This window comes from Salmo trutta, chromosome 14 (genome assembly GCF_901001165.1).
Source record: "Salmo trutta chromosome 14, fSalTru1.1, whole genome shotgun sequence".
Lineage (NCBI taxonomy): Eukaryota > Metazoa > Chordata > Actinopteri > Salmoniformes > Salmonidae > Salmo > Salmo trutta.
The window spans coordinates 22114079-22185398 of record NC_042970.1 but is presented as its reverse complement, the minus strand read 5'-3'; the positions used below and the strand labels follow the sequence as shown (position 1 = coordinate 22185398).

The following is a 71320-nucleotide window of genomic DNA, read 5'->3' as shown; positions in this document are numbered from 1 at the left end:
CCTCATTCCGTCAGTAGAGGATGCCTGGTTATTCTTTGAAAGTGCTTTCCTCACCATCTTAAGTAAGCCTGCCCTATTCAAAAAAATGTAGAACCAGTAACAGATATAGCCCTTGGTTCACTCCAGGCCTGACTGCCCTTGACCAGCACAAAAACATCCTGTGGCGTACTGCATTAGCATCGAATAGCCCCCGCGATATGCAACTTTTCAGGGAAGTTAGGAACCAATATACACAGGCAGTTAGGAAAGAAAAGGCTAGCTTTTTCAAACAGAAATGTGCATCCTGTAGCACTAACTCCAAAAAGTTCTGGGACACTGTAAAGTCCATGGAGAATAAGAGCACCTCCTCCCAGCTGCCCACTGCACTGAGGCTAGGAAACACTGTCATCACCGATAAATCCGGGATAATTGAGAATTTCAATAAGCATTTTTCTACGGCTGGCCATACTTTCCACCTGGCTACCCCTACCCCAGTCAACCGCCCTGCACCCCTCACTGCAACTTGCCCAAGCCTCCCCCATTTCTCCTTCACCCAAATCCAGATAGCTGATGTTCTGAAAGAGCTGCAAAATCTGGACCCCTACAAATCAGCAGGGCTAGACAATCTGGACCCTCTCTTCCTAAAATTATCAGCCGAAATTGTTGCAACCCCTATTACTAGCTTGTTCAACCTCTCTTTCATATCGTCTGAAATCCCCAAAGATTGGAAAGCTGCCGCGGTCATCCCCCTCTTCAAAGGGGGAGACACTCTAGAACCAAACTGCTACAGACCTATATCTATCCTACCCTGCCTTTCTAAGGTCTTCGAAAGCCAAGTTAACAAACAGATCACCGACCATTTCAAATTCCACCGTACCTTCTTCGCTATGCAATCTGGTTTCAGAGCTGGTCATGGGTGCACCTCAGCCACGCTCAAGGTCCTAAACGATATCATAACCGCCATCGATAAGAGACAATACTGTGCAGCTGTATTCATCGACCTGGCCAAGGCTTTTGACTCGGAGATCGGAGAGGCCTGTTGTCCGGACCTCTGGCTGTCTCTATGGGGGTGCCACAGGGTTCAATCCTCGGGCAGACTCTTTTCTCTGTATACATCAATGATGTCGCTCTTGCTGCTGGTGATTCTCTGATCCACCTCTACGCAGACGACACCATTCTGTATACTTCTGGCCCTTCTTTGGACACTGTTAACTAACCTCCAGGCGAGCTTCAATGCCATACAACACTCCTTCCGTGGCCTCCAACTGCTCTTACATGTAAGTAAAATGAAATGCATGCTCTTCAACCGATCGCTGCCCACACCTACCCATCTGTCCAGCATCACTACTCTTGACGGTTCTGACTTAGAATATGTGGACAACTATAAATACCTAGGTGTCTGGTTAGACTGTAAACTCTCCTTCCAGACTCACATTAAGCATCTCCAATCCAAAATTAAATCAACAATCGGCTTCCTATTTTGCAACAAACATACCCTCGTAAAACTGACTATTCTACCGATCCTTGACTTCGGCGATGTCATTTACAAAATAGCCTCCAACACTCTACTCAGCAAATGATGCAGTCTATCACAGAGCTATCCGTTTTGCCACCAAAGCCCCATATACTACCCACTACTGCGACCTGTATGCTCTCATTGGCTGCAAAAATCACTGAAGCTGGAGACTCATATCTCCCTCACTAGCTTTAAGCACCAGCTGTCAGAGCAGCTCACAGATTACTGCACCTGTACATTGCCAAACTGTAAATAGCCCATCCAACTACCTCATCACCATATTGTTATTTATTTTGCTCTTTTGCACCCCAGTACCGCTACTTGCACACTCATCTTCTGCACATCTATCACCCCAGTGTTTAATTTGCCATACTGTAATAATTTCACCACTGTGGCCTACTTACTGCCTCAGTACGGTCTGTATATTTGCATCTTATTAAAGTAATTTATGCGAATAAAATGTTGTTTTGTGGGACTATTCAACAATTCTAAGCCCCTTACATTTACACTGAGCCATAATACTAAAGAGACATGGTGTTTATTCCATCTACTGGGTATGTGTGCCATATTGCCAGGGGTTAGGAATGCGTCAACAAGTTCAGCAATGGACTGTTCATTTCCTGACATAGGCCTACATGTGGTTGACACAGGGAATTTTGAAGAAGCACTGTGGTATATCAACACTTTGGAGGACAAGTGTTTAATATCGAGCATCACTGTCTTGTATTAGGCCTATAGAAAGGATTCTGAGGCCAATCGACAAAATCAGACAGGCATGTGGTGAAGTGGTTGAGTAGCCTGTGTATTCAACCATGCATAAAGTCCAGAGAAGTTCTAACCAACTAAACTCATCTCCACGATTTACGATGGACTGGAGCTCCGACATTACTATTAAATATATTTGTATAAAAACGACGGATTTCAGCACCAAAAGAATATCCCTCATTTACACATGAAATCGATCTGTGTAAATGCCAGCTATTAGTTGACAGCATTAATGAGGGCTATTCTTTGGGTGTTGAAATCTGTAGTTTTTGATAAAAACTATTTTAATGCGATGTCGGAGCTCCAGTCCGCCCTCACTAGTCGCCCCTCAACTTCATCATAACTCACGGAGTTGAGTTTAGTCAGCTAGAGCTGATTCCAATAACCAACTCATCATCAAGCTTTGATGATTTGAATCAACTGTGCAGTGCTAGGGCAAAAAAACTAAACATGCACCCGGGGGGCAGGAGCAAGTTTGGGAAACCTTATAGGCTAGTATCCACCGTGTGACAATGTGCTATCAAGGCAAGCCCTAAAAATGGAGTGCCCTGGGGCTATTTTCGTCAGCTATTTTGTAATAGCTCAGGAGTCGGGACTGGGCATCGTCTGAGTCGATCGTTGAGAGACAATGACGGCCACGTACGGGACACACTTCATTGACTAATGTTAATTGTTAATGATGATGCTCTGAATGCGAAAACAATCATTTCCCTGTCGTCATTATTAAAGATGTCAGACAAAACATATGGCTGAATCAAACTGCGCCTCTGTTGGACTTCAAGCGATAGATTGGGATGTAGGCTATGCGAAATGTTGCGGTTCTCATTGGAATGCGGTCATCTTTGGAATAAACAAACGCATGTGACGCTAAGGCGCATCTGCACTGCTGCCAAGAATAATAAGACTATTTGACTGTGGGGAGTTTTCTTGTCATTGGATTGCTAATAATCCATCCAGTGGGATTATCAAAAACCTATGAAACGACTTGAAGGTCGCCTTCGATTTGAGATGCTGGCGATTAACTGCGCTTTAATTGTAGCGTTCATGCACAGCGGGACAGGTGAGTGGCCATCAATTCATTTGATATGATGGTTAGATTTAGGTTAGATTTTTGGCCATAATATTACTGTCTCTGTTGGCGCTATTGTAACGACGCAGTGGATTATAGGAATGTATCATAACAAATTCCATTGTGGGATGAATTGGGCACACAGTGCCACCAGCTGCGGTTTCGTTATCTGCCTTATCTTTACAGTTATGACTGGAAAAGATCGAAACTCGTTCTTGATAACTCTCAGTAGCCTATCGCCCGGTTTACTCTGATATTATTGAGTTACCTTGGAAGATGCAACCTGAGATACACGTGCGCACATTGCTCCCTTTCCTGCAGGACGCTCTGGAGTGCATTGACACCCTCCCATGGGAAAATAGCCAATATGCAGTTATGAGATCGCTTATTTTATATTTCTTCTGCATTAACTCTCTTCATCTACCCCATATTCAGCCTCCAGGTGTGTAGACCATGCCTGCAGTCCTCCCATGGGCAACCTGGCCAGTGGTAGGACCCTCACCACCCTCTCAGGCTGCTGTGGGAATGGGTCCCACCACTCCCCATGCCCCACTCCCCTCCACACCTGTCCAGATCATCTCCACCCTCCTGCCCACATGGTGGATGATCCCTTCCTGCACCCAGACACCTGGTGGGCCTCGGGCGTGGGCACTGACCAAGCGGAGGAGGTCCGTCTGGACCTGGAGACCCGTTTCTGTCTGACCCACGTGGTGCTGCTGTTCCACTCACCCAGGCCCGCTGCCATGGCCATGGAGCGCTCGCAGGACTTCGGCCGGACGTGGGAAACACTCAAGCTGTTTGCACAGAACTGCAGTCTGGTGTTTGGTCTTCCTGATGACACCAGTCAGCAAGGCTCGCGGTGTACATCCCGGTACTCCAGTGCCAAGCCGTGCAGCAGGGGAGAGGTAAGAGGACAGAGTGTCTCATGCACTTTGTGGGGTAAGACAAAAGCAGAGTTCCAGAAGCACAGTAAACATACAGTATATAGTAGACCTTTATGTTTCTCACAGGTGATATTTCGGACTCTGGGTCCTGGTGGATTAGTTGACCCCTACAGTCCAGAGGGCCTTTCCCAGCTGACCCTCACCAACCTCCGCCTCAGACTTCTCAAGGCTCAGACCTGCCCATTATCTGTGGCACCTTCCACCACTTCTTCCTCCATCAGACTCTTCAAACCTCCTGCGGACCTGAATCTTCCCCTTCTCCCTTCCCCCCAGCCCAGCTCAGAGGCCCCTGCCTCAGCTCCATTTGCCATTTACACTCTCCTGGCTCGGGGGACCTGTCTCTGTCATGGCCATGCAGAACACTGCTTACCCCACAGAGGCAGACAGGACACACTGAAGGACCTGGTGAGTGTGGTCTGCTCAGCCTGTGTGTATCTGTATGCTTTAAAAACCCTTAAGTAGCTATGCTTGTCCTTTATTGCGGATGTTTCAAATCAAATTGTATTTGTCACATGCGGCTAATAGACCTGATGTTTATTGCAGGTGGCTGGCAGGTGTGTGTGCACTCACCACACAGCAGGAGAACACTGTGAAAGGTGTGGCCCACTCTACAATGACCAGACCTGGAAGCCAGCCAATGGCAGCAGTGGGGAGCCACATCCGTGCCATAGTGAGTGCCCTACTAAAAGGGACCAGGCCCTGTTGGGTTGCCAGCTCAAATCAAGCTCATGTTGAGAGATTATAGAAATACTTCAACATTGTTTACATTTCAGTTATTAAAGTTTCATTCAAACATTAACAAAATCTCCTGGAAAAGTTGTAGAACATGCAGGGAGGTCAAGACTCCAAGCTAAACCGGGAGTGTTGGCAACCCTACCGTTGGGTGTCATTAAATAATCTCTTTCCTCCTTACTAACCGCTCCATCCTCTCCCCTGTCCCGTTGTTGTCTCCCTGTGCTCCAGAGTGTGAGTGTCACAGCCATGCAGAGAGCTGTCATTTCTCCAAGAGGGTGTGGCTGTCCTTGGGGGGCACCAGTGGGGGTGTCTGTGACGACTGCCAACACAATACAGCTGGGCGCAGGTGCCAGCGCTGTCGCCACGGTTACCACCGCCAACCAGCCATGCCCCTCAACTCCCCCCACGTCTGCACACGTAAGTCAGGACAACCTACAGACAAGTCAAAGTTAAAGAACGCTACTTGAAACTGAAAACATGTGTATGTTAAAACAGTATCTCCCTCTAGTGGTATGGATTTGTAACAACATATGGGGATAGAGCGAGAGGAAACAAGGGAGAGGGTGTGTGTGTTCTTGCTAAGTCTGTGTGTCTCTGTTTCACTCTTCCGTTAACAGGTTGTTGGTGTGACCCACTGGGCTCATTACCAGCCAGCTCTGGGGAGGAGGGCCGATGGTGCCACCCCAGGAGTGGACAGTGCCATTGCAGACCTGGTGTGGGGGGAACAGGCTGCAACCACTGCCTCCCTGGATACTGGGGCTTTGGGGGAGAGGGGTGCAAACCCTGTGCTTGTCCCCAAAACTGTGACCCCCACACTGGGCTCTGCCTGGACAGGTAAGCCCTAAGCCCATTTCTCACTACTAAATCTAACACTTCATATGTGGCTTTCTTTCCTATTTCCAGTTTCACTCCACAATAACATCTTACCTCTGTATTCTCGTTGTCACTTCATCAGCTATGCAAATAATCAGGTTTTAAATATACCTATGGGAGGCAAGATTCTTGCCATGGACCATGCCTTGACCAATGAGGGTGAGCCAGTGTGGTCAAAGCAACTGGCAGTCTCTGCCCTGCACTACACAGGTGAATAATATTACACACTAGCATTAGAGTCATGCACCACCCACTACTTAATGCTTGCCTTCATGGGTTTGAGTAAACATATTAATGTGCTGCTGACACTGTCTGTGGCTCCTTCCAGGGAAATGCAGTTGTAAGGAGAGAAAGTTGAGGAGTGTCTCAGATCTCTGCAAGACCAAATATGCCTATGGTAAAATATTTCCCAAGGTTCTCACATACTGTACACATCCTACATTCTTTTAAATGTACCCCTCACCTTTTCAGTGATGTATGTCTCCATGTATGTCTGTGGCAGTGATCAAAGCCAGTGTGTTGTCAGCTCATGACAAGGGGAGCTACGCAGAGGTACAGGTCAAAGTTCACAAGGTCCTGCGTTCAGGACAGGTGCCTCTCTCCCAGGGCACCCACAGTGTCTACCCCCTCTCCTGGACAAGCCGGGGGTGCACCTGCCCCATCCTTAATCCAGGTAGCCCAAGTTATACATCACTGAACAGAATATTGTGCGACTATATTCAGTAATGTTCTAAATATCATCCTTATTTTTCCACAAGGTTGGTAGCTACTCTGTTCACTCTGATATGTTCTTCTAAACAGGATGGAGGCTGAACCCTCTCCTCTCCCTCTTCTTCCAGGTGTGGAGTACCTGCTGGCGGGTCCAGAGGAGGTAGAGACAGAGCGGCTGCTGGTTACCATGCAGAGTGTGGTGGTTCCCTGGACCCCTCAACTGGGGACCCACATATCAGAGGGCCTAAGGCAGGGCTGCCCAGAACACCCTCTCCAAACCCATAACAGAGCAATTTGAATGGAAATTTAGGGTTGTATCACTGGTTCAATAGATAATTCAGGAAAGGGACTGAAAGTCAGTGGAAAAGGCTTGACTGAGTGTCTTGACCAATGACTGCTATGGAAAATCTTGCCCAGAAAAGACTACAACCCTGCCATATGACGCAAAGAGGACTGACTGGAATCTTTTGAGCCATTCTTGTGAAGATGATTTTACTTGAGGAAAATACCACACACAAACATAAAAAAAGCATCCTTCTGGAATCCAATGAATGTTTGGGTGGTCATATTTGAGCCATTATTTTCTGCAAGCCAGTGTTAACTATCGGACACAACAAACCCTGGTATACAAGCTTTACAGACTTTGTGTATGTCAAAAGCCATGCCTTTTATAAATGATAACATCAAAATGCCTACTAGGTTCTACAACAGTATATTACATTCCAGTGCTGTCTCTGCTTTTAGTGTACTACATATTTATCAGTATCCAATTCCAATCATTTAGTGTTCCAATTAAAATGCTAAAAATACACCTACTTACTTACTTAAATATTGAGGCACACGAGAGAGTGCACTGGTCTAGTCTGCAGCCTTCTTGGTGGGGGTTTCCCAGGTCAGGCCACACCATCTTCTTTTCTACTGTTCTTCTCCATGCCTCTCTTCAGCGTAGTGCAGTCGCAGGGTGTATGTCTGGTGGTAATCTAAGTCTACACATGTCCCAGCCATTGCCATCTTCTTTTCCACAACAAATAGGGCCTACAAAGTACATCCAAAGATAAACCTGAGAAACTTGTGTTACGAAAATGTAGCTAATATCTTAATCCAAGGCTGTGTGTGTGGTGCAGTTATACCAAAGAATGAACTCAGGATCCCTGAGGAAGAATCACTTTCAAAGCATCATGGGGCAGTCGTAAATATGAATATGTAGCTTCATTTGTGTTTGAAGTATTTAAACATAGAATCAGAGAGGTGTGAAAGAGGAAATGAGACATGGTTCAGTATTAACTTTAATCAGGAGAGGTTAAATGGGAGTAGCAGTCCATTAAGGTTTAAATTACATGTTTTAAAAGCAGGTGAAGGAAGCGCCTTCTTTACTGTGGATGGATACTCAAGCTTTGCACAATTTCATCATTGACTAAATAGTTTTTATACAATGATTGCCTAGCACCTGTCTAGATGATACTGTATATCCTCACCAGCCTTTCTTCATAAGAACAGGAGTTGTTGATAAAAGCAGCCAGCACCAAACATATTTGGCCTTTCAGGACCCTCTAACTAGAAAAGTCATACACTACATACACAAAAGTATGTGCACACCCATTAAAATTAGCAGATTAGGCTATTTCAGTCATACCCTTTGCTGACCGGTGTATAAAATTGAGCACACAGCCATGCAATCTCCATAGACAAATATTGGAATTAGAATGGCGTTACTGAAAAACTCAGTGACTTTCATTGTGGCACCGTCATAGGATGCCACCTTTCCAACAAGTCAGCTCGTCAAATTTCTACCCTGCTAGAGCTGTCCCGGTCAACTGTAAGTGCTGTTATTGTGAAGTGGAAACATCTAGGAGCAACAACAGCTCAGCCATGAAGTGGTAGGCCACACAAGCTCACAGAACGTGACCGGCAAGTAATCCATCCTCGGTTGCAACACTCACTACCGAGTTCCAAACTGCCTCTGGAAGCAACGTCAGCAAAATAACTGTTCGTCGGGAGCTTCATGAAATGGGTTTCCATGGCCAAGCAGCCGCACACAAGCCTAAGATCACCATGTGCAATGCCAAGAGTCGGCTTGAGTGGTGTAAAGCTCACCGCCATTGGACTCTGGAGCAGTGGAAACGCATTCTCTGTAGTGATGAGACACACTTCACCTTTTGGCAGTCTGACGGACAAATCTGGGTTTGGCAGATGCCAGGAGATAGCTACCTGCCCCAATGCATAACACCAACTGTAAAGTTTGATGGAGGAGGAATAATGGTCTGAGGCTGTTTTTCACAGTTCGGGCTAGGCCCCTTAGTTCCAGTGAAGGTAAATCTTAACGCGACACCATATAATGCCATTCTGGACGGTTCTGTGTTTCCAACATTGTGGTAACAGTTTGGGGAAGCCCTTTCCTGTTTCAGCATGACAATGCCCCCATGCACAATTTTTTTTACATTTTACCTTTATTTAACTAGGCAAGTCAGTTAAGAACAAATTCTTATTTTCAATGACGGCCTAGGAACAGTGGGTTAGGGGGCAGAACGAGATTTTTACCTTGTCAGCTCAGGGATTCGATCTTGAAACCTTTCTGTTACTAGTCCAACGCTCTAACCACTAGGCTACCTGCCGCCCCACAAAGCGAGTTCCATGCAGAAATGGTTTGTCGAGATGGGTGTGGAAGAACTTGACTGGCCTGCACAGAGCCCTGACCTCAACCCTATTGAACACCTTTGCCCATGATTTTGGAAAAATATGTTTTACGAGGTGTCCACATACACTACATGACCAAAAGTATCTCAAAAGGCCCGAATCCTGAGATTTACACACACACTGAATTTCAGATTTTCACATAAATCATGTATTGATGTCATTGTGATTTGCATAAATGTATGCATTAAACACATCTCCATCTTCCATGGAGACTGCATTATGCACCCCATAACAAAACGCCAGTTGGCGCACAGTGTTTCATTCTCTCTTAGAGGAAATTATTGCAGACAATGGATTTCCACTTTCTTAGGGCGGTCATTTGATGGAAAAATCTATTATATAATAGTGAGGCAATGTAGGCTGTGCTAAAACTCAGATTTAACTGAAAAATACAGGTTGGTGGAAAAACTTCCTGCCACCAGCGACGTTCAGGACTTTTGACAAAACTTAAGTGGGAAAAACAGACATGTCACATGATCTTTGACCAGCAACTGAGAACAAGAGTAATCAAGCTTTAATACTAGCTCAATTGCTTACTATGATCCTGCAAGCGCAAACACGAAGTCAAGTAATCACAAACTAGCAGTAACATTGACAGTAGGTTACACACCTCCAGTGTAGCATTAACGTAGAATGGCACAACACATCTGATTTGAAGCTTGAAAAGCAGAAAAATATGTTGGTTGCGAGTCTTAACTAAAGTCCCCTGCAGAAAACGATCCCCCCCCCCCTCTACAAACTTGGCACTGTAGGAACCTCAGGAGCTCAACAACCACTACAATAAAGCCTATGAAATGTATTTTGTATTGTCCTCCTCTCACAGCCTTAACTGATATTCCCTGGAAGAGACATAACTCCTCTGCAGTACTAGGCCCCTTTAAAGTCATTATCCTTTGTGATGAACGTTGAACCAAGAGAAAGTCTGAGGCACCAGTGAACACACAGCTGATCTCCCATGAAAGTGGCCTGTGCTCAGCAGTGGTTTAAGAGAGAGACTGGGGGATGCTGGGTGATTTTAGCTGGCAGCCTGGCTGTCTGTGGATGGTGTATTGTCGGATGACGGGGCAGATTCAGGTGTCGGTGGGGACGGGGTAGAGTTACTAGAGGGCACTGAGGCTGGGGAAGAGTCCTCGGTGGGCACAGAGGCAGTAGAATCAACGAGGGAAGGGGCAGCAGCATCAGCTCCCTCGTTCTCGTCCTCCTGGGGGTAGAGCTCAGGGTACTTCTGCATACACTCCTGCATAGCACGGAAGTTGTCGATACACTCTGAACCCTTCACCTCTTCATTGCTGTAGTGGAAGCAGGAGAAGGCCTCCTTGAACTGTGTCCCACAGGGCCCGCTAGCCATCCCTCCCAGGCATGGACAGTTCCAGTTGATCTCCCCACTGGGCAGGATCAGGCCTAGAGGAATAGGGATATAATAATGTATTGATATGGTTGTAATTGCGACCCTTCATCATTCTTCAGTATACACCTCTTTGGTATCTTTGTAATGACTACACTACTGATGAGTGTTTCATAATCCTTCCACATCCCCAACATGAATTTACAGCCCACTGACCCTGATCTTCGTAGGGGTCATTGGGGTCATCTGCAATGAGCTCAGCGTTGCTGGGCGCTTCATGGTCTTCCTTGGTAACGAAGATAATGCGATCTTTACCTGGCAAGGAAAAAACATAGGTGAGGTCAGCATGAGAAGATGGCATCTCCAAGGAAACAACAGGCACGGAGTTGTAACCATGAGATACTAAATGCACTTCCCCTCCCCGATTTCCAGGCTGGTTTTAAATCAAAGGGGGAGACCATAAAAATGTATGGTTAATATTGTGTATATTGTCTGACCGACCCCCCCAAAAAACAACAGCGCATTTATCTATTGGATCATTGCACGCTGTAGACTATTAATGTTGGCCATAATAGCTGTTAAGTTAACAATTCAACAGCTGTTTTTCAACAGAGTTCTGCACACAGTGTTAAGTCAACAGGGTCCTGATATAAAACAAACTGAACTGTCACCTGACATGACCTGCTCTTTGACAGCCCCGAAAGAAAGTCCTCAAGCCTCGTTAGCTATCTGGCTAGCTAGCATAGAAGCTGATGTGCTCGTCTCGTACTACTAATAGCCTGTCTAGCTACCTCTACAAATCGGATTAATACTGACATAATCTGATTGCCCTAGTTATAGACTTCGTTGAACCTATAACTGGCTATCTACATGGAATTACTGTACCAATAACGCTGGAATAAGCAACGCTGACATGCTACTAGTAGCTAGCCAACATGCTAGGCCAGTCAATGACATTGCATGAGCGAAATGAATGAAAATGTGAGTGTGTACGCCATTAAAGTTACCCTCTTGCTTGCAGTACGACATGACTGCCGGTGGTGATATCTGTCAATCCTCTACTTGTCTTACAAGTAACAACAGTTTTTGTCCAACAATTAGCTACTGTGCAGACATTTAATAACCACCCGGCTATCAGTGTCTTGTCAGCAACACAAAAAAAAAGTACTACCGGGTCACGGAATTTAGAAATTATTCTAAATAAAAGTCCCCCACGTGAAAAGCGTCAATGTGGGTTTTAAAACATCTTCCAATGTCAAATAAATGTCCCCAATGTGAATCACTGGATATGAAATATACACTACCGTTCAAAAGTTTGTGGTCACTTAGAAATGTCTTTGTTTATGAAAGAAAACCTTTTTTTTTTGTCCATTAAAATAACATCAAATTGATCCGAAATACAGTGTAGACATTGTTGATGTTGTAAATGACTACTGTAGCTGGAAACGGCTGATTTTTAATGGAATATCTACATAGGTGTACAGAGGCCCATTATCAGCAACCACCACTTTTGTGTTCCAATGGCACGTTGTGTTAGCTAATCCAAGTTTATCATTTTAAAAGTCTAACTGATCATTAGAAAACACTTTGCAATTATGTTAGCACAGCTGAAAACTCTTGTGTTGATTAAAGAAGCAATAAAACTGGCCTTCTTTAGACTAGTTGAGTATCTGGAGCATCAGCATTTGTGGGTTTGATTACAGGCTCAAAATGGCCAGAAACAATGAACAGCGCAAACTGGCTCTATCCAGAATAGAAAGATGAGTGGGAGGCCCCTGTGCGCAACTGAGCAAGAGGACAAGTACATTATTGTCTAGTTTGAGAAACAGATGCCTCACAAGTCCTTAATTGGCAGCTTCATTAAGTAGTACCCGCAAAACACCAGTCTCAACGTCAACAGTGAAGAGGCGACTCCGGGTTGCTGGCCTTCTAGGCAGAGTTCCTCTGTCCAGTATCTGTGTTATTTTGCCTTAAGAAAAAAAAGATCTTAATCTTTTTATTGGCCAGTCTGAGATATGGATATTTCTTTGCCTAGAAGGCCAGCATCCCGGAGTCGTCTCTTCACTGTTGACGTTGAGACTGGTGTTTTGTAGATACAGCAAAGGACCTTGTGAAGATGCTGGAGGAAACAGGTACAAAAGTATCTATATCCACAGTAAAACAAGTCCTATATCGACATAACCTGAAAGGCCGCTCAGCAAGGAAGAAGCCACTGCTCCAAAACCGCCATAAAAAAGCCAGACTATGGTTTGCAACTGAAATCCAGAAAAGATCCAGACATGATTACTGCTGCTTATGTCAGAGGACAAGTCACTCTTCTCTGATAAGGACACATATAAAGTTTTATGAGTGGAGATGTTTATGTCAACAGGGTCCTGAAAAAATGTCCTCTTGTCTGATAAAATATAACTGTTTGGCCATAATGACCATCGTTATGTTTGGAGGAAAAAGGGGGAGGCTTGCAAGCCGAAGAATACCATCCCAACCATGAAGCACACCATCTCAACCGTGAAGCACACCATCCCAACTGTGAAGCACAGGGGTGGCAGCATCATGTTGTGGGGGTGCTTTGCTGCAGGAGGGAGTGATGCACTTCACAAAATAGATGGCATAATGAGGTAGGAAAATTATGTGGATATATTGAAGCAACATCTCAAGACATCAGTCAGGAAGTTAAAGCTTGGTCGCAAATGGGTCTTCCAAATGGACAATGACCACAAGCATACTTCCAAAGTTGTGCAAAATGCCTTAAGGACAACAATGTCAAGGTATTGGAGAGGTCATCACAAAGCCCTGACCTCAATCCTATAGAAGATTTGTGGGCAGAACTGAAAACGCGTGTGCGAGCAAGCAGGCCTACAAACCTGACTCAATTACACCAGCTCTGTCAGGAGGAATGGGCCAAAATTCACCCAACTTATTGTGGGAAGCTTGTGGAAGGCTACCTGAAATGTTTGACCCAAATTAAACAATTTAAAGGCAATGCTACCAAATACTTATTGAGTGTATGTAATCTTCTGACCCACTGGGAATGTGATGAAAGAAATAAAAGTTGAAATAAATCATTCTCTGATATTCTGACACTTCACATTATTAAAATAAAATGGTGATCCTAACTGACCTAAGAGGGAATTTGTATTTGGATTATATGTCAGGAATTGTGAAAAACTGAGTTTAAATGTATTTGGCTAAGGTGTATGTAAACTTCCTGACTTTGACAGTATGGTGTCATTTCATGGGGCTCTGAATAATACGGAGTGTTGCTTGCCTTTTACTCCACCCATTCCATTGGCCACAATGGGAATCACGTATATGGAAAATATATTGGCTTATAGAGCAAACACTATTCTAGGTGCGCAGTAAAAGTATTTTAGGGAATACTCATTAGGGTCTGTATAATAAATATATGCTGTCATTTCATGTGGCTCTGAACAACAGAGTTTAAATTAAGAATTGTCAACTGCTCAGAGAAGACCTCAGAGTGCCAACTTAACATGCAAAATGTACACACTCAAGGATAAATAACTTGCTTCTGATTTTCATCCTGATGTAGCCAAGATTTCGTACGAGGAAGTATCAGTGGTGCAGCTCAATCAAATCTCAGTCACCCAAAATATTGGAAATGAATACTACCACTTAGAGACAGAAAGTTGTGGGGGAGGTTTATCAGATGAGGAAATCGCAAGCTCTATGAAAACCAGTAGGCTCTTATTATAATATTTGATTTGATTTTATGTTTTGACATAAGCTCCAACCATTTCTCAATGTGCTTCACCTTAATATTTTTAATCTCATTAAGTAGTAATTCTCTAGTTTAGATTTTCCCCCGTGTAGTTATATACGCAGCACCAGTCAAAAGTTTGGACAAACCTATTCATTCAAGGTTTTTCTTTATTTTTACTATTTTCTACATTGTAGAATAATTGTGAAGACATCAGAACTATGAAATAACACATATGGAATGATTTTAGTAACCAAAAAAGTGTTAAACCACACGTGCAAAGATCATCCGTTTACCTACTCTGTGTCTCACAAAGACTTGGCGGTTGTAAACAAAAATCTCAAATTTGGACTCATCAAACCAAAGGACAGATTTCCACCGGTCTAATGTCCATTGCTCGTGTTTCTTGGCCAAAGAAAGTCTCTTCTTATTAATGGTGTCCTTTAGTAGTGGTTTCTTTTCAGCAATTCGACCATGAAGGCCTGTTTCACGCAGTCTCCTCTGAACACTTGATGTTGAGATGTGTCTGTTACTTGAACTCTGTGAGGTGCAATCTGAGGTGCAGTTAATTGCCAATTTCTGTGGCTGGTAACTCTAATGAACTTATCTTCTGCAGCAGAGGTAACTCTGGGTCTTCCTTTCCTGTGGCGGTCCTCATATGAGCCAGTTTCATCATAGCGCTTGACGGTTTGTGCAACTGTTTAAAAATTGTTTTGATTTATCCAGGCAAGTCAGTTAATAACAAATTCTTATTTACAATGATGCCCTACCCCGTCCAAACCCTTACCCGGACGACACTGGGCCAATTGTGCGCCGCCCTATGGGACTCCCAATCACGGCTGGTTGTGATACAGCCTGGAATCAAACCAGGGTATATAGTGACGCGTCTAGCACTGAGATGTAGTGCCTTAGACCACTGCGCCTCTCGGGAGCCCAAATAAACTTCAAAAGTTCTTGACATTTTCTGGATTCACTGACCTTCATGTCATCAAGTAATGATGGACTGTCATTTCTCTTTGCTTATTTGAGCTGTTCCTGCCATAATATGGACTTGGATCTTTTACCAAATAGGGATATCTTCTGTATACCATACCTACCATGTCACAACACAACTGATTGGCTGAAATGCATTAAGAAGGAAAGAAATTCCACAAATTAACTTTTAACAAGGCACACCTGTTAATTGAAATGCCTTCCTGTGCAAAGCTGTCATCAAGGCAAAGGGTGGCTAATTTGAAGAATCTCACATCTCAAATATATTTGTTTAACTCTTTTTTTGAATACTACATAATTCCATATGTGTTATTTCATAGTTTTGATGTCTTCACTATTATTCTACAGTGTAGATAATAGTAAAAAATAAAGAAAAACTATTGAATGACTAGGTGTGTCCAAACCTTTGATTGGTAATGTATATATATTTTTTATATTATGCACTACGCAAAGCTGCAAAAAATGTTGATTTCGTATCATAGTGTTTTTCATCGGACTTTTATTTTGAAGACAAAATACAAAAAACGGAAGTCTTCATGTAGATAGGATCCAGCGAGTGTTGCTATCATGACGCTAATCCCCCGGCTGCTGTTGCAGTTACCTTTGACCATTCTATCCTTCGATTCTTGGACGCATACTAATGACGTCGTCTGGGCGCCCAGTCGTGATTAAGGCAGCTTGAGGTATATACTATTATTTATTTTTATTTTTATTTAACATTTATTTAACTAGACAAGTTTAACTAAGCAACTCTCTTATAGAACGTTCTTAGAAACATATAACTTCCCAATACATTATAAAAAATGTAATTCTTTCTGTAAAGCAATACCTTCAATACTTACTCAATTTATGAAATCTCATTTGTGTTTTGGAGAACATGTCAAGATGCACAACCTATGTTAGAAGGTTGCCCCCTGTTGGATAAGAAATGTAATAATACATTCATAAGATAATTTAACACCAAGAAACAAGATCTCGCCTTGAGTGAAATTCTTCTGGAATGCATATATTACTGAAATTGAATGGAAGAAAGCTTGGTTGCTCCCTCACAAATTTTGTAGTAAAAGAAATTCACTTTTGCACAAAATTCACAATTTTGCACAAAATCTATCCTTGCAATAACTTATCTAAATTCATGGACTTAGAGGACAATGCCTTTTCTGTGATAAAGAAGAGGAAACTATAATACACATTTTGTATGTGTGACTGTGAAGTTATTTTGGAGCGAGTTAAGAATTAACATGTTTAATTTCATCAACAAGACCCATGTATTTACAATGAAAGATGTAATATGTTATTATTGAAATGAAAACAAAACGATTGAATTAGTTGTTAATTTCTTCATTCTCTCTGCTAAATTGTATATACACAAAAACAAATATTTGAAATCTGTTCCCAAATGTAACATATTTTTACTTGAAATACAATATTTTATAAAATCTCTAGAATTAGACAATAACATAAAAAACACTGTATTCTTAAAACTCATACATCATAACTCGTACATCATAAATTTGTATAACTGACCTTTATTTTATTTTAGGTACTTTAACTTTTGAAAGTAAATTCTTGTGATTTAATTTTTTTAAACTTTTAATGTTATTTTATCTTTCTTCAGAGAAAATATACATGTTGTGATGTCCTGTGTTTGTATTGTATTGTAATTTGAAATTTTATAATAAATAAATCACACGCGCCGAATACAACAGGTGTAGACCTAACAGTGAAATGCTTACTTACGAGCCCCTAACCAACAGTGCAGTTTCAAAAAAATACGGATAAGAATAAGAGATAAAGGTAACAAGTAATGAAAAATAAAATAATAATATATACAGGGGGGTGCCGGTACAGAGTCAATGTGCGGGAGCACCGGTTAGTTGAGGGAGTATGTACATGTAGGTAAAGTTAATTAAAGTGACTATGCATAGAGAGTGGCAGTGGTGTGGAGAGGGGAAGGGGACAATGCGAATAGTCTGGGTAGCCATTTGACTAGATGTTCAGGAGTCTTATGGCTTGGGGGTAGAAGCTGTTTAGAAGCCTCTTGGACCTAGACTTGGCGCTCCGGTACCGCTTGCCGTGTTGTAGCAGAGAGAACAGTCTATGACTAGGGTGACTGGAGTCTTTGACAATTTTTAGGGCCTTCCTCTGACACTGCCTGGTATAGAGGTCCTGGATGGCAGGAAGCTTGGCCCCAGTGATGTACTAGGCCGTTCGCACTACTGGTAGTGCCTTGCGGTCGGAGGCTGAGCATTTGCCATACCAGGCAGTGATGCAACCAGTCAGGATGCTCTCAATGGTGCAGCTGTAAAACCTTTTGAGGATCTGAGGACCCATGCCAAATCTTGTCAGTCTCCTGAGGGGGCATAGGTTTTGTCGTGCCCGCTTCACAACTGTCATGGTGTGCTTGTTGGTGATGTGAACACCAAGGAACTTGAAGCTCTCAACCTGCTCCAGTACAGCCCCGTCGATGAGAATGGGTGCATGCTCGGTCCTCTTTTTCCTGTATTCCACAATCATCTCCATTGTCTTGATCACGTTGAGGGAGAGGTCGTTGTCCTGGCACCACACAGTCAGGTCTCTGACCTCCCTATAGGCTGTCTCATTGTTGTCGGTGATCAGGCCTACCACTGTTGTGTCATCGGCAAATTTAATGATGGTATTGGAGTCGTGCCTGGTCGTGCAGTTGTAACCGATGTGAAATGGCTAGTTAGTTAGCGGTGGTGCGCGCTAATAGCATTTCAATCGGGTGACGTCACTTGCTCTGAGACCTGAAGTAGTTGTTCCCCTTGCTCTGCAAGGGCCGCAGCTTTTGCGGCGCGATGGGTAACGATGCTTCAAGGGTGAGTGTTGTCTGTGGTTCAAGCCCAGATTGGGGCGAGGAGAGGGACGGAAGCTATACTGTTACACAGTCATGAGTGAACAGGGAGTACAGGAGGGAGTTGAGCACGCACCCCTGAGGGGCCCCTGTGTTGAGGATCAGCGTGGTGGATGTGTTGTTACCTACCCTTACCACCTGGGGGTGGAAGTCCAGGACCAGTTGCAGAGGGAGGTGTTTAGTCCAAGGGTCTTTAGCTTATTGATGAGCTTTGAGGGCACTATGGTGTTGAACGCTGAGCTGTAGTCAATGAATAGCATTCTCACATAGGTGTTCCTTTTGTCCAGCTGGAGTGCAACAGAGACTGCATCATCTGTGGATCTGTTGGGGCAATATGCAAATTGGAGTGGGTCTAGGGTTTCTGGGATAATATTGTTGATGTGAGCCGTGACCAGCCTTTCAAAGCACATCATGGCTACAGATGTGAGTGCTACGGGTCGGTAGTCATTTAGGCAGGTTACCTTAGTGTTCTTGGGCACAGGCACTATGGGGGTCTGCTTAAAACATGTTGGTATTAGACTCGGACAGGGAGAGGTTGAAAATGTCAGTGAAGACACTTGTTAGTTGGTCAGCGCAAGCTCGCAGTACACGTCCTGTTAATCCGTCTGGCCCTGCGGCCTTGTGAATGTTGACCCGTCTAAGGCCTTACTCACATCGGCTGCGGAGAGCGTGATCACACAGTCTTCCGGTACAGCTGCTGCTCTCATGCATGTTTCAGTGTTATTTGCCTCGAAGCGAGCATAGAAGTAGTTTAGCTCATCCGATAGGCTCGTGAGGTAGATCTAGGATTTAAAAAATCATATCAAATTTTATTGGTCACATACACGTGTTTAGCTGATGTTATTGCGAGTGTAGCTAAATATTTCAGATTAAACATCCCCTTGAAGCTAAAATAACAATCAGACCCTGGACCAGTGGTTAGGGGCAACGCCTACCAACCCCTGTGGAGTATCAGAAAATTATTTGCATTTGTATTTATTATGGATCCCCATTAGCTGCTGCTTTGGCAGCTGGGGTCCAGCAAAATTAAGGCAGTTTATACAATTTTAAAACATTACAATACATTCACAGATTGCACAACACACTGTGTGCCTTCAAGCCCCTACTCCACCATTACCACATATCTACAGTACTAAATCCATGTGTATGTATAGTGCGTATGTTATCGTGTGTGTGTACGCATGTGTCTGTGCCAATGTTTGTGTTGCTTCACAGTCCCAGCTGTTCCACAAGGTTTTTTTTTTAATCTGTTTTTAAATCTAATTTTACTGCTTGCGTCAGTTACTTGATGTGGAATAGAGTTCCATGTCATCATGGCTCTGTGTAGTACTGTGCGCCTCCCATAGTCTGTTCTGGACTTGGGGACTGTGAAGAGACCTCTTGTGGCATGTCTTGTGGGGTATGCATGAGGTCCGAGCTGTGTGCCAGTAGTTTAGACAGACAGCTCGGTGCATTCAACATGTCAATACCTCTCATAAATAAAAGTAGTGATGAAGTCAATCTGTCCTCCACTTTCAGCCAGGAGAGATTGACATGCAAATTATTAATATTAGCTCTCTGTGTACATCCAAGGGCCAGCCGTGCTGCCCTGTTCTGAGCCAATTGCAATTTTCCTGACCATGCGACTGAACAGTAGTCAAGGTGCGACAAAACTAGGGCCTGTAGGACCTGCCTTGTTGATAGTGTTGTTAAGAAGGCAGAGCATCGCTTTATTATAGACAGACTTCTCCCCATTTTAGCTACTACTGCATCAATATGTTTTGACCATGACAGTTTACAATCTAGTGTTTCTCCAAGCAGTTTAGTCATCTCAACTTGCTCAATTTCCACATTATTTATTACAAGACTTAGTTGAGATTTAGGTTTTAGTGGGTGTTCTGTTCAAAATACAATGCTTTTAGTTTTAGAAATATTTAGGGCTAACTTATTCCTTGCCACCCACTCTGAAACTAACTCTTTGTTGAGTGTTGCAGTCATTTCAGTCACTGTAGTAGCTGACGTGTATAGTGTTGAGTCATCCGCATATATAGAAACTGGCTTTACTCAAAGTCAGTGGCATGTCGTTAGTAAAATTGAAAAAAGTAAGGGGCCTAAGCAGCTACCCTGGGGAATTCCTGATTCTAACTGGATTATATTTGATAGGCTTCCATAAAGAACATCCTCTGTGTTCTGTAGGACAAGTAACGCTTTATCCACATTATAGCAGGGGGTGTAAAGCCATAACACATATGTTTTTCCAGCAGCAGACTATGATCAATAATGCCGAAAGCTGCACTGAAGTCTAACAAGACAGCCCCCACAATAATTTTATCAATTTCTCTCAGCCAATCATCAGTCATTTGTGTCAGTGCTGTGCTTGTTGAGTGTCCTTCCCTATAAGCATGCTGGACTTCTGTTGTCAATTTGTTCACTGTGAAATAGCATTGTATCTGGTCAAACACAATTTTTTTCAAAAAGTTTACTAAGTAATATGGCTTAAACTTGACTTCAATGAGTTCTAGACAACTGGGAAGTCGGGATTAAACGAGCTCCAACTGGGAAAATACATTTTGAACGGTCATCCAACTCTGAATTGTAAATCCGGCCTCTTTCTAGAGCTACGACCTGAAGATCAATGACATGATTCAACATTTTTTTTCAGTTCCCAGTTGTTTTGAAAGCACCATAAATCCAGAGAATGCCAGACTTTGATGACAAAATTCGCACATGGACCACTGCGCCACCTTCCTGTTCAAGTGAACACAGCACAAGGTGAGTCCAAAAACATATTGTATGCTGCTGCATAAATGATGTAGTATGCCAGGGAGATATGTATAGTGTAGCTAAGAAAGTAATACTAAGTGTATGTTGTGTAGTAAGATGTTAGTAGCCCATGTGCCTCACCCTAATAATTTCACCTACTGTTCTGACTTGGCGGTGTACATGTAGCCTATAACCTGTTTTAGAGGAATGTAGTAAGAGCTTTCATTGTCTGCCCCCTTTATCCTACGGTTCTGACATGGTGTACAGGGAGAACACTAAGAACTGCCCATGTTCTGAATTCGGTCAATGTACATTTCAAGTGCTAAACAAATAGTTGACTACATACATCCTACTTACTCATGTCTTAGTCTAAATTACAGATGGTTTCTTAGCCGCTAGTCATCCCCTTATGCTACAGTTTGTACATCTCAAGTGTCATTGACAATTTTTGTTTAAACAAGTCAGCCATGTTTTTTTAAAAGGCAGTAAATGAGACTGAATGAACTGTTTCATTGCCAGACAAGGCTCCACTGATAGCCAGGTGTAGCAGTGGTAAGATGTTGGGAAAGGTTTATGTAGGCACTTCGCAGGCACCATTTGTCACCATTATAGTGCAATTCATGTGTTGTGTTGTGGCTTTGCTGGCATGCATCCATTATTTTTTCCCCACCAAGATTTACAGGGTAAAATCACCACTGGTTGGGAGTACATACCACATAATTATATATATTTTGTACCCAGTTTGATGCATATTGTAGTGATTCAGCCTGACCTGTGAATGTTCAACGCAGAATTATATGCTTTTCAGCTTTTATTGAAACATCTTGGCCTACACAAAGACCCTATCCATAATAGCATTTTATTTGGGGTCACTGCAATGGTTTCTCTCAGTGGGTGGCATGGTGCATGACATTCTGAAAGAAATTATTTTAGTTGTGTTGAGAATTTTGTTTTTTAATAATACAATTATGTCCAATACATAAAGTAAAAACCAAAAAAATGCATCCCCTTTCCTTTCCAAACCCACGTATAGGCAGTATCTGCAGCGATTCAGACTGGGAATAGAAGACCACAACAGACAAGCACTTTCCTTAAGGACCCAGAGACAAAAAAAAGGACAAACATATGCCCTTGCTAAGACCAGCACAAATACAAATATATTCCATGATTTAAAAAAATATATAAAATGACAACACTTGTTGAAAATTCCCAGAGCCATTTAAGGAATACAATACATTTACACGTATATTTATGTTTTTTGACCCCAATATGTGGCTCTTCAAACTCCATGCACAGCTTGCGATGACCTGAAATGAACATGACATGGCTTTCTTTCCACTCTCCAAAAATGTCCAGGTGTAGTGCTTGTGTTGGTTTAAACACAGACTCCTTTAGATGGTGTCTCAGCCTTCAATTTCCTTGAGCACGCTTCAGCCAACCTCGCTTGATGTCAGTCAACAACATCATGCCAAACCTTTGTGCTTTTAACCTGTCTATAGGAGATAAGAGTCAGCAGAGTATCCTGGCTGGTCAGATCAAGAGAGGACAGCAATGGTATTAAAAGAAAGAACAATAGGACAGAACAGGTGCAATTCCATGCTGAACACTGGGACAAATGCTGCCTTTCTTTCCCCGATGAGATCCAGTCTGCATATGAGCCCTCAAGAGCTACTGGGAACACAAAGAAGCTGGGAAAGAAGATGCATCCCAGAGGCAGAATGTACTGATTTGTGCGCATTAGATACAATGCAAAATAAAAAGTAAGAATTTGTGGAGGCTGCATCTGTCTGTGGTATGTGTTGGAGGAAGGGGGGTTTCTAGAATAACAGCGCGCCCATGCTGCCCATTTCACTCTGCTCCTTGACGAAGATCTCAAAGTACTGGTAGATGATGGTGACGGCCAATAGGATTCCAGTACCCGAACCGATGGCACCCAGGAAGTCAGCCATGACAGACAGCCCACCTATGCATAGGCCACCGAAGGCTGCAGCCGTGGGGATGTACCTTCACACAGAACACAAGATATTAGAAGTGTGTAGCAAGGTATACACACACCAATAATTCTTGACACTTGGGCCAGAGTGCAACCAAAGGTGCATATGTTTTTACCTGTTGAGCTCATGCACCATGGAGGTCTCTCTGTGTCCCCTCATCACCATCTGCTGTTCCTTCAGCTGCTTAGCCACCTGTTGGACATACAGACCTGCGTTAGCAACTACCATACATACCTCACTGTACATAACCTACATATATCTGGTGCATCAAGTGACTCACATCTTTGGCAGAGGATCCTGAAACCTCGATCCATGTCTTGGAGAAAAAGGCACAGGAGCCAAGCATGAAGACGATGTAGATGGCAGCATGGATGGGGTCATCCAGAACAGAACCAAAGGACTCCGGGGGAGAGAGGAAGTAGCAGAGACCTCCAACCGGGTAGGCACGAGCTGGTCCTCCAGTGGAAGTATCCTATACACAAACAACCACACATACAAATAATCTATACGTCGTGGATTAATTGTAAGCATAGCTCAATCAAGGCTGTTTGAGTAAAACCTGCCAAAGGCTAGCTCTTACACAGGCCTGCTGAAATGAAATATTTAATTCTGTCAACCCTCCCAGTGTTCTTACATGGTAGTCCAAAATATGTGATCATAACCACATTATGGCTTCAAATAAACTCTTCGTTGTTTACGATCACCCATTACTAGGATGTCACAGAAGTATTCAGTACCGTTTAACTCATGAAGGTTTAAATGGGATGTGATAAAATAACCAAGTGTATGTGCATTTTAAATAGTACTGGTGTAATGAAAGTTGGTAAGGTAAGTCTACTGCTGTGCGATTGACTAAAGCAGCACTCTAAGGTTATTTTGATAGGTACTTACAGACCAGGTTCCCAACAGGTTAACCAGGAAGTTGCCGCTGAATCGCGTGGAGAGCATCTGAGAGATGACGTACAGGTTGGACACGAGGGCAGACTGGAGGATGATGGGAATGTTTGAGGTGTAGAAGAGCTTGATGGGATAGGTGTTGTACTGGCCACGGTAACGGGCAGATTTGATGGGCAGGTCCACCCTGAAGCCCTGGAAGGAGGCGAGAAGTGTTCAAGACCTTTCAAACAACTACTGAGATTTAATGGTATTCAAAGCTGATGTTCAATCATTCAGGTTTTTGGTCTGACCATTTGTTCACATTGTCAGATCCAATGGTCATATCATAGGTCAAAGCTGAAATTTATAAAGGGGGAAACTGCCACATCTGTTTGGGATATTACAACAAAGAAGTTACTTCAAACACTTTCTTTCCCTCACATCATTGCACTCGTGATAGAACACCAGAATATGTACAGCAACTTCCTTACCACGCTGCTGGACTCTCCTCCGTTTCATCAACAAAACAAAAGTACTGAGGCAAACAGTGGCGTAGTTTCCCCATTTACGGATTTCAGCTTTAAGCAATGAATTGAAAGCAATTTGTTAAACCAATCAAAAAACAGCCAAGACGATATAGGCTACAACTATAGAGGGGGGTTGTCTGTCCACTGACCTGGAAGTATATCACGACAGCAAAGACGAAGACAGTGGCGATGAGGTTCAAGAGGTTAGGCAGGTTCTGGCGGTAAAATGCCTCTCTCAGGGCACGCACCTTATCTGTGCGAGTGGCCAACAGGTGGAACAGGGCAATGATGGCACCTTCAAACTCCGTTCCTGAGACACAAGAGACAAGGTTACTTGTCCACAGTGGAGGGAGCAATCCTGACTGAAAAACAAGAGGAGTACATTGTCTATATAATTACAGGTGGCAGTAATGCCAGTATACATACCTCTGCCAGTGTTGACAGTGGTGGGGCTGAAAGCCTTCCAGACGATGGTCTCACAAATGTTAGTGGCGATGAACAGGGAGATACCAGAGCCCAGCCCATAGCCCTTCTGCAGCAGCTCATCCAGCAGCAGCACAATCAGACCTGCCACAAAAAGCTGGGGAAGAAAGAGGGACAACAGAGCTTCAAATACAGTCTGACCAGGCGGATGAAAGCTGAGCATCGCTGATTGAAAGATTAGAGAAATGGCAGCCAGGGGTTTAAGTAATGAAAGGTCTCTGTACTTAATGGGTCAAATGAATGAACTGTCCAGTTCACTCATGTCCATTATCACGTGGGTTTCAGCCATTACAGAGAGCAGTGTAGTGGTGATGGGGGGGGGGGGGGGTCTAACTAACCTGAATGATGATGAGCAGGCAGATCCCAGCACCCATCTCTGAGGGGTCTCCGTACATGCCCGTCATCACATACACGATGGACTGTCCAATGGTGATGATCATTCCAAACACTGCAGAGGACAAAGGGAGCTGGGTTGCATTCAATATCCTTGGGACAGCTATGAGTTGGTAGACGATGAAAAACTGAATATACCACAGCTTTATGACAGGCTATAGACCCTTATTCGATTACCCATCACATTCAAGCCCACAACTCAGAAAACAGGTGCCAGGTGGTTAAATAACCACCCCTTATCTCATGATTAATCTCATTCCTTGGTAAAAACTTTGTAGGGCGGACATACGTTTCTGTGCTCCATTGAAGAGTGCTCTGTCCTTGGGGGTGTCTCCAACCTCAATGATCTTTGCTCCAGCCAGCAGCTGCATGATGAGACCGGAGGTAACGATGGGTGAGATACCCAGCTCCATCAGAGTACCTGTAGAATGGTGGGATCACAGTACTGTTTTCAGTCAACTATTATTATGAGCCAACACTGTTGTAATGGGAAAGAGGATTATGCCAAGGCAAAGCTCTGAATACAGCAACAAATCAGCCAAAGAAAGTCAGCTCGTCAAGAGATTAGACCTGATACAATCACAGGGAATAACTAATTCTCCATGTTAGAGGTACGAACCAAACAGCAAAAATGTAATAGGGATGTGTTCAAACAAGATCAGCAGCCAAGATTGAGAGCCATTTATCAATATGACTGATAAGATACAGGCAAGCATTCAAACTAAGCAGAACCAGACTGTTGGTTTCTCACCTCTGTTGGAGGCCAGGATTACTCTCATCCAGTAGAAGGGATCTGCGGAGTCTGAGGACATGATGCCGAAGAGCGGAATCTTGAGAACATAAGACAAAGAATGAACCAATACAATGAACCCACAAGAGCTACAACTGCACCCATTGAGTCATTACCTGTGGCCTTAACTATATGTTCAGCTGGTGAGAGATTATGTCCATTTATTCCTCCTGGTATTCATTTTTATTTTCTCTCTGCATTGTTGGGAAGGGCCCATAAGTAAACTGTTAGTCTATACCGGTTGTTTACGAAACATGTGACAAATGAAATGTGATTTGGGCTGCAGGATTTCTCTGCAAGCGCCATACAATAGATAGAATTACACTGAGAAAGATTTTCAGGCCCGGCAGATACTAACCTGGCAGCACACCAGGAAGATGAAAAGAGTGATGGCAGTCCATAGTACTTTTTCTCTGAACTGAATCTGTAGAAAGAAAAGAGGGACATTTTAGAGAGACATCACCAGAGCTAAGATTGTTAAAAAAGCTAGTGAAGAGAAATTGCAGTATACTATACCTTTCTCTCTGGTTTCTGAATCTCAGGTAAGACCGCACAAAACGGCTTTATGACTTCCAAAAATTTGACTGGAAAAAACAAGAGGACATTGGACAAAAACGACATTATACATCAGTGATTTAACATACACAGTAAAATAAAGTATTAACCAGAGAATTACATTACGCAGAACAGTGAGGTAGGTCTACATACAGTTGAAGTCAGAAGTTTACATACACTTAGGTTGGAGTCATTAAAACTCATTTTCAACCACTCCACAAATTTCTTGTGAACAAACTATAGTTTTGGCAAGTCGGTTAGGACATCTACTTTGTGCATGACAAGTATTTTTCCCAACAATTGTTTACATAGATTATTTCACTGTATCACAATTCCAGTGGGTCAGAAGTTTAAGTTGACTGCCTTTAACAGCTTGGAAAAGTCCAGAAAATGTCATGGCTTTAGAAGCTTCTGATAGGCTTATTGACATAATTTGAGTCCATTGGAGGTGTACCTGTGGATGTATACTGCTCAAAAAAAATAAAGGGAACACTTAAACAACACATCCTAGATCTGAATGAAAGAAATAATATTATTAAATACTTTTTTCTTTACATAGTTGAATGTGCTGACAACAAAAATCACACAAAAATAATCAATGGAAATCCAATTTATCAACCCATGGAGGTCTGGATTTGGAATCACACTCAAAATTAAAGTGGAAAACCACACTACAGGCTGATCCAACTTTGATCCTTAAAACAAGTCAAAATGAAGCTCAGTAGGGTGTGTGGCCTCCACGTGCCTGTATGACCTCCCTACAACGCCTGGGCATGCTCCTGATGAGGTGGCGGATGGTCTCCTGAGGGATCTCCTCCCAGACCTGGACTAAAGCATCCGCCAACTCCTGGACAGTCTGTGGTGCAATGTGGCGTTGGTGGATGGAGCGAGACATGATGTCCCAGATGTGCTCAATTAGATTCAGGTCTGGGGAACGGGCGGGCCAGTCCATAGCATCAATGCCTTTCTCTTGCAGTAACTGCTGACACACTCCAGCCACATGCGGTCTAGCATTGTCTTGCATTAGGAAGAACCCAGGGCCAACCGCACCAGCATATGGTCTCACAAGGGGTCTGAGGATTTTCATCTCGGTACCTAATGGCAGTCAGGCTACCTCTGGCGAGCACATGGAGGGCTGTGCGGCCCCCCAAAGAAATGCCACCCCACACCATGACTGACCCACCGCTAAACCGGTCATGCTGGAGGATGTTGCAGGCAGCAGAACGTTCTCCACGGCGTCTCCAGACTCTGTCACGTCTGTCACATGTGTGAACCTGCTTTCATCTGTGAAGAGCACAGGGCGCCAGTGGCGAATTTGCCAATCTTGGTGTTCTCTGGCAAATGCCAAACGTCCTGCACGGTGTTGGGCTGTAAGCACAACCCCCACCTGTGGACGTCGGGCCCTCATACCACCCTCATGGAGTCTGTTTCTGACCGTTTGAGCAGACACATGCACATTTGTGGCCTGCTGGAGGTCATTTTGCAGGGCTCTGGCAGTGCTCCTCCTGCTCCTCCTTGCACAAAGGCGGAGGTAGCGGTCCTGCTGCTGGGTTGTTGCCCTCCTACGGCCTCCTCCACGTCTCCTGATGCTACCAGGAGACAGGCCAGTACGCCTCCATGCTCTGGACACTACGCTGACAGACACAGCAAACCTTCTTGCCACAGCTCGCATTGATGTGCCATCCTGGATGAGCTGCACAACCTGAGCCACTTGTGTGGGTTGTAGACTCCGTCTCATGCTACCACTAGAGTGAAAGCACAGCCAGCATTCAAAAGTGACCAAAACATCAGCCAGGAAGCATAGGAACTGAGAAGTGGTCTGTGGTCCCCACCTGCAGAACCACTCCTTTATTGGGGGTGTCTTGCTAATTGCCTATAATTTCCACCTGTTGTCTATTCCATTTACACAACAGCATGTGAAATGTATTGTCAATCAGTGTTGCTTCCTAAGTGGACAGTTTGATTTCACAGAAGTGTGATTGACTTGGAGTTACATTATGTTGTTTAAGTGTTCCCTTAATTTTTTTGAGCAGTGTATTTCAAGGCCTACCTTCAAACTCCGTGCCTCTTAGCTTGACATCATGGGAAAATCAAAAGAAACCAGCCAAGACCTCAGAAAAAAAGTATAGACCTCCACAAGTCTGGTTCATCCTTGGAAGCAATTTCCAAACGCCTGCAGGTACTACGTTCATCTGTACAAACAATAGTACGCAAGTATAAACACCATGGGACCACGCAGCCTTCATACCACTCAGGAAGGAGACGCGTTCTGTCTCCTAGAGATGAACGTAATTTGGTGCGAAAAGCGCAAAGCAATCCCAGAACAGCAGCAAAGGACCTTGTGAAGATTCTGGAGGAAACGGGTACAAAAGTATCTATAGCCACAGTAAAACGAGTCCTATAATCGACATAACCTGAAAGGCCGCTCAGCAAGGAAGAAGCCACTGCTCCAAAACCGCCATAAAAAAGCCAAACTACGGTTTGCAACTGCACATGGGGACACAGATCTTACTTTTTGGAGAAATGTCCTCTGGTCTGATGAAACAAAAATAGAACTGTTTGGCCATAATGACCATTGTTATGTTTGGAGGAAAAAGGGGGAGTCTTGCAAACCGAAGAACACCATCCCAACCGTGAAGCACGGGGTGCCAGCATCATGTTGTTGGGGTGCTTTGCTGCAGGAGGGACTGGTGCACTTCACAAAATAGATGGCATCACGTGGAAGGAAAATTACGTGGATATAGTGAAGCAATATCTCAAGACATCAGTCAGCAAGTTAAAGCTTGGTCGCAAATGGGTCTTCCAAATGGACAATGACCCCAAGCATATTTCCAAAGTTATGGAAAAATGGCTTAAGGACAACAATGTCAAGGTATTGGAGTGACCATCACAAAGCCCTGACCTCAATCCTATAGACAATTTGTGGGCAGAACTGAAAACGCGTGTGCGAGCAAGGAGGCCTACAAACCTGACTCAGTTACACCAGCTCTGTCAGGAGGAATGGGCCAAAATTCACCCAACTTAATGTGGGAAGCTTGTGGAAGGCTACCCGAAATGTTTGACCCAAGTTAAACAATTTAAATGCAATGCTACCAAATACTAATTGAGTGTATGTGAACTTCTGACCCACTGGGAATGTGATGAAGAAATAAATACTGAAATAAACTATTAACTTTACTATTATTCTGACATTTCACATTCTTAAAATAAAACTGGTGATCCTAACTTACATAAGACAGGGAATTTTAACTAGGATTAAATGTCAGGAATTGTGAAAAACTAAGTTTAAATGTATTTGGCTAAGGTGTATGTAAACTTCCGACTTCAACTGTACATAGGTAGGAGGATACTTCTGAAGTAAGAAGAGAGTGGGATGTACTTTGTGGGGAGCTAAAACATCAGAGTCCCAATAGAGAGAATCTGCAGACAGCGGAGATGGCATCGAGATTCCAGCTCTTGGACATGCTGACCTAACCACCGCCTCTGATGACCATCTAGTTATGATCTTCCAGATCACCTCCTGACCGAGTCTGCCCAAGCACTCAAAACGGACTTGACCTAGCTACTGTTCTAGACTATTTCTTTTTTAACTACTTCTTGTTGTTTATTTTGGTAAACAAGCACTTTGAGATTCTGTCTGTAATGAAAAGCGCTATAAAATGTATTACTACATGATTATACAGTTGATACTCAAACTATGTCAGGATGAAACGTCATCACTCCCACGCATGCAAAAAGTTGGTTCCACTCACTAACAAGGTCAAGAAGTTAGTATAGCTAGCTAGTTATATTGTATGTGGGGACAAACTTAGTGGTCTTATAGATAATTATTAGTATATTAAAAAAGAGGCAATAGAAATACAGTTAACTACTGCTACTGTAGATAACTAGGCTCAAAGAAATTGACATTCATTGGCAATGGCGTAATCAATGTTATCGAGCTAGAAGCAAACCACAGTCATGATAAGTTACTGTCACATTCATTGCAAAGACTGTGCTACATTTCCTATAAGGATGACATCAGCAAGAATGCAGAGGGTAGATAATGTTGTAAGTGCACACAGCAATCTAAATATCTAAATGCCCCGAACAAGAAGAGCCAACAGCAACATGGGCCCTCGAGTCTGGCTAACTAACCTTACCGAATCCTGCCTTGGCTTTACCGTTAACTGCCAATTCCGTTAATATGGTAACTCACATTAGCTACATCACATGTGATATTTTGCTAGCTTTATTTAACAGTTCATTGATAAGTAAATGGTGTTGTATGTAACCCAGATTAGCAAATGTTAGCTAAGGACGCACAATAACTAGCTAACGTAACTAGTTAGCCAGCTAGAGTCACAACGTTAGCTACGGCTGATGTTAGCATTACAATATAGTAGCTTGCTAGCTACATGTCCATTCCTAGCCAAGTTAAATATTTCTAAGATAAATGTCATATGCAGTTCACAGGTACATGAACATACATAGAAGTAGGAAAAATCACTCACTGCCCATGGTGTCCTTGATCCGATTCCAGTTGTGTTAAATTGGTGCCACTTGAAGGATCAGCACAATTCGCGTGGCACCATCTAGCCTCTCCGCACTGAAAAGAAAGCTCTGTAAAGACACGTCACCAATTAAGCGCCTAGTACCATGTGTCGTGTTCATGTTTTAGTCGGTACGAGGAAATTCTGAAATGTCCGACTTGCTAGCTGCTTGTAGTTATGCACGAGCCGCGTTCAACTAGTTAGCAAGTCTGAATATTCTGCGTTTCTAGTTCCGACTAGCACACGAACGTGGCATTTGACATTAAAACTGCCTACATCTCAGACCTTTGAGGATCTTTCCTCCCACAAATTTCTGGAGCAACGTAGCTGAATGATCACCTTAGCTACTGTAGTTCACATTGGGGGATATGCTCTGAAAGTAGATGTTTGATTGAACAGAAATGATAGATACCAACTACGTTAGTTTTATTACTGACTGTTTATGTTTGAGAAATCTTGACACTTCACAGAAAAAAGCATGCCTTGATTCAGGTTTGATTATGATAAACAATATTGCTCTTGAAGGAAATGCAAAACTTCTCAAATTATGACACGAGACTGCTAAACCAGTAGTCTAATTTACCTTCAGTTAAAATGCATGATCATGATTTTTTAAATTTATTTGTCTTCAATGATTTCTGAATCGAGAAAATATTGGGCCCTGTGTGACCAAAATCCTATTTGTCTAGGGGTCTCTTGTGCCGCTGCCCGTTTTTTTAACGTTTTTTTTTTATCTCAATATAAAATACTTTCTGTGTAACTATTAAGTACATTACTGTGATTGTTTCAAACCATAAAAATTGAATAAAAAATAAACAAAAATATCTTCATAGCAAGTGCAATTTCTCAAGCAAGAATTTTGCTAGGACTGGTAGAGTTCGTTTTATATAAAGAAACAACAATAGCTTCTTAGCGAGTGGTCGAGATTTACAAGTGTTCCCTGAAGGAAGATGTGGGAGGGTCATGCTTTTACAATTTCAGTTAGGAGGAGGGTTTAGTCTTTTTTAAATTTAGTCCAGGGGAGGGTAATGTACTTTGTAATTGATTACATTTCATATTGCTAAGGGTTGACAATGAATTGGTTATTATAGTAGCCAGATGTGTGCCCTATGATGCCCCTCATCCCTGATGCTAAATTGTAATTATTTCGCCTCTATGGCCTATTTATTGCCTTACCTCCCCACTCTTACTACATTTGCACACATTGTACATATATTTTTTATATTGTGCTATTGACTGTACGTTTGTTTATGTGTAACTCTGTGTTGTTATTTTTGTCACACTACTTGCTTTATCTTGGCCATGTCGCAGTTGTAAATTATAACTTGTTCTAAACTGGCCTACCTGGTTAAATAAAGGTAAAATAAAAAATACAAATGCTCTGCTGGGTGCACACTTTCAAGTGCGTCTAGTGTGGTTTGAATAAAATTAGCCTTGGCTATACTATAGGCTATACGAAGAGCATGCTCGGGGCAGCACAGGGCAAAGTTATATTTCTGAGAAAATGTACTTCCTTCACGAGTTTGGTGTATATAAAACAAGACTACACTGCAATGGATAGGCGTTCCCAATCATAAACCCCGGCCTGTCCTGCTGATTCCATTTGTGCTGCCTAACCAACATAAACCTGTGCTATGCACAGTGGTACTTCAGAAAGCGAGTCAAAGACTTCTATTGAAAATAAATAGTTTTTGTCCAAAACATTCAATATCTGTGCGCGTGGACTAGGCCTACTGATGTCCTGTTCAGTTTGAGCGGAAGAGCGCGAAGATGAGGAGGGCGAGAGGTAAGCTTGATACTGCTATAATTGATTTGAATAAAAACAATATGTTTTGTTGCCCATAATGAAGCTATTTATCAGAGTTATTGACCTCACAATTAGCCATATTCGAATAATTTACATAACTTACATTACTATGAAGCGGCAGCCACGGAGATGGGCACCGTCTGGGTGCTGAAAGTATGCTAATTCGAGAACGCTAATTCATTTAAACAGTCTTCATTTTAATTTGACTTCAGACTACTAACAACAAGAGGGTTTTGTCTTGTATCCTGCTTTTTCCTATTCAAGAAATTATAGGTAAGCCTACCTGTTTGACAGACAAAACTATAGTCTTCTATCCATGGATTTTGCCAGCCAATTCTTTCAGTCACCATGAACTCCTTAATTATCTCAGTGTCAGTAAAGAGCTTGGTGTGTTAAATTAAAACCAGGGCTCGAATTTAGGGGGTATGTGAGGGTATTATGGCTTTTGTTAAAGAAAATGGTTGAAAGCATAGGTCTACCCCTTGTTGGCTTATGATTTTGAAAACAATTAAATGGACCTGATTATATAACGTGATACATCACGGCGCTTTAGTCTGCAATGTTTTAAGCTAGAAACAGGCTGTAAAATGCAGTGGTAAGACGTGACTCCAATGCATATAAAATATCTTTGGTTTGTCTCTTTGACATTTAGACGCTGTGCTACAACCTTCTATAGCCGAGGAGACCATTTTTTTTTACTTTGCTTGGGAAGAAATGTACAGTAGGATTCTGTCACTATCAATAGACGTTCAACATTTCAACAGGCTATTAAACAACATACTAACTCTAAATCAGTCAGGAGCAAGCCAGGTAGCCTAAGAAGTAACTAACATTAATTATTTAGACTATATTATTGTTATTTCAAGACTATAGCCTGCCATTTAAAAAACTCTAATGTGAAGCATTTGTGACACGCTAGAAGCTGGAGCGCTTAGCATTTCAACAACACATCAACAACAGCACTTCAACAACATGCCCACAAATTTTGAATTTAGGCTTTATGAAATCACATTTTAAAAGAGTATTACTCATAATGAAATAAGAATGAAATAAATAAAAAATGCCTTACTATGCTATACAGTCATTCTACAGTGCCTTTGAATTCACTTTTAGATGCATGAGTTTGGTCAGTATTTGGTTTGAAGATCATGCGTTGAGCTTTGCATGCATCGTTTTTTATTTATCCAAGCAGATGCTCTTTTATTCCCATGCCCTAATCACAGTCAACACAAATCTATTTTGTACAACAACATCATGGAATAAAATAGAATACATTTGAAAATGATCGAAATCAAACCGTCTCGGGTGCTGCAGCATGCGCTCATTCGTTGTCATGCTCTGTTGGGGTAATAAAACATATTCTGCTTGTCTCCAGTGATGTAAAATGACGTAGGATGAATAAAATGCGTTTTTAAAAAACTTTTTTTTCCTCACACCGCAAATAATTTGATAGATTCATGCAGTGCTTTTATTATAATGGATATCTTTTCAACCCTACCCTTGCCCACGGTGGTCTGCAAATCCACAACCTTTTGGCTACTTTGTCATGTAATACTTACAAAACGAAGAAACGTTTCTAAAACTGCATATCTAAGGCTCTGGTCTGTTCAATGAGTGACGATAAACGGTAGGCATGTTCTCTGCTATCCACTTTATGTTTTAATTTATATTTTGGGGAGGGTCACTTGCTTTTTTTTCTCCAAACGTTCAGGGAGGGTCAGGTAAAAATATATTTTACTGAATGGAGGGCCATCCATTTTCATTTCAGAGAGGTCCGGTTTTCTCCGGGTATCACTCATTATAAATAACGCACAGTCCCTTAGCAAGAGTACTTTCTCAAGCAAAAAATTGCTTGGATTGGTGGAGTTTGCTCATTGTAGACCATTCCAGTGGTCCTTAAGCGAACTCTCCCCACCCGGGGCACCGGGCCTTGCAAAACGAACTCCAACATGGGGTGGTGGGGAGGGGAAAACTGAAAACTAGCTCTTATTGGCAGAGAGGTTTAGAACTCTTTCTTATTGGTCATTAACTCATTTATAAAATATATATAAAACACATGAAATCACGTTTTTGACTGCACTGGGCATTTAATTAACTGCACTTCTCAGCAAAAAAGAATAACAAAATACCACAGAAAACAGATTCAAAGTCAAAGCTGTTGTAGTTACAACATTTGACTGCCACCAGAGGTCAGCCTTATACAATTTAAAAAAATCACTGTTCGAGGTTGTTTTTCCGCAGTCTTCATTGGGTTTCCGCTAGCTTCCATTGCCAAGTCAGATTCCACATCCACAAAGTAAAAAAAACAATATATTTTTTATTTTAATTTAAGGCCAGGGCTAGGCACAAGGTTAGTAGTGTGGTTAAGGTTAGGTTTAAAATACAATTTTAAGAAGATAAATTATAGAAATGGGTAGGGTTTAGCCATAATTATGACTTTGTGGCTATGGAAGCTAGTGATGACCTCGTCAGTGGGCAGAGTAGTGGAGTGTTTATTGTATTGTAAATGTATTGTTGAGAAAAGTGCCCTGTAAGCATACCACTGAGCAAAGAAATATCTATGCATATGTAGTTTAATGGACAAAGATGAAAAGTAAAAAAAATAAAAAAAGCAAAAAAATATATATATATTCTCCATGGGCAATTTTTTCCCTGTCTGAACCCTAGAAGTTTATGGTACTGTGTGAAAAAACACAAACACACATGGTAGAACTGTGTGGCACGCTTAACCACTGATCCATAATGGCACAATTACTCTCACACACCAACAACACAGGCAGGGCTTAACACATCGATCCCAGATTCTTTCTCTTCACAACTGGCTCCGTAATTATTGCTGCTCAATGGGTGTAACTTTTGTTGACAATTTCAATACCTTTTGGAAACAAAACACGTTTCATAAGGAGGATGGGATCTACCCAAATCATTTGGAATCCTGGATCCTTTCACAGCACTATAAGGCTGCATTGAGACAAAGACTTATCAATGACCAAAGCCCAGCTCAACTCATCCCTACCATTTTGACGCAGAGTTGTCATAATGCTTCAGCAATTGTACATTACACCAGGGGTGTCAGTAGACACCATATAAGAAACCTAATTTATGTCCCTTTAACTGCCCTGAAGGTCTCTACTGATCCTATGCAGTAATCATGTGCCTATGAACCAGATTTATACTGTTAGCACTAAGCCGGTGTGCCCTAGGAGGAAGTCCACTGTGAGCAGCTCACCCTGCATTAACATAAAGAACATGAGCACATCTACTGCTGATAAGCTTCCCAGTAAAGCAATGAAAGCAAGGAATCATCCCAGAAGAAAAGTGCTCAAAATAGCCCACGTTAATATATGTAACTTAAGAAATAAGGTTAATGAAATCAATAATTTGCTCGTAACAGATGACATTCATATTCTGACCATCTCTGAAACTCACTTAGATAATACCTTTGACAATACAGTGGTAGCAATACAAGGTTCTAACTTTTAGAGAATAGATACAAATGCCAATGGTGGAGGTGTTGGTGTTTATATTCAGAACCACATTCATGTAAAAATTAGAGAGGATCTCATGCCAAATACTGTTGAAGTAATATGGCTACAGGTTCATCTGCCTCACCTAAAGCCCATTCCGGTGTGAAGCTGCTATAGACCACCAAGTGCTAACAGTCAGTATCTGGATAACATGTATGAAATGCTTAATAATGCATGTGATATCAACAGAGAGGTGTATTTTCTGGGTGATTTAATTCTGACTTGCTTTCATCAAGCTGCCCACTCAAGAAAAAGCTTAAAACTAACCAGTGCCTGCAGCCTGGTTCAGATTATCAGTCAACCTACCAGGATAGTTACAAACAGCACAGGAATGAAATCATCAACATGCATCTTGGCCAGGTCGCAGTTGCAAATGAGAACTTGTTCTCAACTAGCCTACCTGGTTAAATAAAAGTGAAATAAATAAAATAAAAAATGTATTGATCACATCTTTACTAATGCTGCAGAAATTTGCTTGATAGCCGTATCCAGATCCATCGGATGTAGTGATCACAATATAGTAGCCATATCTAGGAAAACCAAAGCTCCAAAGGCTGAGCCTAATATAGTGTATAAGAGGTCATACAATAAGTTTTGTAGTGATTCCTATGTTATTGATGTTAAGAATATCTGTTGGTCCGTGGTGTGTCATGAGGAGCAAACAGATACTGCACCTGACACATTTATGAAATTGCTTACTCCAGTTGCTAATAAGCATGCACCTATTAAGAAAATGACTAAAAACTGTTAAATCCCTGTAGATTGATGAGGAATTGAAAAATGGTATAGTTGAGAGGGATGAGGCAAAAATAATGGCAAATAAGTCTGGCTGCACAACTGATTGGCAAACTTATTGCAAATTGATGAATAAAAAATAAGAAGAAACTACACTATGAAACCAAGATAAATTAAATAAAGAATGATAGTAAAAAGCTTTGGGACACCTTAAATTAAATTCAGGGGAAAAAGGCATACTCAGCTCCATCATTCATTGAATCAGATGGCTCATTCATCACAAAACCAACTGATATTGCCAACTACTTTAATGTTTTTTTTAATTGGCAAGATTAGCAAACTTAGGCATAACATGCCTGCAACAAATGCTGACACTAGACATCCAAGTATATCGGACTAAATTATGAAAGACAAGCATTGTAATCTTAAATTCCGCAAAGTTAGTGTGGAAGAGGTGAACAAAAATGTATTGTTGTCTATCAACAATGCTTGTCATTGTCTGACAACTTGGATGGAAAATTTGGACTTGGATGGAAAATTACTGAGGATAATAGTGGACAATATTGCCACTCCTATTTGCCACATCTTCAATTGAAGCATACTAGAAAGTATGTCCCCTCAGGCTTGGAGGGAAGCTAAAGTCATTATGCTACCTAAGAATAGTGAAGCCCCCTTTACTGTCTCAAATAGCCAATCAATCAGCCTGTTACCAACCCTTAGTAAACTTTTTGAAAAAATTGTGTTTGAGCAGATACAATGCTATTTTACAGTAAACAAATTGACAACGAACTTTCAGCATGCTTATAGATAAGGACATTCAACAAGCACAGCACTTACACAAATTACTGATGATTGGCTGAGAGAAAGTGATGATAAAAAGATTGTGGGGGCTGTTTTGTTAGTCTTCAGTGCAGCTTTTGACATGATTGATCATAGTCTGCTGCTGGCAAAACGTATGTGTTATGGCTTTACACCCCCTGCTATAATGTGGATAAAGGATTACCTGTCTAACAGAACACATAGGATGTTCTTTAATGGAAGGCTCTCCAACATAATCCAGGTAGAATCAGGAATTCCACAAGGCAGCTGTCTAGGCCCATTACTTTTTTTCAATCTTTACTAATGAATTGCCACTGGCTTTGAGGAAAGCCAGAGTGTCTATGTGTGCGGATGACTCAACACTATACATGTCAGCTACTACAGCGACTGAAATGACTGCAACACTTAAAGAGTTACAGTTAGTTTCAGAGTGGGTGGTAAGAAATAAGTTAGTCCTAAATATTTCTTAAACTAAAAGCATTGTATTTGGGACAAATCATTCACTAAACCCTAAACCTCAACTAAATCTTGTAATAAATAATGTGGAAATTGAGCAAGTTGAGGTGACTAAACTGCTTGTAGTTACCCTGGATTGTAAACTGTCATGGTCAAAACATATTGATACAACAACAGTAGCTAAGATGGGAGAAGTATGTCTACGATAAGGTGCTGCTCTACCTTCTTGACAGCACTGTCAACAAGGCAGGTCCTACAGGACCTAGTTTTGTCGCACCTTGACTACTGTTCAGTCGTGTGGTCAGGTGCCACAGAAAACGACTTAGCAAAATTGCAATTGGCTCAGAAAAGGGCAGCACGGCTGGCCCTTGGATGTACACAGAGAGCTAATATTAATAATTTGCATGTCAATCTCTCCTGGCTCAAAGTGAAGGAGAGATTGACTTCATCACTACTTGTATTTGTGAGAGGTATTGACATGTTGAATGCACCGAGCTATCTGCTAACTACTGGCGCACAGCTAGGAAACCCATGCATACCCCACAAGACATGCCACAAGAGGTCTCTTCACAGTCCCCAAGTCCGGAACAGACTATGGATGGCGCACAGTACTAAATAGAGCCATGACTACATGGAACTCTATTCCACATCAAGTAACTGATGCAAGCAGTAAAATTAGATTTAAAAAACAGATTAAAAAAAAAACACCTTATGGAACAGCGGGGACTGTGAAGCAACACAAACATAGTCGCATACACACACACACACACACACACACACACACACACACACACACACACACACACACACACACACACACACACACACACACACACACGATAGCACATGCACTATACACACACGTACACATGGATTTTGTACTGTATATATGTGGTGGTGGTGGAGTATGGGCCTAAGTGCACACAGTCTGAATGTATTGTAATGTTTTTAAAATGGTATAAATTGCCTTAATTTTGATGGACCCCAGGAAGAGTAGCTGCTGCCAAGGCAGCAGCTAATGGAGATCCATAATAAATACAAATACAAAAATTCTAACTGAGTGGCATAGCCTACACAGTAATTTTGCTGACTAGGATCCATTTGGAAGTATACATAATGGGAGAGCTCACTGGGCCACAAACTAACATCAACTTCAAACATATTTTATGACAGCAAAAACACACAGAGAGCAAGAGACCGAGAAACAGAAAGACTCTTGGTTACAGCCTGGGCTCGCTCATCTGCCCTTAGATAAAGACATATTTGTTCAGCTTGGTTACATAATGACACAGAATAGAGAGCTAAGACAGAGGTGAGGACAAACAAATACCAACTCCCCTAGTCACTCTATCATAGTCTCTCGTACCCTCTGACAGTAAATCTTGCACATCTATTATCTAGCCTATTCCTTCCTTGCTGTTTCTTTTTTCCATTTATCTGCATTTTGTGCCTGTTTTTGTACAAAGACTGATTTTCAGTGTACATGTTGTCAGTCAGATATTAAAAATGTATTCTGAACTGCTCAATTCTGTTTTATTAGATCTTAAAAAGTCCAAGTCCAATTCTTTGTCTATGAATATGATATGAGAATAATAATGTTTTGTATCATGGAAAGCAATGTGTGTTTGAATGGACATGCCATGTAAAGTGATCTTCAATTCCTGGATACAATTATGTTACCAGTGAAGACATAGAGATCATAAAGACGTGTATGAAAACTTGACTGTAGAAGTGCTGAAAAGGTGATGAAAGATCAATGATCAGAAGAAGCATCAGATTTCTGGAGTGCTAGGCAACTCCCCTCCCAATGGCTACATGTCCTTCGATCTGGTTGAGTGGTCATGAAAGAAATAAGCTGTGTCTCTCTTACCTTCAGTTAGGTAAACATACTTAGGTATCAGAGTACCTCTATTGCACAGAGTCCCTGAGGGGACAGCATATTCACTGAGTATACGTTCCTTGACAGACTCACCAGGTGAAAGCTATGATCCCTTATTGATGTCACTTGTTCAATCCACTTCAGTCAGTGTAGATGAAGGGGGGTAGACAGGTTAAAGGATTTTCAAGCCTTGAGACAATTGAGATATGGATTGTGTGTGTGCCATTCAGAGGGTGAATGGGCAAGACCAAAAATGTAAGCGCCTCTGAACAGTGTATGGCAGTAGGTACCAGGTGCACCGGTTCGAGTGTGTCAAGAACTGCAACACTGCTGGGTTTTTCACTCTCAACAGTTTCTTGTGTTTATCAACAACGGGTGGGTCTAATCCTGGATGCTTATTTGTTAAAACCGCATTCCAGCCGGTGTCTATTCCACAAGTTACCACCGGCTTAAAGCTATGATGTTGAAATGCTTATTTACTCTGTTCCATCTCACTGCACAATCCACTGTCTCATCAGCCCAGCCAGGCTATTTATAAACTTGATCTCCACTATAAAAAGCATCTAGACATTATCTCACATTTCTTTTAGACTAACATTTAGTTTCACCAGTGGAGATTTGTTTAAACCTTGCTGTCTGTCTCTCCAACATTTGCAACATTGTTTCAATATTTAAATTCAATCTCCAGCCGTCCCATAGTAATGAACGTGTCAGGAGTCAGGACGAGACAGACAGCTTTTCTTAGCTAGTCAAAATCATAAATCAGATGGCATCATTTTCATTGACATATACAAAGAATTGTCAATAGAAAACAGGTCAAACGAAACAAAATGCAGCTAGTTTGCAGTCTTTCCAGCTTCAGTTAAGTGATTGTGTTAGCTGTGTTGTTGGCTAGCTCCTCTGAACAACAGTGTCCTGACAAGAGAGCACATTTTCTATGCCAGGCGAAATCGCGCATCATTAGCTCATTGTTACGGATGTACCCAAATAAATGCCACTAGAAAACAGCTTAAACAAATGCAAATGCAGCTATTTTGCTGTTATTCTGGCTGCACTTTTTGACGTGACTGTAAGCTAGCCGTAGTTGGCTAGCTAGCAAGCAAGGGATAAGAACGTTGCCAGCCACTATGGCCATGGAAAATTTAAAACGAATGACTTGGTCACGGCCATAGATACAGTTAAAAAAAACTGAACGACTGGGTCGCGTCTCTGGCATGTAAACCGATCGACCAGCCGGCTTGGGTAGCAACCTTAGTCCCGACACAAATCTATCTTGTGGAAGGATGAAATAGCATGAATAAATTCAGCATCATTTTCTTTTAAATGAAAATATGTAAATAATTATTTTAATATGTTGGTAACTTGACTTCATCTCGTGGCTAACAACACCCGCGCCAATATATCCTCCAAACACTGGCTTCTCAGGTATTATCATCATTCTATTCATTAGGACCTCCAACCTAACCCAATCTGGATGTTAAGTGATTTGATGGACCCATCCAGCTTGATCAGCTGCTGTCACTTTACCTGCTTCCATCCTCTCTAATTGATTAACCTGTTTGGGATAGGGGGCCGTATTTTCACGGCCGGATAAAAAACGTACCTGATTTAATCTGGTTACTACTCCTGCCCAGAAACTACAATATGCATATAATTAGTAGATTTGGATAGAAAACACTCTAAAGTTTCTAAAACTGTTTGAATGGTGTCTCATATAACTCATATGGCAGGCCAAAACCTGAGAAGATTCCATACAGGAAGTGCCCTGTCTGACAATTTGTTTTCCTTCTGTTGCATCTCTATCAAAAATACAGCATCTGTGCTGTCACGTGACATTTTCTAAGGCTTCCATTGGCTCTCAGAAGGCGCCAGAAAGTGGAATGAGGTGTCTGCAGTCTCTGGGCGAAGAACAGCAGGAGATTGTGTTACTGGTCAGCCTGGGAACAGTGACACTGGAGATGCGCGTCCACGAGACTACTCCATTTTTTTTCTTTCAGCCTTTGAATGAATACAACGTCGCCCGGTTGGAATATTATCGCTATTTTACGAGAAAAATAGCATAAAAAATGTATTTTAAACAGCGTTTGACGTGCTTCGAAGTACGGTAATGGAATATTTTTAATTTTTTTGTCACGATATGCGCTCGCGCGTCACCCTTCGGATTGTGACCTGATCGCACGAATAAAACGGAGCTATTTCAATATAACTATGGATTATTTGGAACCAAAACAACATTTGTTGTTGAAGTAGAAGTCCTGGGAGTGCATTCTGACGAAGAACAGCAAAGGTAATCCAATTTTTCTAATATAAATTCTGAGTTTAGGTTGTCCCAAACTTGGTGGGTGTCAAATTAGCTAGCCTGTGATGGCCGAGCTATCTACTCAGAATATTGCAAAATGTGCTTTCGCCGAAAAGCTATTTTAAAATCTGACACCGCGATTGCATAAAGGAGTTCTGTATCTATAATTCTTAAAATAATTATGTATTTTGTGAACGTTTATCGTGAGTAATGTAGTAAATTCACTGGAAGTTTTCGGTGGGTATGCTAGTTCTGAACATCACATGCTAATGTAAAAAGCTGGTTTTTGATATAAATATGAACTTGATTGAACAAAACATGCATGTATTGTATAACATAATGTTCTAGGAGTGTCATCTGATGAAGATCATCAAAGGTTAGTGGTGCATTTAGCTGTGGTTTTTGTTTTTGTGACATATATGCTTGCTTTGAAAATGGCTGTGTGATTATTTTTGGCAGGGTACTCTCCTGACATAATCGAATGTTTTGCTTTCGCTGTAAAGCCTTTTTGAAATCGGACAATGTGGTTAGATTAACGAGAGTCTTGTCTTTAAAATGGTGTAAAATAGTCATATGTTTGAGAAATTGAAGTTGTAGCATTTTTAAGGTATTTGTATTTCGCGCCACGCTCTACCATTGGATATTGGTGTCCCTAAAAGGTTTTAATAAGGTCAAAATATATTTTTAGGCTCGATTCCATCAATACAAATCTTACTACCTTCTTCTCCATGAGCTGATTGATTGAACATTGTGATTATAGACAAAATACATGTATATTTATTTATAGTTGTTTCATAAATGCATTACTGACAGCAACATGTCAGACCTGTGTTGACACTAAGACTGATGTTGTTGCTCTGCTTTTTCTGAAAGCTTTTGGTATTGGTTGTTCTATTTTTCCTCGTGAGGTTGCCCCCAAAGGAGACATGCGTCTCTCGGTCAATGGACAGAGATGTCTGAAGTGCATGTCTGAGTGGTTCACAAGGGATTTGTATTTTTCATCCCTAAGGCTGGAAAGTGAGTTTTTCCTTTGAGAACACTATGAGTGGCAGAGAGTTTTCTATGATCTTATAAGTAGCCGGGGATCACACTCACAGACTGCACAAGTAGGCTACCGTACCAAAAATATATTTGCTCTGTCCAAACACTCATACAGCCCCCACCCGAAGAAAAATCTGTCTGTCTATCTGCATGATCTCGTAACCGCGTACATATAGAGAAACAGACGACCACACAGAGAAATGTGCAAACGTGCAGTAGAGACTTGCAGATAGCCTGAGGAGTGGGAAGCTGATCTGGGAACAAGAACACATGGTGACGGGGGTGGACAGTTAATTTGCGTCCTCTCCAGATTAGACGGTTCTTTTCCTTCTTATTTTTAGAGGCGGCTAAATATACAGCAGCCGGCTAGGTGTGGGGCATGTTTGTGTATGACTATGAGTCAGTCAGTTACTGTTCTTTCAGTGTCGTTATTAATGTATTGGATCTCAAGAACATCCTGTTATTGGGGTTTTCCATGTGATGAAATTTAATAGAATATAATGTATTCAAAAGTCTTAAAACGTAGTCTTTGGCTTCCTACAGACGACACGACACACATCCCTGCCCTATTCACTGCATATGAGGATAGCACTGATTAAGGTCAACAACACGGTCAACAACATGGATGATGAACACTATGTGTTGGGGTTATAGAAATCAAATCACCCAGTTAACTATGTCTCCCTCCATCCATCTCCACTTGGGCTCTCAGTACTGCTACTGGACCCGAGCGGTTTAGCTGCTGGGATACAAACACAGAAACAGGCAGCATCCCTCACCTTCACCACTCACATCCTCCTCTCCTGGGCACATAACATGGCAATGAGACAATGGTTATGTAAACCCAAATTCAGCGTCAGAGATACAGAGAGGGACAAGGAGTGGGGAGGGCAGCTATTATTATTGGAAAGACGATGTAATTAAGAGAAAGAGGGAGGGGATGAGAGAGAGAGAGAGAGAGAGCATCATTAGAATCCCTTGCATTAAATTGTTTGTACTTAAACGTGATAACAGATTTCGCAAACTCACACTATTTAAGCAATTTTGTTTTCAGGACAACAAACACTTCTATAACCAGAGTGAGGATGAGGAATTAAGGATGATGATTTACATAGAAATACAACCCAATCGCTATTGGAGATAAAGGCATTGTGGCCAACAGTTCAACAAGATTAACTTGATGCATAGCCAAAATAACATGCATCAATGCATGACAGTAATAATCCTTATGGACAGTAAATTGTCAACATACTGTATCCACTTAATTGAATGATCATATATCAATAATGCTGGTTTGTGATGAAGCAGGGTGTGTCATTAATATCTCATTAAAGTAATTTGGATGTTCATTTAAGCCTGTTTAACAGCGCAGGCTGTGGCACCAGCCCTAACAGGAGCCTTGGGCTAATTCTTGCTCTGCTATGTCAAACCACGTCACCGCCGCCCTTATATAAGATTCTAATTTCATCTTGGCCTGATTTGTCCTCTTGTCCTTTCCTTGCTCCCTTCTATCTCTCCCTCCATCTCTAAATGTGGTTAAACCCCCCTTTCAGATGTGAAGGTCACTTGAGCCCAATGGTAAAGAACTATCAAGGTCCTCTGTACAGTATAAGTAGCACCTGTAAAGCCAACAAAGGACTGCACAACCCCTCCAAAACAGACCTCGTATCGCGTTAAATATGATCCGCTATCGGTAGCCTTTCTTTCGTCTTCCACGTTGGTGTGGTTGTGTTCCTGAGGATAGCTAGCAATAGTGGATTATGTTAGGCTAAAGTAATACAAATTGTGCAATAATTTGGGACCTGTAGCCTATTTATGGAATGCAGACCATAGATAGCAGTTTAAACCTGGAGCCTGGCACATGGTTCATGGCGACTGGATCGTTGTCATCACAGTTCCATAATTAGTGAGGATTATTAGGGTAGAGTTATAGGACTACTGTTCAACCCGTTGTACACTTTTCTCACCTTTAAATATTTAATGGATCGAACAATTGAATATGGCAACTTTCAGGATTAATCAACCACTATTTATGATTCATCAACATATTTTGTGCGTAAAGGCTCTCCAAACATTTTTTTTTATTATTCATAAATTGTAGATATCTCTGTCATTTAGAAGAGGCAGAATGAGGGTTAGGAAGAAAAATAGGAGAGCTAAAACTCAGTTTCGAAGTATAGGTGAAGCGCATGTAACTCACTGGAGAATTACATAAACAGACATAATTAATGGACGTGCAGCATACGGTGCCTTCGGAAAGTATTCAGACCCCTTGACTTTTCCCCCATTCTGTTACATTACAGCCTTATTCAAAAATTAATCAAATAAAAATTGTTCATCAGCAATCTACACACAATACCCCATAATAACAAAGTGAAAACTGGTTTTGAATTTCTTAGCAAATTTATAAAAATTAAACAGAAATACCTTATTTGCATAAGTATTCAGACCCTTTGCTATGAGACTCGAAATTGAGCTCAGGTGCATCCTGTTTCCATTGATCAACCTTGATATGTTTCTATGACTTGATTGGAGTCCCCCTGTGGTAAATGTAATTGATTGGACATGATTTGGAAAGGAACACACGTCTATATAAGGTCCCACAGTTGACAGTGCATGTCAGAGCAAAAACCAAGCCATGAGGTCGAAGGAATTGTCAGTAGAGCTCCGAGACAGGATTGTGTCGAGGCACAGATCTGGGGAAGGGTACCAACATTTTTTTTGCAGCATTTAAGGTCCCCAAGAACACAGTGGCCTCTATCATTCTTAAATGGAAGAAGTCTGGAACCACCAAGACTCTTCCTAGAGCTGGCCGCCCGGTCAAACTGAGCAATCGGTGGAGAAGGGCCTTGGTCACTCTGACAGAGCTCTAGAGTTCCTCCGTGGAGATGGGAGAACTTTCTAGAAAGACCAGCATCTCTGCTGTGCTCCACCAAATCAGGCCTTTATGGCCAGACGCAAGCCACTCCTCAGTAAAAGGCATATGACAGCCCACTTGGAGTTTGCCAAAATCACAAAGACTTTCAGACCATGAGAAACAAGATTCTTTGGTCTGATGAAACCAAGATTGAACTCTTTGGCCTGAATGCCAAGCGACATGTCTGGAGGAAACCTGGCACCATCTCTACGGTGAAGCATAGTGTTGGCAGAATCATGTTGTGGGGATGTTTTTCATCGGCAGGGACTGGGGGACTAGTCAGGATAGAGGGAAAGATGAACGGAGCAAAGTACAGAGAGATCCTTGATGAAAACCTGCTCAGGACCTCGGACTGGGGCGAAGGTTCACCTTCCAACAGGACAATGACCCTAAGCACACAGCCATAACAACGCAGGAGTGGCTACAGGACAAGTCTCTGAATGGCTGGGCCACTCAAGGACAGAGCCTGGACTTGAACCCGATTGGAGAGACCTGAAAATAGCTTTGCAGCAACGCTCCCTATCCAACCTGACAGAGCTTGAGAATCTGCAGAGAAGAATGGAATAAACTACCCAAATACAGCTGTGCCATGCTTGTAGCGTCATACCCAAGAACACTCAAGGCTGTAATTGCTGCCAAAGGTGCTTCAACAAAGTACTGAGTAAAGGGTCTGAATACTTATGTAAATGTGATGTTTTTTTATTTGTTATTCATTTGCAAAAAAATCAAAAAGGCAAAATGTGGAAAAAGTCAAGGGGTTTGAATACTTACCGAATATACTATAAATACTTTTGTTTGAAATAGAGGTGAGTGTTTGTTGTATGATCACAAACATCTGAGATTCTGGGACACCACTTTATCCTCAGCTTCAGAGAGAACCTAAAAATGGTACACTGCTTTTGCCATAGTGACTATGTACCACTGTTATACAACTGGGCCATTTGCATTGGTAGCCTGAGCATAGTTATAAAGAAGGGCAAGGGTATGGACAACACATTCAGCCTAGTAGATAAAACAGTCCACTCGGCGGCTTTTCTGTTACATCATCACCTGAAGCCACTTTCCAAGAGACTGAAATATGACAGTTTATACTCGATCTAATCCCTCCATCTCTCTCTCTCTCTGCAATCTCACACAGGAATGTGGAGTACTGCCTGTTCGCCCCCCACCCCACCCTGATCCACCCAGCTTTTTACCCTGAAATTGGAGCGGTGTCCTCTGGGGCACATCAGCCAGTGGGTCAGACCTGCTCCACAAACGGTACAGAGGTTTAACATTTCATAACATGAGACTTCCCTAAAATCAGTCAACCTAACCAGAGAAACAGGAGACAAATAGCAGAAAGCATTGATAAACAGAGAAAATGGCATGTGTGTATAGGAGAAAGCTTCTGATTGTCAATTGTCCCCCATACATGCTATGTATTGAAGTAGAGCACATAGCATGAAAGACAAAGTTGAGCTGCTGTGTTTCCCAGAGAGAGGGCACTAGGCAGATAATGGTCTATGAACGCTGTGTACTCAGGAGAGCGAGAGAGAAGAGCTGTCTGAGTGTTAGGGATCCATTCCATGAGTGGATCACGTGTTTTCAGAAGCCTGTGACTCATACCATTCCTCCCAAGACTGGCTGATTCACTCTCCTCTCCTTTTTTCTTCAGACTGGTTAGGACCTGACCGTGGCTGGCAGAGACACGATCTCCCCTCATCTCTAGATGACCTCACATTGTAGTACCAGCCCCATCTGTCACCATCACATACACAGTCTCTATATTCCTCTCTGGATCATGTAGCTATGTACAGCATTTGTGACGCTCTGGAGCCGAGCCTTTGTGTCTCAGCAGCCCAATGGGATTATGATAAAGGTCCATCTGACATTTTAATAAACTGAAAGTGATACTCCTGTTATTTAGATGGGAATTCCAGCCTGAATTCTTAGATGTTATCGAAGAGAGCAGTCTGACCCTGTGGTCAGGTCTTTCCCCCTGACCAAGCAGGTGGTGGTGGGACTGCATCATGATGGACATTATGGAGCTGCAGTTCTCCAAACTAATCCTGGATTAAATCTTTCATAAATGTGCTGGCACTTTGAGGCATTCCCAGTCATCACTCACCCACACAACATGACCTTTCCCCTCCATCAAATAAATGTAAACTAAGAGCATTGCCAGCTTTCTATTATAAATCAGGGGTTACACTAGTTTTCCATGTAAAAACATGAAGAGCCATTACAACCAATTGGATTTGGTGTGTCAAAAGGGAGTACGTTTTACAGTAAATGTGTTGGAGTAAATTAGTAGATTTCATTGGTTCCAAAAAGACACAAGTGACATTTCAATCAATTAATTTTTTTAAACTTATGGGGGTTAAAGCCGAAATCAGCATAAGGTGAAACAGCACCACTGTTTGTCCCCTACGTCTTTATTCTTTTGTGGAAACAGAGGAGCGACTGGCAGCGCGGTGATTTTAAAAAAAGTATTGCAGTACATATTATGGTGTTCTATCGGAGTGCAATGATGTACGAGGGAAGTAAGTGTTTGTTGTTTGAAGTAACTTCTTTGTTGTTGTAATATACCAAACTGATGTGGCAGTTTCACCAACAATGGATTCCAGCAAGATGGCTGTTTTACTGTAGAAGCAGAAAACACTAGCAATACAAGTTGTTTTACTCTTGTAAAATGTCACTTACCGTTACACCCCTTAGGCACTCAACCCATTGCTGGCTGTTGTCTGGATTTAGTGAGATGAAGCCCGACATCACTGTATAACACAGTATTAGCACACAAAAGGGATAGAAATAGAGAGCAGAGCATTTGCCACAACCAAAAATTGTTTTATTTCTCCAACAAAATGTGGACAAGACAGATATAAGATAGGAGGTATCTGAACATAAAACAACAATATTAATTAATAATCAGATTAATAACATGGAATGTAGTCTATCTCCATTCACTTTCTTTTTTACATGTTTTAGTTTAAGAAACATGTCAAATAAATAGATTTACAGGTACTTGACTAAATAAAGGAAACACTTGTGTAAATGAGGGATACGAAGTATATTGAAAGCAGGTGCTTCCACACAGGTGTGCTTCCTGAGTTAATTAAGCAATTAACATCCCATCATGCTTAGGGTCATGTATGAAAATGCCCAGTTGCCCACAAGTTTGGTTACCATGGCTAGAAGAGATCTCAGTGACTTTGAAAGAGGGGTTGCAAAGGAGCACAGGGGGTTTATAGGGTGTGTGTGTGTGTATTTTAGTATAATTTTTTTATTTTCTGTGTGTGTCTCAGTCACCAGATTTCAACCCAACTGAACACTTTTATAGGAGATTCCGGAGCAGCACATGAGACAGCGTTTTACACCACCATCAATAAAAAAACAAATTATGGAATTTATTGTGGAAGAATGGTGTCGCATCCCTCCAATAGAGTAGAATCTATGCCAAGGCGCATTGAAGCTGTTCTGGCTCGTGGTGGCCCATAAAGACACTTTATGTTGGTGTTTCCTTGATTTGGGCAGTTACCTGTAAAAGGCATCTGTATGTAATCTAATAGCTATCTGAATATACCGCAGTCTCTCCTTTGAATCCAAAGGGAACGGGATGGCAAAATAAACTGGTATAGTAGAAAAATGGAAGATGTTTTCCCTTAGCAACTTTAATTTTACACAGGTACAGCAGTTTCTCTCTTTTGCTTTCTCAAATCTGCCCCATCAGTAGCACACATCAACATCAGTGCATGTGTTTGTGTGTATATAAGGCAGCAGGAACTGTTGGAATCCGTGCTTGCGGTCATTGACTTCCTTATACTGGGTAAAATAACCAAGTTGTAAAAGAGTAAGCAGATAAGGGTGACAACTCACTGAGTTAACTAAACTGAAGATCGCAAATGTCTCTTTAAACATGAACCATCAGGGCCCTTTTCATCCCCCACGGACACAAAAAACAACACCCAAAAGAAGCACCAAGAACAGAAACAAGGACCTTGTGGAAAACAGGCTACAGCAATGTTCAGCATGCCCCTAAGGCCAGCCTCTGTAGTCCAGTGTGATGTTTCTTCCATGAGTACAAAAGAGAGAAGGGAGACTGTTTTAGTCTGTACTGTGGTCCTCCAGCTTGGAGATGATGGCAATGAGGTTCTGCAGACCAAAGATGTAGCCACTGTCCTGGCCCTCGTGCACCACACTGTCCTCCACAAAGTCGGGGCAGGTGGTGTGGGCAAAGTCAATCATCCTCACGTCTACTGCCGGGTCAGGGCCTGTATCAGATCGGGCTGCCAGGCACCCACCGCCAGCGCTACCACTACTACTGCGGGGAAACCCAAATGCACCTGCCTCTTCATCTTCATCCTCTTCCACTTCCTCCTCAGACAGACCGTCCTCGGGGGCCCTGTGTGCGTGTGTGCAGGGCGGCTCGCCGTCATAGATGATCAGTAGGGAGGAGGAATAGAAGCGGTAGGACTCACAGCTCTCCAGGGCTGCCTGCATCTCCCTGAGCCTCCGCAGCACCGGGGAGAGCAGCTCACGCCGCAGACGCCGCCCGTCATGGAAGAACTGGAACAAGGCTTCCTTAAAGCCCGACAGGGTCAGTTTACGCCCAATGTATTTATCCATGAACATGAGCTGACCCGAGTCTGACTGGTATACCTGAGACAGAGGTAGGAGAAGGAGGGGTTCAGAAATTCATTTTTCTTCTGAACTAAAACTAAGCAAATGCCTCCCCAATAGATCATGTCAGGCTCTTCAATACTGCCCCATCCCCATCAATAACACACAAGTTAACATTGTGCCCACCTGCATGCCACAGAGGCGTACTCCGATGGAGGCAGAGGTGCTTTGCTGGCACTTGCGGATTTGCATGACCTTCTTCTCCTCAGACACATTGTCACCGTGCTGCCGCGTGCCCATCTTCAGGTCCAGCACACACGGAGCCGCGTGGCGCCACGTCAGGTTCTCCAGCAGGATGAATCCTGGGAAGGGGTCCTGAGTCAAGGAGCCTTTGGCCACAGGAGAATCACATGTTCTAATGGACCTGGTTGGAGACAACTCTCCACTAATGTAGTAGGAAGACCTGACTCCCTCTCAGCGGACACTAATTCATCAGATGGACCCGACACAAATCCATCTTTTGCTTTTCCTCACATCAATCTACTTTACTTACAAACACAAAGATGTCACAAGTACATTATATGTAAGATTGTGAGGCTACATTGGGCACAAAATTCTGCAGAGTGAAGAAATAGGCAGTAGCACACAGTAATAAGATCAGGTACAGTACATGGAAAACCCCTGCAGGTAGGGGCTGGATGGCCTGATGTTTAGAGTAGTTGTGGTAATGAAAGGATACTGTACTGGTTGCGGTGCTTGGCGTTCTCCTTCATCCTCTGCAGGTGTTTCTGTTGGAGTTGGAGTCTCCAGGGGTTGTGTTGGATGGCGTTGCTGCCTTCTAGAGGCACCTCCTCCTGCTGCAGCCACTCCAGCTCCTCCTCCTCATGCTTATGACTGGGGGAGAGAGGGGAGTCAGGAGGGGTGGAGAGCAGGGAGGGAGTCTCCCTATTGTACCATTAAGTTTACGTTCTAGAACCTTTGATACAATGTGTCTCAACATAGGTGTCAGGTAATGTTATATGGAAGGTACATGACAAAGATCGGCATATTATAAGTGTATGTATGCTTGGTCAGATTGCATCAACTTCGACTGTCCTGTCGCTTACCTACCCTTTACCCTTCCCCTTGTGCTCTGCCCCTCCTGGCCTGGCGATCAGGGCTCTGTTCCATAACCATCTGGCTCTAACTAACCCCAGCCTGGCCACACCATCATCTACTCACATCAGATGGGTCCTGCCTGCTTGTATTTCAGAGTGCTTTCTGTGTTAGTGTGTGTCTGTCAGTTATGTGTTAGTGATTGCGTGTGTTCACCATAACAATCACCAACTCTGGTGCCCTGCATGTCTCTTCATCAGTGTCACAGTAAGTCTCCGTAACAGCGTTTCAATCTGTCTCGTCTCACCTCTTGTCCTTGTCTTCGTGTGGGTCCAGCAGACTCCGGGCAGACAGCTGCTTGTTGCCCCAGTGCAGCATCTTGCTATATGGCTCGCTGTTGACCGACAGATCTATATTCTCCAGGTGCCCAACCCCAGAGTCACTGTGCAGGGGGTACGCTATGAGACACAGGTTGCCCTCCTCATCCTCTTCAAAACCCACAGATACCACACCTGAGAGAGAGAGAGAGAGAGAGAGAGGGGAAAGGAAGAAGACAAACTCGTAAGATATCAACCTCATAGAAACAGCAATGGTTCTTTTGACTGTCTCTGGATGAAACACTATTTAAATTTCTCAGCAGCATACAAGGAACTGCGAATTATTTGGAGTCTTACCCCCAACTATTTTTGCTCTTCAGCATTTATTTTTATTTTTTTACTTACAGAGCCTCTGCCCTGGCTTCTCTCAACCTGATCAAAGGATCTGGACAAACAACTTTATAACAAACAGAGATACAGATCTCCCAACTCCACAGAGACACAGAGAGAGAGGCAGAGGGTGATATGGGGCATGGAGACAACAAATAGAGGCTGTGACATTATGGAAATCTTGTATATATTTGTGTATATGATGTTGTGTAAACACACACACAGTATTATATTATCACTCATGCAGAAAAGGAAAGTCACTGAAACAGAAACCACACAAGGCTCAAGCAGATGCAGTTAAAAATCGGATTTATTTGAAGTGATTTGAGCTGGTTTCTCCAACCATTATAGCAGTAATATTATTACACAGTAAATAAATCAAACATCTTAAAACACACTGTCACCAACACCAGAGTACCAAAAACCACAAATCATGTAAACCTATGCATATTGCCTTACACCAAGTTGTACAGTGAGAGAACAGCACAGCAGCATACATAGTCTCTGTAGATGGACCAGACGGATGAACTCAAAGCCTATTTCAATCTCTCAGTCACTCTGACGTCATTCTGCCCATCCCGCATGTACAACATTCTAACCCCCCTCCCTCATTAGACATCCCCCACCCGGCCCCATCCAAAACCCCCCCAACCAGCCACCCAATCTCTCTGTGGGGATGATTCCCCTCTGGGGGTGGGATGCATAGAACACAACAGCTGCAAATTGACATGGAAGGGTACAGCAGCGCAAAGGGAAAACAGTTGAAGATGAAAAAGTGAGATAAAGTCTAGGATTCATTGGCTCCTATAAGATCAGAACACATTTTGTGGTGTGAGTATATGAGATCCAAAGCAACTGAGTATCAAGCTACAGCCTTGTTTTAGAATATTTAAAAGGAGGTAGAAAGCCCCCGGTTTACACACACAGGTTCACCTTTCACTTGTCTGTCAGGTACTAAAGACAAACAGCTGCAGTGACCCGTAGTGTTAGATAACCCACTGTTAAAGGGCTAAACAGCGGAGGGGAAACGCAGCACTGGTGGTGAACAGTGAGAGTTAACAAGATATGGTGGACGTTAGGACCCTGCCTTCTGAACCTCAAGACTTAGATACTGATGTCATTGTATGATGGATTTAACCCTCTCCTTGCTGAATTATTTCTGAAAATGTTAAAAAGCATTTCTCTCTGTGTGCACACACACACACACACACACACACACACTAAACCGGTCTTCATGCGTACTATACTGCATTCTACCTGCTCTGCATGCTCTCTGGGCAGAGAAACACAGCTCCTACCTGTCTGTGACTTACCTCCAATGCTTCTACACACAGGACAGCACACCCTGGTGGTGCTCCACTGCTACAGCGCCCTCCTGTGGCCAGATCCAACAGCACCGCCTACCGCACAGCATCCTGGCTGGCTGCAAAGTCCTAACCTGGGCCTTAGAGAATTGACAGAACCCACCTGATCCATCTGTGAAGGGACACCGTTCGACTCCCTAAAAACACCCTACACCATAAAACCATGCACTAACATGGACCGTGAACAAGGAAAAGTGCAGAGAAAAAAATGCATGCACCTGCAATAATAAGCTAACCTATTTTCCAATCGCATTCCATACCAATCAGGAAATAGCGAGAGGGGGAATGGGATATGGTCAAAAGAGACAGACTGCCCAGTCACACACAGTAGATGGCAGTGGAAGTGTGGTAAAGGTTAGGGGGTACAGTCTTACCTCGGTACTGGGGGGTGAACTTCCTCATGGCGCTGGGTAAGCTCTTGTAGAACTGGTGCTCTTGGGGGATGAGGGGCTTGCAGATGGTCTGCTCTCCAAAACGCAGCACGCAGCAGTGGCCCCCCACCTGGTGCATGAAGGGCTCAAGCGGGACTCCTTTCTCCAGATAGTGTTGTAGCTGATGCTGCGTTTGCTGCTGCTTGGCCTGCATGGTCTGAGCCTCCACGGCCGGACTCATTCTCCACTGACCCTGATCCGGAGCACAGTGACGCCACGCACATTAGCCTCCCTCCTCAGGGACACCGCGCAGCAGGGCTGTCGGACGACCACCCACGCAGACTCTCTGTTGATGTTTATTTTGATCCCTCCTTTCCTGATCTCTCCTCTGTGCAGGAGGGATTCTGCAAGACGAAAACAAAGAGTGACTGGAAGGAGGAAGAGAAAGAGAAAGAGAAAAATCACCTCAGCGTTGGTCAATCTTAAATCCCGTTTTTCCTCCTGGCCTTAGAAAGTAGGCAGAGAGGTGTAGGAACAGAAAGTCCTTTGTGTCCTGAGGTTGAAAATGAAGGTCTGTTCTGCAGAGTGTGGTCTGAGTGAGACACAGCCTGACTGAAAGTCTCGCCTGCTGCCCACTGAAATCCTTCTGACACTGACAGCCTGCGCTCACTCGGACTGGTAAAAAACTCACAAGCACAAAAACAGACCCGCCCACTCAGCCCACTTCCACCAATCACAAGCAAGTTGTTGGGTGGTACCCATTGAGGGAAGAGAACAAGCAAACAAAGAGGGATGGAAGGGGATTGGGGGAGGGGAGAGAGAAAAAAGGAAAGAAGCAGAGAGAGGGGGAGGGATGAAGGCAGAGCTGAACTCCGCTGTATGACAGAAGCCTTTTAACAACCTCACTCAACAAGCTGCATTTTCTCATTCAGACCAACGGCTGAGAGGGTGAGACTGGTGGTCAAATAATGCCGACCCAGTGCCCACATACAGTCTAGCACCACATACAGCCATTTGACATTGCAAAGACAGTCAAACATGTCACAAACACACTGGTAAACACAGTAACAAATGGTTTGCATTATGACAAATAACATTGAGAGCCACATAATGTTGATTATAGAACAAACAGCAGTCTGGTACAAATAATGGTGTCAGTTAAGGTAAGGGTAGTCTCAAGGGCAACATAAAACATAATAAAACAGTGTTTGTTGTCTCCCAGATTCCTCTGACGATAAACTGCCAACATTGCCTATAACTACTAGCTAGGCAAAACATGCTGACTGGGAGCAGGGCCCTGTACAGCAGAAAGAGTCAGTGAATAGCGAGAGAACAGGGAGTGATTGTGTTTCCTGAGCTGCAAGGTGGACACTAATCCTTCCCTTCGTGGTAGCCTAGGCTAATCTGTTTCAAGAAGGGAGAACATACCAACTCCTCATTCACAGAATTGCCAGTCACAACAGGACAGGCATTCCATGGAAAAGGACCCATGAGCACCAACATGTGAAGTTCATTGGAGCATACCAAATTGCGTGTCAAATGAAAGTTAAGAGTCTATATTTTTGTGAAATTAAGTCATAGAAGTATCAAGTAATGGTAGACCTAGCAATGAGTTAAAATTACTATATCAATTTTGTTTATGAATGATTAATTCAAACTCTTACCAAAAAATATATTAAAGGGAATTACTGCAACTGAATTGGATACAATCGGAAATCATAATAGTCACAAACCACAGTTGGGTCTTCTAGACCTCCCTCTTCCATACTGTTATGTTCAGCAACCCCTCCCCCTCTCCGTCTGTCTCTCTCTCCAGTTAAATGTCACCTCTCCCAGCTCTTACAGACACCTAACCATGACTCCCCTCTCTTTCCATTAACTGTGAGCATCAGCACCGACCGACACCGATGTCCATGGACGTTGAAAAGTAGTTGAAAGTTGGTCAGTCCACCATGGCCTTGATGTTAACGTCCACAGACGGACCAAATCTGAACCTATCATAGATGTATGTTTCACAAGTTTGGATAGCACAGTGCAGTACAGTGAGTAGAGCACAATAGCGTAGTCTTAGCAGTACATGTACTGTAGCAGTACAGTACATTGTAATGTTAACATCAAGCCATTGTAATGTACTGTACTGCCATATACACCACTGTTCTGTATTGTACTGCTGCACTGTGATGACCAAACTTGTGAAACATGAGGAGAATGACAAACATAATTATGCTTTTCTGTGTAGTACAGACCAGGGACCCATGATGTAATCGCATTACCATAATTCTGTTACAAGGTGTAAATCCACTTCACTTACTGTAGTTCAATAACCAAAATAGATGTTTTCTAAGCTAAGGTGCCACGTCATAGCTGACTTCCCAGTCTTTCAGCAGACATTTCAATCTTCATTCGGAGCAGATATTTAATAGAGTTTTTGGGCACAAAAAAAACCTGAATAAGATTTTACTGTAATTCCATTATCAAAGTTCTTCCACTAAATTCGTTTTTGTAAAATTTTCTGTGGAAATTGTTAAAAGCAGTCCTTGTGCATAAAGTTGCATGGTTTGTTAAACTTTGAAAAAAATGGTTTTGTTTGGCATACATTTTAAAAGTGAAAACGTGTCAAAGCGTAATTCTGTTACCGTGGAATTGCCAGTAGGGTGTGTGTGCCCGCGTGCCTGGCCCAGTAGCAGAGGAGGGGATAGACACTGGCTGGTTCTCCTCAGATCACAGGCAGTAGCAGCAATCCCCACAGTAATATCTCTAATCCAGCATCCTGGAAAACTACAGGGAAGAAATGGGGGAAATGGAAAAAAACAGGAACTAAAACACACAGACAAACACAGGTTGACAGCACAAGGCACAAAGGGACTGTCAGGTAGGCAACACACAACCACATTATACAACACTAATGAAGCAATACACTGACACTGCTCTGGCGTTGTCGCTTGACCAATCATCTCTGACCTGAACATTGGTCAATATCCATGCCAACGGTAGCCTATTGCCAGCAGACATGCTGACTTTGGCCTAGACTTTGCAGACACTTGCAAGACTTTAGGGAGGGGCACAAGAATGTCAGAGAGAGCGAGAGAGAGAGAGCGAGAGCGAGAGAGAGAGAGCGAGAGAGAGAGAGAGAGAGAGAGAGAGAGAGAGAGAGAGAGAGAGAGAGAGATGCTAGTGGACTTGCTGAAAAGCAGTAGCGTGGCATGGGGCCGTTAGTGAGGTAGATTGTTTAATGCCCTGAGTGTTCCTGTCGTGTGTTCCAGAGAGACAAAGACACAGCGATCTGCTGACAGACCAGGCCATAGCCTGGGAACCCACTAGGAGCACAGAGAAGTGGTCCTTTTCACCTCCACACAGTCTCCATAGAACACACACACACACACACACACACACACACACACACACACACACACACACACACACACACACACACACACACACACAGCCCCAAATGACACATCTTGCCAATAATGTCTGACCTACTGGCAAATAACATTCTCACTCCAATGGTCATTGCCAGCACTGCAGACATGTTGACTTTGGCCTGAACTCTGAAGAGACTTGCAAGACTTTAAGGGAGGGGCACAACAATGGACTCAATGGTTTTTGAGGGAAATATCCTCAGGAGACCCCAAAATGGATTAGAAGCCTCCAGCCCGCAGAGCTAGACAGGATCAGGATGACATTCTACCCTATGGAGCTGTGACTGACTGACATGCTGAAGTAGTTGTGGATGTCCTATCAAACTAATGGAATGGAGGTACAAATAAGTTGACAAAAACATCTGTCTACAGCCCTCAAATGCATCTCTGGACCTCGAAGCCAGTTCCACTGCATTTTTTTTATTGTTCCCCTCTAAATCAGGGACTGATTTAGACCTGGGACACCAGGTGGGTGAAATGAATTATCAGGTAGAACAGAAAACCTGCAGGCTCCGGACCTCGTAGGGTAAGAGTTGAATACTCCTGGTCTACAGTGACACTGAGGGTCTGACAGGTCTGCTGTTCAGCTGGGGTTGTTGTCACCATGCTAGTTTCTCACGGCTGCATGAGGAACGACAGAGGTCGGGTTGTGGTGGAATGTCAGCGAGCCTCGGACAGAATGTCTTAGGGTATGGTGGTGGGCACATTGTGGTGCTGGAGTGCTCATAGGGGGCAGGAGGTGGGCAAGGTTAGTTTCATACTAACATGAGGCCAGGGGTACTGGCACGTTGGGCAGAGCAGAACAGAGGAGTAACTGGAGTGGGGCTAATATGTAGGTGCTGAGTGACTTCAGACAGAAGGGAGGAACTACTGTAGGGAACCCAGAGAGCAGCCTGGGGCTATGAAGGGACACATGGACAAAGGCTGTAGCTCGTAAACAAGCAAGCTAGCACTGTAGGCAGAACTGAGCTTAACTCCAAAACATCCTGGATTTGTAAAGCTACTTCTAGGAATGTGTAAGGCCTATATTTTAAGTGCTTTAGAACATACAGTGAATTCGGAAAGTATTCAGACCCCTTGACTTTTGTTTTTAATGTTACAGCCTTATTCTAAAAATATATATTTTTATTCTCGTGTTCAATCAATTGAATTTATTTTTAATATATTTCCAAACATTCCTAAAAACCTGTTTTTGCTTTGTCATTATGGGGTATTGTGTGTAGATTCAATTGTTTCCACCCCCCTTCATAAATCTATATAATAATAAGGCTGTAACATAACAAAATGTGGAAAAAGCCAAGGGGTCTGAATACTTTCCGAATGCACTGTATTTAGAATGGAATAGATAGGCTACAGGTGTAGTAGGCGTCTTAAGGCAGAAGTAATACCACTGACTGACTGTACACAAGGACAAACGCCACAACACACCTCTGCTGACCTGTCTCCTCCCACTCTTGCTGGGCTGTTTCAGGAAGAAGGCTCAGCTGGCTCACCTCAGTGTCAGCCTATTCCCCAGACGGACAGATGACGGATCAGTCCAGATTACATCAGATCAGTGTGCTGCTGACCAAGTCTTTACAGGTCACCACGTAAGCCCCCTGAAAAATACCAAAGAGCTACCGGCTATTCAGAGACTAATACATAGCTCCCTCCAAACAAACACATTTAGACACGCAGACAGACATACACACACGCAGACAGACATGCACAGAGTCTGGCAGAAACATGCACACAGACTACACTAAATAGGCTCAGAATGCTTTATCTTTTTTACGCACTGTACCAACATTCTCTGCACAAGTTTATAAACACGAACAAGCTACACGCACGTGAGAGGTAACAGGTCCATAAATACCAGCATTGACACCAGAGTGCAACGGGTGACATTTGATCACTTCAGCCATCCGGACACAGCTGCATTACCTTGGCTACAGATGTGCCCACAGCCCACACACACCACACATAAATCCTCTAAAACCTATCCATGGCATGCATGAAGGGGGTCACTGACCTTTCTCACTGGCTATGTCAAGTTGCCAATGAGAGACGCCAACCTATTTGACCCACTTCGGAGGGCATCATGCTAAGGCTGCTGGCAAGCAGAAACTTTAATTCTCTTCCTAAATTGACTGACTCTAAATGGAATTTACCCCTCCCTGGATTCCTACAAAACAGCCAAGCCCATCCAAAGCCCCCCTCTTAATGTCTTCTAATCTAAGCCACTGCAGTACGTGAGTCAATCTGTGTCAGAGCTGAGTAATGCCAAACAGAGCATCATAACGGCACCCACCCAGACGCACAGCATCGTAACGGCACCCACCCACACACACAGCATCATAACGGTACCCACCCACACACACAGCATCATAACGGCACCCACCCAGACGCACAGCATCATAACGGCACCCACCCACACACACAGCATCATAACGGCACCCACCCACACACACAGCATCATAACGGCACCCACCCACACACACAGCATCATAACGGTACCCACCCACACACACACAGCATCATAACGGCACCCACCCCCACAGCATCATAACGGCACCCACACACACACACACAGCATCATAATGGCACCCACACACGCACAGCATCATAACGGCACCCACCCAGACGCACAGCATCATAACGGCACCCACCCACACACACAGCATCATAACGGTACCCACCCACACACACACAGCATCATAACGGCACCCACCCCCACAGCATCATAACGGCACCCACACACACACACACAGCATCATAATGGCACCCACACACGCACAGCATCATAATGGCACCCACCCCCACAGCATCATAACGGCACCCACCCACCCACACACACAGCATCATAACGGCACCCACCCACACACACAGCATCATAACGGCACCCACCCACACACACAGCATCATAACGGTACCCACCCACACACAGCATCATAACGGCACCCACCCACACACACAGCATCATAACGGTACCCACCCACACACACACAGCATCATAACGGCACCCACCCCCACAGCATCATAACGGCACCCACCCACACACACTACGACTGGGCGATATAATATATTTTGGCCATATCACAGTACTTAAAAAAAAAAAGCTATTTTATGTTTTTTTTATAATAAAAGTTGTACATTTGCTTTATGAGTAGTGCGTGACCCTAGGGTGGCAACACATACATTCTAAGTGATTTCAATGGGTCTTTTGCCATTCTGATTGAACAGTATAAAACAATTCAACCCCCCCAAAAAGTCATAATTTTCATCAATTTCTGCACAATGCAAATAGCTCGGTTAGCCAATGTGTGGGAGCACTGGTTGGTCGGCCCAATTGAGGTAGTATGTACATGAACGTATAGTTAAAGTGACTATGCATATATGATAAACAGAGAGTAGCAGCAGCGTAAAAGAGGGGTTGGGAGGGGGGCACACAATGCAAATAGTCTGGGTAGCCATTTGATTACCTGTTCAGGAGTCTTATGGCTTGGGGGTAAAAACTGTTGAGAAGCCTTTTTGTCCTAGACTTGGCACTCCGGTACCGCTTGCCATGCGGTAGTAGAGAGAACAGTCTATGACTGGGGTGGCTGGGGTCTTTGACAATTTTTAGGGCCTTCCTCTGACACCGCCTGGTGTAGAGGTCCTGGATGGCAGGCAGCTTAGCCCCAGTGATGTACTGGGCCGTACGCGCCACCCTCTGTAGTGCCTTGCGGTCAGAGGCTGAGCAATTGCCGTACCAGGCAGTGATGCAACCAGTCAGGATGTTCTTGATGTTGCAGCTGTAGAACGTTTTGATGATCTCAGGACCCATGCCAAATCTTTTTAGTTTCCTGAGGGCGAATAGGCTTTGTCGTGCCATCTTCACGACTGTCTTGGTGTGTTTGGACCATTCTAGTTTGTTGTTGATCTGGACACCAAGGAACTTGAAGCCCTCAACCTGCTCCACTGCAGCCCTGTCAATGATAATGGGGGCGTGCTCGGTCCTCCTTTTTCTGTAGTCCACAATCATCTCCTTAGTCTTGGTTACGTTGAGGGATAGGTTGTTATTCTGGCACCACCCGGCCAGGTTTCTGACCTCCTCCCTATAGGCTGTCTCGTCGTTGTCGGTGATCTGATCTACCACTGTTGTGTCGTCTGCAAACTTAATGGTGTCCCTGTAGCTCAGTTGGTAGAGCATGGTGTTTGCAACGCCAGGGTTGTGGGTTCAATTCCCACGGGGGGCCAGCCCAGAAAAAAAAATGTATGAAATGTATGTTGCTCTGGATAAGAGCGTCTGCTAAATGACTAAAATGTAAATGTAATGTAAAATGGAGTTGTGCCTGGCCATGCAATCGTGGGTGAACAGGGAGTACAGCAGGGGACTGAGCACGCACCCCTGGGGAGCTCCAGTGTTGAGGATCAGCGTGGCAGATGTGTTGCTACCTATCCTCACCGTCTGGGGGCGACCTGTCAGGAAGTCCAGGATCCAGTTGCAGAGGGAGGTGTTTAGTCCCAGGATCCTTAGCTTAGTGATGAGCTTTGAGGGTACTATGGTGTTGAATGCTGAGCTGTAGTCAATGAATAGCATTCTCACATAACTATTCCCTTTGTCCAGGTGAGAAAGGGCAGTGTGGAGTGCAATAGAGATTGCATCATCTGTGGATCTGTTTGGGTGGTATGCAAATTGGAGTGGGTCTAGGGCAGTGGTTCTTAACCTTGTTGGAGGTACTGACCCCCACCAGTTTCATATGCGCATTCACCGAACCCTTCTTAATTGGAAAAATTAAATTCAAAACATAGGTATATATTTTACTGGTGCACAAAATGAACCGTGCATCAACATCAGTGTTCAAAGAACAAAACCATTAAAACATGATTTTCACACAAAAACAAAAACATAATAATGAATATTTACTGCAAATCAGTGTGACTTCTGCTGTTGCCTTTCAGAGACCAGTTCAGAAATGCGCGGCTTCACCTTGGCAAGTGCCACTCTCATGTCATTTTCGCAACAAAGTCTGTTCCTTTTCTTCGTTTTTATGTCCAGCATCCTCGAAAAGGATTGCTCGCAAAGATATGTTGTAACAAACGGTATGAAAATCTCCAGAGCTTTCTTAGCAATAACAGGGTACGTTACCATTTGTTGACACCAAAACGTTGAGAGCGTTGTTGTTCTGAAGAGTTGCTGTTGAACCTGGCTCTGCTGAATTTCAATGATTTCATCGAGGTATTCATCATTGACATCTGTTGTCTCAACACTAAACGTGAACAGCTGTCTCACCCATGCTGGATATGACTCTCTTGTAGGGAAGTATCCGTCGAGAGACTTTGCAAGCTCATCTAAGTGCGTGGCAATTGCTTGCTTCAGTTCCGCGGGTACAGAAATGTCTCCGATTCCAGATACATCTTCGATCTTACTTACACAGTCGTCCAGCAGGGGAAAGTTTGCGAAGTTATCGTTCTCTGTTCGTCGTTTCCATAACGGTAGCTTTTTTTGAAAAGCCTTCAGGTTTTCTTCCGCTTTGATGATGTTGACTCCACCGCCCTGCATCTGTTGATTGAGATGATTGAGAGCTGCGAAGATATCAGCCATGTACGCTAAAATGAGAATGAACTCAGAATTTTTTAAGCAATCTGCATGACGATGTTGGTGCTCTTGCAAAAACAGGGCTAATTCCACACGCACGGCAAAAACACGATTTAGCACCTGTCCCCGGGATAACCACCGAACGTTAGAATGGTACAGAAGTACCTCGAATTCAGAGCCCATTTCTTTACACAGCTCACTGAAGATGCGGTGCCTCAGAGCACTATTTCGCACATAGTTCACGCATTCCACTACAATTTTTAATACTTCTGCCAGTTTTGGAGGCAAAGTTTTTGTTGCCAACGCATGCCTGTGCAGAATACAATGCGTAACAATGATGTGTGGTGCATCGGCTTTCACTAGCGCACCAAAACCAGACTTTCTTCCCAGCATGACTGGAGCTCCGTCCGAACAAACTGCAGAAACCATATCCCACGAAAGATTGTTGTCTTTGAAGAAGTCATCCACAAGTTTCTTCACATCGGCTGCCTTAGTTGTTGTCGTAAGAGGCTTACAAAATAAAAAATCTTCCTTTATCACGTCGTCTTTCACATAGCGCACAAAAACAGCAAGCTGGCTTAGATTGGAAATGTCTGTGGTCTCGTCGAGTTGAAGGCTGAATTTTGCCGGGCTTGAAATCAGATTTGCAACTACTTGAGCCAAGATGTCTTTGCTCATGTCCTCTATTCTGTCGCTAATGGTGTCATTTCAAAGAGGAATTTGGGATAACTTAACTTCAGCCGCTTTTCCCAGCATGATATTCGTCATCTTCAACACAGCTGGTTTTATGAGTGTTTCACCAATGGTGTGTGGTTTGCCCTGCTTTGCGATCAGGTAAGCAACTTCGTACGATGCTGTGAGGATCGGTTTGTTGATGGGTACAAAGCCGAGAACAGGCAGAGTAGCCTTTTCATCGAATCTGGCTCTCTTCACCTTGAATTCAGCGAGCGTTGTGTTCTTGTATTGTCCATCTCCATGCAGCTTAAGGAAGTGTTCTCTTAGTTTTGCCGGTGCTAGACTAGAATTGCTCAACTTGGCATTGCAAATCATGCAGTTAGGACGCTGACTCTCATCACGTTCCGTTATACATGTGAATCCATATTGTACATATTCGTCCGACCACTTTCTTTTTTTGCTCGACATAGTTATTAATATGAAGGGATTAAAATATTAAGAAAGAAATCACACGACGTACCATCACGACAGTCACAATTCGACTACTGAGCGCGCCAAATTCCCTGCAGCACAGATAGGCCAAGCGATGTTGCGTGATCACCTGCAGGCAATGATGGCAAAGCGGGGCGTGTCATCACGAATCATATGAGTCGGGTGTGTGTCTTGACCTCCGCCGAACCCCTGAGACTGACTCACCGAAACCCCTGGGGTTCGATCGAACCCAGGTTAAGAACCACTGGTCTAGGGTTTCTGGGATAATGGTGTTGATTTGAGACATTAACAGCCTTTCAAAGCACTTCATGGCTACAGACATGAGTGCTACGGGTCGGTAGACATTTAGGCAGGTTGCCTTTGTGTTCTCAGGCACAGGGACTATGGTGGTCTGCTTGAAACATGTTGCTATTACAGACTTATTCAGGGACATGTTGAAAATGTAAGTGAAGACACCTGCCAGTTGGTCAGCACAAGCCCGGAGCACCCGTCCTGGTAATCCGTTTGGCCCCACAGCCTTGTGTATGTTGACCTGTTTAAAAGGTCCTACTCACGTCAGCTACGGAGAGCGTGATCACACAGTCGTCCGGAACAGCTGATGCTCTCATACATGCCTCAGTGTTGCTTGCCTCGACGCGAGCATAGAAGTGATTTAGCTCGTCTGACTGGGCAGCTCGTGGCTGTGCTTCCCTTTGTAGTCTGTAATAGTTTGCAAGCCCTGACACATAAGACAAGCGTCGGAGCCGGTGTAGTATGATTCAATCTTAGCCCTGTATTGACGCTTTTCTTGTTTGATGGTTCGTCGCAGGGCATAGCAGGATTTCTTATAAACTTCTTGTAAACTTCCGGGTTAGAGTCTGCACCTTGAAAGCGGCAGCTCTACCCTTTAGCTCAGTGCGAATGTTGCCTGTAATCCATGGCTTCTGGTTGGGGTATGTACGTAGAGTCACTATGGGGACGACATCCTCGATGCACTTATTGATAAAGCCAGTGACTGATGTGGTGCACTCCTCAATGCCATCGGAAGAATCCCGGAACATTCCAGTCTGTGATAGCAAAACAGTCCTGTAGTTTAGCATCTGCCTCATCTGACCACTTTTTTATAGTGCTTTATGGTGCTTCCTGCTTTAAAGTTTGCTTGTAAGCAGGAATCCGGAGGCTAGAGTTGTGGTCGGATTTACCAAATGGAGGGCGAGGGAGAGCTTTGTAGAGCTTTAGTGCCAGCATCTGTCTGTGGTGGTAAATACACAGCCACGAAAAGTATAGCTGAAAACCCTCTAGGCAAGTAGTGTGGCCTGCAATTTATCACAATATACTCTACTTCAGGTGAGGAAAATCTAGAGACTTCCTTAGATTTCGTGCACCAGCTGTTGTTTACACATATGCACAGACCGCCACCCGTCTTACCGGAGTGTGCTGTTCTATCTTGCCGGTGCAGCGTATATCCAGCTAGCTGAATATCCATGTCGTGATTCAGCCATGATTTCGTGAAACATAGGATATTACAGTTTTTGATGTCCCGTTGGTAGGATATTCGTGATCGTACCTCATCTAATTTATTGTCCAATGATTGCGCGTTGGCGAGTAGTATTGACGGTAACGGCAGCTTTCTCCGGGTCCTGACGAGGCATCCGGCTCTTTGTCCTCTGTACCTGCGCCGCTTCCTCTTGCAAATAACGGGGATGTCGGCCCTGTTGGGCGTTTGGAGAATGTCCTGTGCGTCCTCCTTGTTGTAGAAAAAATCTTAGTCTATTCCGAGGTGAGTGATCGCTGTCCTGATATCCAGAAGCTCTTTTTTGCCGTACGATACGGTGGCAGAAACATTATGTACAAAATAAGTTACAAATAACACAAAAAACCCCCACATAATAGCACAATTGGTTGGGCGCCTGTAAAACTGCTGCCATTTCTTCCGGTGCCATTTTAAAGAGAGTTATCAGCCTCAGAAATTGCAGCTCAAATAAATTATTCAGAGTTCAAGTAACAGACATCAACATCAACTGTTCAGAGGAGACTGTGTGAATTAGGCCTTCATGGTCAAATTGCTACAAAGAAACCACTACTAAAGAACACCAATAAGAGGACGAGACTTGCTTGGGCCAAGAAACACGAGCAATGGACATTAGACCGGTGGAAATCTGTCCATTGGTCTGATTTTCCAAATTTGAGATTTTTGTGAGATGCAGAGTAGGTTGAACGGGTGATCTCTGGATGTGTGGTTCCCACTGTGAAGCATGGAGGTGTGATGGTGCTTTGCTGGTGACACTGTCAGTGATTTATTTAGAATTCAAGGCACACTTAACCAGCATGGCTACCACAGCGATACGCCATCCCATCTGGTTTGCACTTAGTGGGACTATCATTTGTTTTTCAACAGGACATTTACATTTGAGTCATTTAGCAGACGCTCTTATCCAGAGCGACTTACAAATTGGTGCATTCACCTTATGATATCCAGTGGAACAACCACTTTACAATAGTGCATCTAAATATTTTAAGGGGGGTGGATTAGAAGGATTACTTTATCCTATCCTAGGTATTCCTTAAAGAGGTGGGGTTTCAGGTGTCTCCGGAAGGTGGTGATTGACTCCGCTGTCCTGGCGTCGTGAGGGAGCTTGTTCCACCATAGGGGTGCCAGAGCAGCGAACAGTTTTGACTGGGCTGAGCGGGAACTGTGCTTCCTCAGAGGTAGGGGGGCCAGCAGGCCAGAGGTGGATGAGCGCAGTGCCCTCGTTTGGGTGTAGGGACTGATCAGAGCCTGAAGGTACGGAGTTGCCGTTCCCCTCACGGCTCCGTAGGCAAGCACCATGGTCTTGTAGCGGATGCGAGCTTCAACTGGAAGCCAGTGGAGAGAGCGGAGGAGCGGGGTGACGTGAGAGAACTTGGGAAGGTTGAACACCAGACGGGCTGCGGCGTTCTGGATGAGTTGTAGGGGTTTAATGGCACAGGCAGGAAGCCCAGCCAACAGCGAGTTGCAGTAATCCAGACGGGAGATGACAAGTGCCTGGATTAGGACCTGCGCCGCTTCCTGTGTGAGGCAGGGTCGTACTCGGCGAATGTTGTAGAGCATGAACCTACAGGATCAGGTCACTGCCTTGATGTTAGTGGAGAACGACAGGGTGTTGTCCAGGGTCACGCCAAGGTTCTTAGCACTCTGGGAGGAGGACACAATGGAGTTGTCAACCGTGATGGCGAGATCATGGAACGGGCAGTCCTTCCCCGGGAGGAAAAGCAGCTCCGTCTTGCCGAGGTTCAGCTTGAGGTGGTGATCCGTCATCCTCACTGATATGTCTGCCAGACATGCAGAGATGCGATTCGCCACCTGGTTATCAGAAGGGGGAAAGGAGAAGATTAATTGTGTGTCGTCTGCATAGCAATGATAGGAGAGACCATGTGAGGATATGACAGAGCCAAGTGACTTGGTGTATAGCGAGAATAGGAGAGGGCGTAGAACAGAGCCCTGGGGGACACCAGTGGTGAGAGCACGTGGTGCGGAGACAGATTCTCGCCACGCCACCTGGTAGGAGCGACCTGTCAGGTAGGACGCAATCCAAGAGTGAGCCGCGCCGGAGATGCCCAACTCGGAGAGGGTGGAGAGGAGGATCTGGTGGTTCACATTATCAAAGGCAGCAGATAGGTCTAGAAGGATGAGAGCAGAGGAGAGAGAGTTAGCTTTAGCAGTGCGGAGAGCCTCCGTGACACAGAGAAGAGCAGTCTCAGTTGAGTGATCAGTCTTGAAACCTGACTGATTTGGATCAAGAAGGTCATTCTGAGAGAGATAGCAAGAGAGCTGGCCAAGGACGGCACGTTCAAGAGTTTTGGAGAGAAAAGAAAGAAGGGATACTGGTCTGTAGTTGTTGACATCGGAGGGATCGATTGTAGGTTTTTCAGAAGGGGTGCAACTCTCGCTCTCTTGAAGACGGAAGGGACGTAGCCAGCGGTCAAGGATGAGTTGATGAGCGAGGTGAGGTAAGGGAGAAGGTCTCCGGAAATGGTCTGGTGAAGAGAGGAGGGGATAGGGTCAAGCGGGCAGGTTGTTGGGCGGCCGGCCGTCACAAGACGCGAGATTTCATCTGGAGAGAGAGGGGGGAAAGAGGTCAAAGCACAGGGTAGGGCAGTGTGAGCAGGACCAGCGGTGTCGTTTGACTTAACAAACGAGGATCGGATGTCGTCAACCTTCTTTTCAAAATGGTTGACGAAGTCATCCGCAGAGAGGGAGGAGGGGGAGGAGGATTCAGGAGGGAGGAGAAGGTGGCAAAGAGCTTCCTAGGGTTAGAGGCAGATGCTTGGAATTTAGAGTGGTAGAAAGTGGCTTTAGCAGCAGAAACAGAAGAGGAAAATGTAGAGAGGAGGGAGTGAAAGGATGCCAGGTCCGCAGGGAGGCGAGTTTACCTCCATTTCCGCTCGGCTGCCCAACACCTCCAGGCTGTGTAAGGGCAATTTGACCAAGAGGGAGAGTGATGGAGTGCTGCATCAGATGACTTGGCCTCCACAATCACCCAACCTCAACCCAATTGGGATGAGTTGGACCGCAGAGTGAAGGAAAAGCAGCCAACAAGTGCTTAGCATATGTGGGAACTCCTTCAAGACTGTTGGAAAAGCATTCCATGTGAAGCTGGTTGAGAGAATGCCAAGAATGTCCAAAGCTGTCATAAAGGCAAAGGGAGGTATTTAAAGAATCTTAAATATACTTTGATTTGTTTAACACTTTTTTGGTTACTACATGAATCCATGTGTTATTTCATAGTTTTGATGTCTTCACTATTATCCTACAATATAAAAAAAATATAAAAACATTTTTATTTTTTTTAACACAGGAATGAGTAGGTGTCCACTCTTGACTGATACTGCATTTTTTCCATATCGCCCAGCCCTAGTTCCCACCCTGACTTCATATCCTGCCGGTAACCAGGATAGCAGAATTGCATCACTGGCCCCAGTTAAGGCTGTCTGGACTGGAGGACACACCCCTCATTGTTTGAGTCTTTGAAAGCAGTCTTTGGAACAAAATGTAATAAATATATTTGCTTTGAAAATAATCTAATTTTGTAATGCAGTGCGCTTCTCCTCAAGTACGTTGTTTCAATTTGCTGAGAGTTTAAATATTTGTTATTAAAAGGACAGCACCTGAACACACTGATCAGTGGTGCAAGGGTTTGCGTGACAGAGCCTCTTTCCACTAGTTTAGCCATTGCCCCCTGCTGCTAGGGGTAAACGGATGTTGGCTCCACCCCACTCCTCGGTGTTCAGTCAGTGTCCAAGAACCCAGAGAGCAGCATCTGTTCATAAACAGGCCAAGGTTACAGGGATCTAGCATACCTGTAGTGGGTGTATGATTTGTTTATGTTTGAATGTTGTGTCAAGCCATTTCCATACAGTGGCCAGGGATGCGCAGCCTCATAGCATCTTTGCAATGGAAATGAAGGCCTTATCCACAACATAGCCTGAGCCAGCAAGTCAATAGGGTCTTCTTCTGTGGAGAGGCATCTCTCTCCTGTCAACTTGACTCCCAGGGCTCTACAGTGCGACCATTTTACTCCCATATGCACCTAAATATTTTGCTGTATGACCTGGAATTTAAAAAAATTAAGGATTCTAGCTTTATTACCCTTAAATATTTTTCACTGTGCTCCTAAATATGTGTTCGCCTACATTTTTCAAAATGTGGTCCTTGTCGAAAAGGTCAGCATAGAGCCCTGACACCACGGCATACATGGGTTAGCTGACAACATCACGAAAACGATTTGCACACTTCAATGGGGCATAAGTCGGTTGTGATTCTGGATGACTAGATAGTTTATTGTCATTGTTGCTAGCTACCAAACTTTAAGTGGCTCATTTCAGCTAGTTTCATGTTGTTCTTGATACCACGTCTTGAGGTGTTTTGACTGATTTTATGTCAATGCTAATATGGCAAAAATTCACAAACTAGCTAACCAACAACTATAATGATGTATTTGAGAGACAAGTGCTCAATGTATTTATGTTTTTAATAAACAAACATCGGAGGCTAAATATATTTCACATGTTGACAACAATCTAAGACAACTCTGTTTTGCCCCAGTTGCGCACATGTCCGTGTTGTTGCTAAGCAACCAACCCTTCTGTAGGTTCAGTGTGTCAAGTTGGTGTGTGTGCACCAGCCTTCCTGAGATTTCCACACCCAGAGATCTCATCTCACCACACGTGAGGTGAGAGGATGGGTGTACACATGCCTTATGGCTCATCAACACTAAATATAACCGCTCTCTCACACACACACACCTCTCGCCCTAAATATCAGCAGTCACACACCTTATCACATGCTATTTAAAGCCTGAGGGGCCTGAGCGCTGACAAACACAAAGAAATGCCACCACCACAGACGCAAACATCCCATCCATGCACGTAGCCAAGGATTGGCTCTCCTTAGGACCCATGCACTTCGTTCACGTTGTCCT

The 71320-nt window shown here is 43.5% G+C and overlaps 4 protein-coding genes and 1 long non-coding RNA gene across 7 annotated transcripts; 2 read left to right on the top strand and 3 right to left on the bottom strand.

Moving 5' to 3' along the window:
• Positions 1–2597: 2597 nt before the first annotated feature.
• On the top strand, positions 2598–7403 carry LOC115207627 (netrin-4). Of its 3 annotated transcripts, none has more exons than XM_029774905.1 (10): positions 2598–3320; positions 3765–4234; positions 4340–4678; positions 4817–4943; positions 5237–5425; positions 5626–5842; positions 5964–6091; positions 6210–6278; positions 6384–6554; positions 6683–6856. In XM_029774905.1, the coding sequence occupies exons 1-10, from the start codon at positions 3236–3238 to the stop codon at positions 6754–6756; spliced, it is 1869 nt and encodes a 622-aa protein (XP_029630765.1). In that variant the 5' UTR covers positions 2598–3235; the 3' UTR covers positions 6757–6856. The 3 variants fall into 3 exon arrangements, with proteins under 3 accessions (XP_029630765.1, XP_029630766.1, XP_029630764.1); XM_029774906.1 differs by having other exon boundaries at positions 2599–3320; positions 4547–4678; positions 6721–7403; XM_029774904.1 differs by having other exon boundaries at positions 2600–3320; positions 6721–7403.
• A 2362-nt stretch (positions 7404–9765) lies between these two features.
• On the bottom strand, positions 9766–11796 carry chchd4a (coiled-coil-helix-coiled-coil-helix domain containing 4a). The gene is made up of 3 exons (XM_029774903.1): positions 11639–11796; positions 10848–10946; positions 9766–10687 (listed from the first exon to the last, which is right to left on the bottom strand). Exons 1-3 carry the CDS (start codon positions 11658–11660, stop codon positions 10302–10304), a joined length of 507 nt encoding a protein of 168 aa, XP_029630763.1. The 5' UTR covers positions 11661–11796; the 3' UTR covers positions 9766–10301.
• Positions 11797–21895: 10099 nt separating this feature from the next.
• On the bottom strand, positions 21896–31195 carry LOC115207623 (protein transport protein Sec61 subunit alpha). Its single transcript, XM_029774901.1, has 12 exons — positions 31074–31195; positions 26542–26609; positions 26384–26449; positions 25987–26065; positions 25525–25656; positions 25181–25290; positions 24786–24939; positions 24509–24669; positions 23848–24045; positions 23237–23428; positions 23072–23148; positions 21896–22966 (listed from the first exon to the last, which is right to left on the bottom strand). Exons 1-12 carry the CDS (start codon positions 31078–31080, stop codon positions 22780–22782), a joined length of 1431 nt encoding a protein of 476 aa, XP_029630761.1. The 5' UTR covers positions 31081–31195; the 3' UTR covers positions 21896–22779.
• Positions 31196–47197: 16002 nt separating this feature from the next.
• Positions 47198–49324, top strand: LOC115207625 (uncharacterized). Its single transcript, XR_003881030.1, has 3 exons — positions 47198–47233; positions 47731–47852; positions 48250–49324. It is a non-coding gene; the product is annotated as an uncharacterized LOC115207625 (long non-coding RNA).
• Positions 49325–49852: 528 nt separating this feature from the next.
• On the bottom strand, positions 49853–55411 carry LOC115207624 (inositol hexakisphosphate kinase 2). Its single transcript, XM_029774902.1, has 5 exons — positions 54735–55411; positions 52597–52801; positions 51934–52088; positions 51381–51556; positions 49853–51233 (listed from the first exon to the last, which is right to left on the bottom strand). Exons 1-5 carry the CDS (start codon positions 54970–54972, stop codon positions 50679–50681), a joined length of 1329 nt encoding a protein of 442 aa, XP_029630762.1. The 5' UTR covers positions 54973–55411; the 3' UTR covers positions 49853–50678.
• Between the last annotated feature and the right edge of the window lie 15909 nt (positions 55412–71320).

Bases quoted from the DNA above. Each gene is read 5' to 3' on its own strand.
- LOC115207627 (XM_029774904.1), top strand. From the start codon at position 3,236: ATGAAACGACTTGAAGGTCGCCTTCGATTTGAGATGCTGGCGATTAAC. The intron at 4,235-4,339 runs GTAAGAGGACAG...TGTTTCTCACAG, and splicing joins AGCCGTGCAGCAGGGGAGAG to GTGATATTTCGGACTCTGGG. The intron at 5,843-5,963 runs GTAAGCCCTAAG...TCACTTCATCAG, and splicing joins ACTGGGCTCTGCCTGGACAG to CTATGCAAATAATCAGGTTT.
- chchd4a (XM_029774903.1), bottom strand. From the start codon at position 11,660: ATGTCGTACTGCAAGCAAGAGG. The intron at 10,947-11,638 runs GTAACTTTAATG...TTTCCTTGCCAG, and splicing joins GTCGTACTGCAAGCAAGAGG to GTAAAGATCGCATTATCTTC. The intron at 10,688-10,847 runs GTCAGTGGGCTG...CTATTCCTCTAG, and splicing joins TGACCCCTACGAAGATCAGG to GCCTGATCCTGCCCAGTGGG.
- LOC115207623 (XM_029774901.1), bottom strand. The intron at 24,670-24,785 runs GTATGTATACTG...CTTGTGTCTCAG, and splicing joins CACTGTCAACACTGGCAGAG to GAACGGAGTTTGAAGGTGCC. The intron at 24,046-24,508 runs GTCAGTGGACAG...GCCTCCTTCCAG, and splicing joins CTGTCGTGATATACTTCCAG to GGCTTCAGGGTGGACCTGCC.
- LOC115207624 (XM_029774902.1), bottom strand. From the start codon at position 54,972: ATGAGTCCGGCCGTGGAGGCTCAGACCATGCAGGCCAAGCAGCAGCAA. The intron at 52,802-54,734 runs GTAAGACTGTAC...TCTCTCTCTCAG, and splicing joins GTTCACCCCCCAGTACCGAG to GTGTGGTATCTGTGGGTTTT. The intron at 52,089-52,596 runs GTGAGACGAGAC...TCTCTCCCCCAG, and splicing joins CACGAAGACAAGGACAAGAG to TCATAAGCATGAGGAGGAGG.